The sequence below is a fragment of the Condylura cristata genome, unplaced genomic scaffold (genome assembly GCF_000260355.1).
Source record: "Condylura cristata isolate star-nosed mole 26May11 unplaced genomic scaffold, ConCri1.0 scaffold00024, whole genome shotgun sequence".
Taxonomy (NCBI): Eukaryota; Metazoa; Chordata; class Mammalia; order Eulipotyphla; family Talpidae; genus Condylura; species Condylura cristata.
In genome coordinates, this window is record NW_004567125.1 from 22693093 (window position 1) to 22754475 (window position 61383).

Consider the following 61383-nt stretch of genomic DNA (forward strand, 5'->3'; position numbering starts at 1 on the left):
AAAGATTTATTTATTTATTCATACAGAACTGGGGTACAGGCCAGAGACGCAGAGGGTGAGAAGATTCACCAGGGACAGAGCGGGGAGCAGAACAGGCAGACCGACAAAGTACACTGTTGAGGGGAGCAGCTGGCGGGTCAGGAGAGGTCTGCCACGCCATGTGGATCTCCTCCGGAGCAGGCGGGAATCAAACACATGCGGAAGTGGCTTAAGCTTCTTAGTGCAGTGCTTTAACCCGCTGCACCACTAGGGACGGCCCGATACCGTCTTCTTTTTTAATCCCCAATTCTCACCACATTTCTTCTGTTCTTTGCTTCTATAACTTCTATCATTGAAATGTTGGAATGACTAAATTCATTCTTCATATCTCTTTCTTCATGTCTCTTAATTTTCCTTTTGTCTGTTTTCTGACTCTAGAATTCCTCAATATTCTTGGTCGATTTATGCAACATCTTGTCCTCTCCCCCACTTTTTATTTTTAAACATTGTAGGATCTTCGATGGATTTTAAAGTGGATGTGTGTATTTAGATTTCCTTCTTGGTTCAACTTCCCTGATTATCTTTTGGGGTTTGTCTGGTTCTTTCAATTAGGTTGCACAATTTAAGGTAAAAATCTTTAAATTGTATGTTATATACCTCTTAAACTACTGTTTCTGCTGTTTTTTTTTGTAATTTCCATTTTATTTGGTTTTCAATGACTTTATACTCGGACTCCTTCCACCTATAAAAAATAATTCCAAGTTATTTCCCTATAAGCATTCTCTATAGTTTCCTGCCCTTTATATTCAGTGGCATTCGGAATATTCTTCCCTCATTCAAGAAGCCCACTTGCCCCCAACCCTCTTTCTCTCCTCCTGGACCCCCAAATTGCATTTAGTTCTACAACGATTTTCAGCAAGCATCAGAACAGCCTGTAATTTGCCCCATATATAGACCTAGACCTACTGGATCAGAATCTCTGGGGATCAGATATGGACATCTCCCCCTCCCACGACCCCCACCCATTAAGTAAGTTCCACAGGTGATTCTAAGCACACCCAGATTAAGACCTCGCAGCTCCTCCTCTTCCGGGCTGCCCCACTTTAGGCCAGCGGCCCTCTTCCCCTGCCGTAGGGGGCGGTTAGAGAGGTTTTCGCCTTAGGTCCACCTCTCATCTTCCAACAACGTCGGAGTAGGTAGGTAGGTAGGTAGGTGCCGGCGAGCCCCAAGAGCTGCGCCGCTTCGGAGCCTGACCCAGCGGCCCGTGATGTGAGTGCACTTGAGAGTGGCCAGCCTGGCCCAACCGTCTCACCCGCCACGCTTCGCTTCCGCAGTCCGCCCAGAGCACCCCATCGGCCCTGAGGCACCGTGCGCAGGCGCCTGCGTCGCCTAGCACCTGCTTCTCCTGCGCAACTCTCCAGGAGCGTCCTTGACCCTCCGGCACAGCAACGGCAGAGCCCTGGGGCTGCTTGGGTGAGGGTGGGAAAGCCCGGACGGCCTGAGAAAGGGTGGTGCCCCTGCTCTGCTCCCCTGTGCCTGGGATGCCTCTCTGGCCTCGGTTAGTGGGCAGCTCCAGGGCTGTGAGAGACGTTGGGGGGCAGAGCAATGGGAACGTCTTTCCCCTTAACACCCACACCCGGGCAACGTGGGAGGAGTCAGGCAAAGATGTGGTTGACTTATGGTAGGAGGACTCGAGAAGTTCTGCACTTTGATTTGGGAGGGAAAAAAACTGTGAGAGCACCCCTCCTTGGTTGGGAAAGGTGGTACTACTCCCTCTGTCTTACTCTCTATCTTGATTCTGAAAGAGGCAGATTCTGTCTGACAGGAAGTTTGCAGCATAGAATAAGGTCCCATAGAATAAGACCAACTCAAGTTAAAACTTCCACACACTATCAAAATAGCCAAGAATGTGGACTTCTCACACCTTAGCCAGGGGCGGTGATTTCCTGGGGCAAATGGAGGTTAATCCTCCAGGTTGAGATTAGACTTTGGGTTTGAATTGTGTGGGAGCTTGGAGGTATGCAGGTTTCAGAACACGTGCTGTTGCTTTTGTGTCATCACCTTTAAAGGCTATATAAAGCCCACTGTTGGGTCTGTCAGCTTTTCCTCATAATCATCTTTTTGTCTTAAGCTCAGCAGGGTACAATGTCTGAACAGGAGCGTATACAGGAGTGCCTGAGGAAAGAAATAAGGTCACTTCTCATTTCCACCAAAGATGGTTTGACCCCACAGCAGTTGGAAAAGGAGTATCTTTTGATGGTTGGCAACCATCTGCCTCTCCGAATCCTCGGGTATCGATCCACCATGGAGCTGGTGTTGGACATGCCTGATGTTGTCAGTGTCTGCCCCTGCTGGGATGGTACTGTGATCCTGAAAGGTGAGTTGGCAATCTAAAGGTTCTTTAACTTTTTAATAATGATCATTTAGTAAAGAATTGTTCTAATTCTGAAATTATCTTGAGTCCCAAGCACTGGATTTTAATGTTTCAAGGAAGAGGAAAAGAATGTTGGAGTTTTTGAGGTTGTAGGCAGAGTTAGAGCTTTAGCAGAATTAAGAAATCTTTCCCCAAAAAATGCATTCTCCTAAACTGAATTTAGATTATGATTTCATATCATCACAATATTGTATTTTTTAATTATGATTTAATTTTATGAAGCACAAAGAATCGTAGGGGACTTTATTGAGAGTTTCAGGAGTCAGCTGTTGGTGTTGATAACATATCTATCTTTTCATCCTCTGGTAGAGACGCTAGCTGGCTGTTGTCAGAATGCAAGAACTGGAGGAGCTAAGGGTTTGTGTGTTTATCATGCTACCTAGATGCAGCCCCCTGGAGAATTAAAAATTAGATAATCAGATACAAAGGATAAAGAAGGGAGTAATTGCACACCTAAATATAATTTCTTTTTTCACATCTCCTTAGCCATTCCAGATGAATCCACCAAAGGAATAGCAAGTTTAGTTGCAAAACAGAGAAGCAGTCATAAGGTTCGAAATTCCATGCAGAGGGGAAGGACCAGTGTTTGCCCTGGGCCAACTTCTCGACCACGATTACCTTACCGAGGAAGGGTACCCCCTATTCTTCCTGCTGTTGTGAAGAGTGAATTGAAAGACCTCTTGGCATTATCTCCTATTCTCCTCTCTGATTTTGAAAAGGCATTTGCCAAGCGATTTGGACGGTCATTCCAGTATGTGCAGTATGGATTCCTTTCTATGTTTGAAGTGCTGAATGCGGCTTCAGATGTCATTTCTGTAGAGCAGACTAGAGCAGGTTCTTTGTTGATGTTAAAGAAGAGTGTGACGGAGGAAAGGCAGAGAGGATGGCCAGCAGGTAAGCACTGTGTGTGGGTTAGCAAATTTTGGAGCAATTTTGACATGCACAGTTTTGTAATGATAAAGTTCCACAATGTTACTGAGGTTGAATCTTGCTGTACCACTTGTGATATTCAGACAGCATTGTAATGCTGACAATGTCCTTTCATAGCACTGCAAATGAACATGAGTTGCATATATTCATGTCAGATGACACAATGCAGAAAACAAAATGTTAAAAAATTCTTAGCGCTTGTCTTCTAATCTTTGCCATCACTCATCTTTGCTATCTTGGATGTCCTAGTAGACACTCCAATAATTTATGTAGTGTAATGATAATCCACCTAATTTGCAATAGCATTTTACCTTGAATTCTCAGTGCCAACCATAGACAGATGGGGTGAGTGAGTCTATCTAATAGATAAGGAAACCGCTCAGGAAAGTTAAAGGGTTTTTCCAGAGTCACACAGCTGGAAAAATGGTACAGTCTGGGTTAGATATCTAATTCTTATTATTGTGCATCTGTAACGCTCCTGTTTGATCACTGTCCCCCATAATGGCTCACAAAACCATTGTGATCTTTAGGAGTGTTTCCCTTTCCCTTCTATAGTGTAAGGATCTATACACTGAGGCTCTTTGGGAGAATTCTGTGCCTACTTCAGTGAGTTTCTTTTCCTCCAAAATCTGTATTTAGATTAAATAGGTGAACCTTGAGAATTTCACCAGTTTACCAACCAATATTTAAACTGTGGTGGATAATGTAACTTTTGAAGAATGTGCTGGGAGTTACGTAGTCTGACCAGGGGAAGGTATGTGGGCTAATGAGTGTTTGAGTCTAGTCAGTGTTCTTCAGGTACTCAAACTTAGGGAAATTGACACATGCTGTTAAACTAGTAGAAGGTTAAGTTGCATAAAGTACTCTGCCAAGTTATTGAATAGTAGGGATGTATAGTCCTTTCCCAATGTTTGGCCTCTCTCTGGTCATCATCAGGATGTCTTAGAAGTAATTGGGTTTTTTAGGTGAGCTTGATCTTAGGGTAAAGAAAGAACTAGGCCATGGAAAGGGCCAGTGGTACCTCTTTTACATTGTATAATAATACATCTCTCCAGAGGGGGTGATAATCTGCATTCTAGAACAATCTTTATTCTGTAGTTTTTTGTTTTACATACCCCTTCATACTACTGCCCCCCCAACACACACACACACACACACACACACACACACATACATACACCCTGTCCCCCCCCCCACCCCCACTATAACTACATTTGAGGAATGTAGTTCTAAGCAGACCCATTACTTGGAGCCTTTGATCCAAACAGGATACAGCTTTTTAGGTTTTTACCTGTGGAATGCTGCTTTTCTGTAATGACATTCAGATGACCTTAAATGGCCCCAGCCTTCCCAGCAACACACTTATGACCTACTAATTTCCTTCTGTATATTACTGATCACTTCCATCATGTTTAAATTTTACTGGCTTAATATGAAACTGTAAGCTTACTTTCCACAATTTTTTTTTGCCTTCTAAGTAAGGGGAGTGAGTCACTGTGGCTTCTATGTATAACCACCAGAAAATAAACTAAAAATTGCTAGTGACAATTTTTCTCTTTTTCACAAAAGGTAAAATTTTTGCCCAGCCATTTAGAATGAAGCCAGGGTCATACCCCATGGGTTCACCAGTGGCAAAGCCACGCTTTTCACAGCCTGCTTCAAACATGGAGCCCCCGAAGCCAATCCTGCACATGGAAAAGACTTCTAAGTCAAATTCAGTGGAGACTTCAAGGATGAATCACACTGAAAAGTTAAACCAGGTGAGGTATTTGAGTTTGGAGATACAAGTATACCAGTTTTCCCCCAGTGATTACTAGATCTGATGGAAAAGCTGACCTTTGAAAATTGAAGTCACTTGTTGGGATCTAATTAAGCATTTCGATGGACTGGTAAGAAGTAACGGTGAGAAAGAGTACACTTTTATCAACTCCATGGTTTCTACTGTTCTATAATGACTCCCAAGTCTGTATCTCTAGTTCCATCTTTGCATCAAAGTTAGAGAAGTTATTTGTAAATTATCACCTAAAAGACTGACCCTGAGCACCTCAGTCTTGGTGTTTTTCTGTGCTGAAGGACGTTGAATAAAACAAAGTTGGTTATTGTTTTGTTAGTAAGATAATAGCTTATGTTGAATTCAGAATAGGCACTTGGAAATTACATTTAAAACACAAAAGTGCTGTATTTCTATAAAGGAAATGGTAAAACTTACCCATTTAAAATGTAATCTTAATTTTGATAATGCATCTGGTCATGTACTCACCACCAAAATTAGGAAGCAGACCATTTCCATCACCTCTTATTTTAGGTTTTCCCATAGTGAATACTTACTGCTTTGTTATAAGGAAAAAAAATGTTATTAAAAAGAGAAAACACCGTTTCTTCTTTGTAAAAAGAAGGCTCTTTGGGGAAGTAGATGCAGACTTGTCTATTGCCATACTTTGCATCACAAAGGAAATGGTTAAAACAATTTAAAACCTTTTGACAAGACAAGACTATTCATTTTAACATGTCCTATTTTGAGAGAAGGTTTGGAACAGTAGTGAAAGTGTACGTGGCATGTATGGATTCGCTGTATTTTCTGGTGAGTGAAGCCTCATACTCTGTCTCATCCAACTCATCAGAATAATTCTCTAAATTAGTGTTTAGTCTTAGGCCACAGCTAACATTGTTTTTTCTTTTTCTTTTTTTTTCCTTCCCGTTAGTATGTGAGGATAGAGAGGATAGGGGTCTGACGTTTCTGGGTTTTCTACCCATAAAACTAAGAGTACCCCCTTCTACTCTCTTGCCTGAACACTTTAGAAAACTTTATAACAACGTTCAGTTTGAGATTTTAAAATATGTAGGAATTATAAAAGATCTTCTGGTCCTAAATGACTTAAAAATCAGGGCTTGCACCTAATTTTTAATCTGCAGTTAAGCAATTGATAGTTTTTACATGAATTACATGATGTGCTCGGGATTACTTGTAACGTAAGAAACATTTCTATCTCTCTGATCATATGGCTCAACTAATATTTTAAGAATATCCTCCACAAGCAACTGGACATATTAAATAGTTGTGTCAGGAGCGTTAGCCAGCATGAAATAAAGTTGTGCCCTGGCTATTTTCTTAAGAGTTCAGATGAATTTTTTAATATGTCAAGTCAAATTCCATATTGCCTAACTTTTGTCAGATGATGAGATGCTTGGGAAATAATTAAGCAGTTGAAAGCTTTGCTTGGGTGTGTTTCTGTGCCAGTTCTGTGATCTTTATAAAAGATGTGTTCCTTTTACCGTATGGCCAAAAGGTCTGTACTATATGCTTCTAAGATGTTACTTCTGCTTCTTTCTGCTTTCAGCCATATGCATCCTCCTTCTCAAATGTATACTCATTTCTCCAAATATCACCCAGGTGTCTGTTTTTAAAACTTTTTCTTATGACTAAAGTAATGCAAAGTGAAAGCAGAAAACCTGAAATACAAAAAAAGCACAGAATGAAATTACCTATGCTATTCTCACCCTGAAAAATTGAGTTTTCTTTTAAAAATAGAATTATTCTGGTCCAGACTTGTAACCTGCTTTTTCTGAGATATAACTATGCATTGTCAGCACCCCACATTATTGAATACTGTGGTGCAACGTAATTTTTATCAACAATATGTATATGCCGTAATTAATTGAACTTAAAACCTAGGTTGGTATTTAAATTATTTTTAATTTTTGCTTTTAAAAATAATCTGACAAGGAAAAGGTTGTTAAAATTTGTACCTATCACTATTATTCCATAGGGTAAATCTCTAAAAGAACAATTATTTCATCAAAAGGAATGTTTTACTTTCATGGCCTAGCATGAGAGTTGCTTCAGTTGCACTTACATGAGATTTGTGTTAATGTGGGTTTTTCTTCATCTCTTTGCTAATACTCACTATAAATGGACTTTTTTTTTTTTTTTTGAAAAGTTGCCATTTGACAGAACTTGTGGTTTTAATAAAGATAGAAATAAATGACATGGACATCGATTGAAAATACTTTCGCGAAGCACGAGATAAAGTAGTTCTCAGTCTTTTCACCAAGAAGCCCTTTATTAAAGACTGCCTAAAACTTAATCAGTTTTGGCTTTTAATCAAGAAACCTGAAGCTTCCTGTCAGAGTTTCTAAGTGTCACTAAGTGTCACGATAAGATAACCAGGTTAACAACTTGAAGTCATATAATTTGAATAAAAACATTTTTTAAAAGTTTGCTTAACCTGTACGTTCTGGCTGTGGGGATGTGCTGTCTACATACATGAATGTGTGAGTCATGTGAGGAGTGAGTGGCAAGAACCCCACAGAAAAGGGCGTGCTTCCGTGTCTGCAGTGGGGAGTAGTGTTAATTCCTACGAGGGGCACAGGACAGGAAGAACCATGCAGGGCTGGAGAAGGGTCAGGAAGTCCCATGTAAATGGACTTTTTTCTTCAGAAACCCTTCCCTGACTTCATTTTTCCCCACCTGCCCTAGTTGAAGCTAGTTGTCTCATTGCTTTCCAGATACCTTCAGGAATATTATGATTTCATGACACTTTATTACTATTACATTTTGTAGTAACATTACAACACTGTACATGATTTAAAGGTAGAGGTTCACATCTCTTCAGATAACACCTTGGGTTTTTTATATTTATTGTAATTATGTATTATGTGAGTGTTTCATGTCTGTCTCCCATCACACCATGGTGACAGTGACCATGTCTAGCCTATTTACAACTGTGTATTGTGCTTTTAATATTGTGAAGCATACAGTATGTGTTCAAGACATATTGAATGAATAAATAGGCATTATTTTAAAAAGAGTTACCTAATTTGATAGAGAAATTAAAAAATCTGAACAATTTGTTAATATTTGAATTAATAGTCTCATTGGATATTATTTGTTTTAGGAATTGCCTATTTATGTCTGAGGAGTATATTCATTTTTCTGAGGAATATATCATTTTGACTTATAGCTCTTAGGGAAGAGCTTCTTGAGCATCTCTGGTCCTATACACTCCTCTCTGAATATCACATTTTGGCGGTCTGTTCCATCTCTGTATCCCTATATTATAATCATGATTTATTACCCACTCTTTGTCATTAGGCATCTGAAACAAATACATCTCATGGTCATGTTTACTTGATTACTTTCCTCATTTCAATTACTGATTACCTCGTACTCTTCCCCACACATTATAATATCTACTCTCATTATAGATATCCTCCATATTATATGCACTGGAAAAAAATCTCTCCTACCCCTTTTAGTTTAGACCTAATTTAATCACCTAGTTTGAGGAGGAAAGTGTTTTCCCCTTACATTGTAGTCCACCATTTTGACATCGTAATCTTAGACTTGCAAATATTTTCCCCTAATGGGGAATAGTAAGTATTTGAGAGTTTGAGGGCTAACTGGTCTCTCTTGTAATTCCTCTACTCTGGCAATACAGAAGCAACCATGAACAATAAGTGAATAATGTGATAATGTTCCAATAAAACTATGGATGCTGAAATTTGAATTTCATATAATTTTCATGTGTTACAAAATATAATTATTTTGACTCCCCCTCCCCCATTTAACGTGTCAAAACCATTCTTAGCTATTAGGACATAGTAGACGGCCAAAGACAAATCACATTTGTAATGACCATCCTGCCACTGACATCCCAGTTTCCTAGCTCTTGGAATTGACTTAAAACCATTAAAAACTTACCTGTGTGTCCCAAGATTCTTTTCTTTCTATATAAAATTTGAATCCTTGCGGGTATTTCCTTTGAGTCTCTTACTGTTTGTATCAGTAGAATCAGCAGCTTCCTTCTCCCCATTGTCGTCTTTCCTAATTTTGTGTATTCCACCTTTGTAATTTCACCACTCTCCATTCTTACTCTTTGCATCTTAGCTGCAACTCTGGCCCAGAGACCTGACTGTCTTCCTGATTGTTCACTGTACCAATCTAATATTCTGCTGTCAAATTGAAGTTCTGATAGTGCCTCTCCTTTGCAAAAAAATTCTAGTTATCATTTTTGTAGAATAAAAAATTGCATTTAAGGTATACTCTAATAAGACTTCAGTCTGTCCTCAGTTTTCTTTGTCACTACCTTCCTAACGCCTGCAGGCAAACTGCTTATTCTTTTTTCCTTTGTTTATAAAATTCCTTTACTTTCCACATCCCTCTGCTGCCCTTCTCTGCAGTGTTCTCCCCATCCTTCACGGCCCTTCCAAAAACTTAATGAGATGAATCCTGCATTTTGTGTCTTTGAGAGTCAGCCTTAGGTTATAGCTGTGTATGCATTGATCTCATGTCTTCTCTTAATTATAAGTGGTTTAAGAGGAATGATGTTGTCAAACATGACCCCTTTTTGTTCCCAGAAACACCTAGCACAGCAATATGCTGGGATGCAAGAAATCCATTATCTTTAGGCGCTCTTATTCACTGGGAGCTCTAGGGAATTATCTCATGGCACATAGAGAAGAAATAAAAAGAACATTTGATCAAGGGCTGAGACCTTTACAAAAGCTCATGATAGAATCATAGGAATCTAATTCTCCCCTCCTCAGATCCCATTTTTCCATCATTCATTGAGACATTGAGATTGTCTTCATTTTTCAGAGACTTAAAAGGGCACACACTTTGTAAGTAATAACAGGCCAAGGAACACTAGAAGAAAGATTTAAAAATAAAAATTTAGAAGGAAAAAATATAATGATTGTGTGATATCGGATTTTTGGTTATTTGTGATTTTCTTTATACCTTTGTGTCTTTTTCATATATTTGGAATATATATTACGATTACTTAGCATCTTTAAACAAAGCTCCATGATCTTTCCATTCTGGGTATCTACTGCTATGGGATTCACTGGGCCCTTGCTCTCTGGGGTGCTCCTTGGCACTATCTATGCTTAGAGTGCTTGGCACTTTTACATTATTTCTGTGCATTATCTTTTCACCTTATGGAGGCTTCTCTGTGCTCTTGACTTCACTCTACTAAATCCTCACAACAGCCCCTTCCCTCTTTATTAAGTTAGGCCTCTACCTTTACTCTCTACCTGTTGAATTTAGGTATCATTATTTTCACCCATTATTTCCTGTTTTGTGTTTATACTCTGCATTTCCCTACCTTCTGTCCTCAGGATTGGGCCTTTTTTTTCTGAACTCAGAGAAAGTACTGAAGCTCTAGGATATTAATTTCCTTCACCTTCTGGTCTCACATTCACAGAAGCTTTTTGTATCCTGATTCTTAACTCCTTTATTTCTATTACAGCAGGACTATCCTTTACGACCAGGTACCCGCTCCCTCCCCAAAGCCCTCGTTCAGTCATTCCCTTTGACTAGGACACTTCCACCATTCAGACTTTCTGCTACATTGGGCATTTATTAAGTATCTGATAAAATCAAATACTTTATTAACAGAAGGAAATTAGTAACAAAAAATCCTCTCTGAGAATATATGATTGAATAATTGAAGGCTCTAGATTCTAATTGTTATAGAAAATATGAATTATCCTGGAAATTTCCAGACATTCAGTTTTATAAAGATTCCATCTACTCAAAATATATTCTATGTTGGGCCCTCCCGGGTGGCGCAGCACATTAAATCACAACAGTATGAAGCTATTGCGGCCACTACAGCAGGAGTTTGATCCTTGTCAGTGGAGGTGACCCACACGGCACAGCAGACTTCTCCCAACCCGCCCACTGCTCCCCTCAGCAGTGTATTTCATCAATCTGCCTGTTCTGCTCACCGCTCTGTCTCTGGTGAATGCTCTCACTGCCTCTGCACCTCTGGCCTGTAACCCCATTCAGTAAGCATAAATAAATAAAATCTTTAAAAAATATATACATATATTCTTTATGGTATGAGATGCCAGTCTCTCTTAAAAGCAGTGTTTTACTCATTTAATTAAAATAGATTGACAGATATTTCATTTATACATACTGTTTAGATTTTTTTTTGAGACTTATTTAAACTAGTTTCTTTTTTCATAGTTGGAGAACACATTCAAATCAGTTATTGCACAAATTGGACCTGGAGGGACTATCAATTCAGAACTCAAACATAAGATAAAATTTGTAAGTATATTATGTCTGGGAAATGGATAAGAATAATTGATTAAAAATTTAGGTATCATTTGTGGTTAAGTTTAATTTGCCTACCAATATTTACTAGCTTTATATTTATACCTGATCTTCTCAAATATACTGCAAATAGAGTAGCTATTTTAATTTCAGGAAAAAATAAATTGCACACACACACAACATTTTATGTTCTCAAAATTACTCAAAAACTAAGGTCTTACATAAGTGCTTTCTTCTCTGTTTTCTTGTTGACAGTTCAGTCTGTAAGCCAGTTACATATATATATTTGACACAAACGTGTGTGTGTGTATACATGTATGTATACACACATGCCAAGTATTCTGAACAGTATATGATATTCCATTGTATTAGACGTGCCCTATTTCACTCATGAGATCTGAGATTGATTAGCATTTGTGTTGTTTCTAGCTGTGGCTATTAAAAAATACTGTAGTAAGCCAGAAAGAGAAAGAAAAATACCGGATGGTTTCACTCATAGCAGGAGTATAATGGACCAGGCGAGAAAATAACAAAAATAATGAACAACCATAGACCAGAGACATTCTGTGGGGGTGGAGTGGGGAATGGGATCAAAAACGGGGGGAGGGGGGGAAGGGAGGGAAATGCACGGGACTATGGTGGTGGCACAGGGGTGATTTGGTGATGGGAAGCCCGTGGGGATTACAATTGAGATGAAAAAAAAATGTGAAAAATGATGTAAAAATAAACTTTTTAATAAAAAAAATAAATAAAAATAAAAAAAAATCAATTATAGAAAAAAAAATACTGTAGTTAATGTCCTTGCACATTTATCTGGAAGTGGAATTGCCAAAGGTATTGACTATTTTAAGTTTTGATGATAAATATGACGAAACTGCCCTCTAAAAGGTTTGAGCAAATTTTTACCTCCCACTGACAGTGAGATATCCCTATTAAATTTTCTTGTTTTAATTTATACTTTTTGCATTTATACTGAGAATCTTTTCATATACTTAATAGCCATTTCCTATGTGAATTTCTGTTCAGGTCTTCTCCCTAATTTATCATGTTGCCTTGTTAATTTGTGAAAGTATTTTAACTGTTATGCATTGGGCTAAAGGAAGGGTGCACTTAAATTTTTGGTGGAAGTTGTTAATTCTGGTTTCAATAATCACAGTATCATTCAGAGTTTTACTACCTTGTAGTAGTAAAATGGTTTATTAGGAGAAATGCAAAAACTTTTGGTGCACTCAGCTTCCGATTTTGTCTGGAGATTTGACCAAGTATCCAGCAATTACTTAAGAATGTTCAATATAATCTTTGGTAACAGAAAATCAGAGAAAAATTAAACAATCATTTATAAAGAATTGATTAAATTATCCAATCAAGCTAGGGAGTCACATAGTTAAGAAAGTTTATGTATACCTGTTAATTTACATATGTATCTCCTTGTTTTATCACTGGACTGTAAAAGCTTACTTTTTCTTTAAATTTCTGCTTTTTTCTTTTTTATTGAGGCATGTACCATTAGTTTGTAACACTATGTAGGTTTCAGGTGTACGGTTTCTCATGTCACCACACGCTCTCTATATCACCCCACGCTCATCAACAACCATCCAGCCCTCACAACCAGTTAACCCCTATACCTTGACCCTTCCTCCTCCTTTGACTTGTTTTATATGTTTCATTGCTTCATTTTTTTTTTTTTATGGATGAGTAGTATTCTATTGTATATGTTACCTTCTGAACTCATTTGTCACCAGGCACTTGGGTTGTTTCTATACATTGATTAATGTGACTAGTACTAGAGTGAGAATAGGGGTGCATACTTCCAAATCCATGTTTTCATGTATATTTTTAAAGATTTATTTATTTATGCATACAGAACTGGGGCACAAGCCAGAAGTGCAGGAGTGGTGAGAGGATTCACCAGAGACAGGGTGGGGAGCAGAACAGGCAGACTGACAAAGTACACTGCTGAGGGGGGCAGCGGGCGGGTCAGGAGAGGTCTGCTATGCCACGTGGGTCACTTCCAAGGGCGGGGGATCAAACTCGCACTGAAGCTGCCGTGGCCAACTTTCAGTGCTGTGTCCTTACCCATTGCACCACAAGGGAGATTCCTGTTTTCATATTCTTCAGGCAATTACTAGATTATATGGTAGTTTTATTTAAATTTTTTTAAGATCGTTTATTTATGCACACAAGAACTAGTGTACAGGCAGAGGCACTGGGGGTGAGAGGAATCACCAGAGACAATGGGGAGCAAAAGGTAGATCTACTGAAACACACTGCTGAGGGAGCAGTAGGCTGGTTAGGAAATGTCTACAGCGACATGTGGGTCAGTTCCCTGACCAAGGATCAAACTCATGCTGCAGTGACTGTGGATAGCTTCACAGTGCTGTGCTTTAACCTGTTTCACCACCATGCAGGGCCTATTTTTAGTTTTTTGAGGAGCCTCTGTACTGTTTTCCATTACGATTGCACCAATATACGTACCCATGACCACAGCATGAGGGATCCTTACTTCCCACATTCCCAGCAGCCCTTATTATTTCTTGACTTTTTGGCAGTTGCTAGTCTGACTAGTATGAGGTAAAATCTCATTGTGATTTTGACTTAAATCATGTTAATTTAAATGATACAGAACATCATCTTTTTATGTATTTCTTGGCTATCTATGTCTTCTTCAGTGAAATGCCTATTTAGATCCTCTGCCTACTTAAAAAAGCAGGGTTTGCATTGCAGCATATTGTCTGTTTACTTAATGTCATGGATAATGTGAATATGTGTGCATTAAATGATTTCTGAGAGGACTTTTTCTGAAACACAGCAACCTGTGTTTCTGGGTCACTGAAATTTGGAATAATTTTTACTTTGTTTTCTGAAGCTGAATTAGAATTTTTAATAAAGCATTTAATATCTATAAATCTAGGAAACACAAATCATTTTATACTTTATTGGTAAGGATAGGTTTACTGCTAGGAATTCTTCCTAAAAAAAATTCAGAGAAGTGGGCAAGTTGCGGCTATGAGGATAATTGTTGAAATATTTGTGATGAAAACAGGAAACAACCACAGAAGCTTAGGAATTTCCTGAGTTAACTATTATGACTATTTTTGAAAAATCTATAACAATTAATGCATGTTGAGCTGTGTTTAGTGATTTGGAAAGACATCTGTGGAATTATATAAAAACTAGTTATAGAAATAATGCCCTTAATTTTATATTAAATGTAGGTACATCTATGTGCACATCTCTGAAAATATTTTTGTATGGCTTGATGTATTTCCCCAAGTTTTTTGTAATATTCGATTTCTTTTCTACCATTTAAAATGCTTGAAATTATGTTGTAGAATATTTCATGTGAGGTAAAATTAAGTGTGCTCCTGAGCTACAGAGGCTTAGGAATTTCTTGAGAGTTGTGTCATTGTAGTATTGTGGAGCATGGTTTCTGGTTTCTGGGTTCTGGAGATGTTGAAAGTCATTGTGCTTTCTTGTTAACAACCTTTTCAAAACTGGAAACTGAACTTTTAAAAATGATGACTATTTCATTCACTCATTAATGTTAATGTTGCCTCTATTATTATTTAAATTTCAAACTGTTTTGTGTGGATATTTTTGCCATCCAGCATTGCAATGGTATCTATATATGGTATTTTATTTTCTATGTATTAGGTTGTATCAAAATTCCCAGAGGGTTTGCTTATTTCAAAACTGCTTGGAGAGTTTGAGGTGAGTGTTTTCTTCTTCATAAACCACATGCTTTATGACTGATGCTTCTTACAGTAGACAAATATTTTCTTGCTGCTCCTTGGATCCTCCAAGTCTGTGCTTTAGAATTCAAACATCTTATTTTTCTTTTGGGCATCTTTCTTTACTAAAAGAGTTAAGGTATCATCCTTAACAAATACTTGGTCATTTATAGGAAGGATATTCTTACCACTATTGTTAGAACAACACTAGAATAAAGAAAAATTAGAATAAAATATTTACTTTTAGTTTCTAGTAGTCCCACAGAGGCATTTACAGAAACTCTAACAGGTGCACATAACATATAAGACATGCATATTGAAGCAAAATAAAAATTGGAAACCAAGTGCCATCAGTAAAATTGGTAAACAGAGATTGACATTTATACAATGTAATAATAAATAGCAAATAAATGTGTTCGATCTGCTCTGCAAAGCAAATCACTTTTGAAGTTATAATGTTTAATGAGAAAGTTAAAGAATGATAATCCAGATAACTCCAGACAGCTAATATAGGTTTAAAAATAGTAAGACCTATACATGTGTTAACTGTGTGCCAGACTATTCTGAATGCCTTTCATGTCGTTATTCATCACAATAAACTGAGGTACGGAGAAATAAACTGGCCAAAGATCAGATAGCCAGTAGTGGGGTAGAGCCAGTATTTGAACCCCAGGCAGTCTTGAGTTCTGAATCCTAATTCTTAATTACTGTACTATGAAAATAATTGTGCATTTACAGATATAAATACAGATACTGGTGTGATAGTATAGTATAACAGTTAATATATGTCACTTACTTGTACTATTTTATAGGTGGTATGTAAAGTCAGAATAATACTGATTTGAATGACTTAAAGTACTTAGAATAGTGTATGTCATTAGTGATTATTCAACAAAGGTTAATTTTTAGTAGAAGAATATTTGGGAAAGAATCACACCATCCTTCAAGGATGGACGGAAATTAAATTCATATAGTTTTAAGGACATGAATTTTTTAGAGTCAAGAGCCATTGCTGCCAGATTCATGACTCAAAGTACACAGTTTTCTACCCCAAATATTTAAACAGATGTAGCAGCCTGTAATAAAATTCATGGTGTTAAAATTATAGGCAACAATCTATTGGAGAAATGAAAACCTTTCAATGCTAAAGGGAAGTAGTTAGCCTTTTAGTAATCAGATTTAGGCAGAAATTCAGCTCTGTGGTTAGACGCCAGTTTGTAGATATACTAACTAAGCCTCTATCCAGCTTGATGTAAAAGCTGTTTGTATGATGTTTCCTCTTGAACTTCCCTGTTCCAAAGTCCACTGTTGTTCAAGAAGCCTAGTTAAATTGTTATCTGAAGATGAGATGTACAGCAGCAGTATAGTTTTTAGATCTTGCTGGAACATCATAGCAGATGACAGAAAAACTAGGTAGTAAACCCAATAGTCCATGGGCAATATTTACACCCAAGTTGGGTAATATATCTTCTGTGAATTGTAGTGCTGGGAGTAACCACAAGTAGCCATAAGCTTATCATAATATCAGGGTCTTTGTCAGGAAGAAGCAGAAGCAGCAAAGGAATTGATGTCTGGAGAACCTGGGCACAAAGAACTACAAAACAGATACTACTCACTAGAAAGTTCAGCACGTGTTTGAAAACAGGGCAGCTGGAATTGGATGATACCTTGACACCTCTAATAGAAGAGAGTGTTTCATGGTAAAAACTTGCATGGGACTGGGTCACGATAGCCCCTGTGAATTCATTGACCAGCTAGAACTCTTTTCCAGAAAGGGCTAGACTTTAGAGAAATTGAGCAGAAAGCTTTGGTTGCATCTTAACAGATTTTGTTGTATTTTCATTATCATTCAGTTAGTGATGCTTTTTCTTGTGATTTGTTTTCTGACGAGTCACTTTGGAGTATTGTTTAAGTCCCATATTCTCCAGAAGGTTAATTCTTAGGTTGTTTTTTGTATTGATTTGTAATTCCATCTTCTTAAGAGAATGTGCTCTATACAATTTCATTATTTTGAAGCTTGTTGAGACTTAACTCTGTGGCCAACTATAAATTTTATTGATGAAGTGCCACATATGCCTTTTTAAAAAAGATTTTGCTTTATAATAGATATTGTTAAAAATGAGAGGTATAAAGTTCTCCTAATATTCATTTGATTTACCATATACTCTAGAAGGAACTTGAAATTAGCCTAGAAGTTTTTCAGTGGGGGATTAAAGATCTCTTGGGTTATATAATATTTGTATGGAAGCAAATCTTTACTGGAAAACCTGAGTTCACTGACCGTTACAAATTTAGTTTGACTTGATCTAAATTAAAGCATTGTTCAGGGTATCTGTTAACGTTAGATTCCTGTTTTCTAAACTGTTCTTTCATGTATTTGTGGTTTTGTGGTCGTAGGTGATTTTTAAAGAACAACTTTCACCAAAAAAATTGGGCTTCTTAAATGTGACAGAACTTGTTGGAGCTCTTAGTGACATTCTTCATGTTGAGTTCAGGGAGGGAGAACAAGACCTACGAGTGTTTGATGTTGACATGAAACCTCTACCGCCTGGTGAGTCAATCAAATGATGCTAACCTGGTTTTAATTGTACTTGCAAGGACAATGGAAAAGAAAGCCTTGACCACGTAGTATCTTTTATTTTAACTGCATTAACCAACATATCACATTAGCTTTGAAAATGTTTTGAATATATATCAACCTTTCTGGTGATATTTGTTGCCATAGGCTCATCTGTATTACTATATGACTTCCTAAAATTTACTTTCTTAATTATAATTGTCCAGATTTTTTAGTAATTCTGAAGAAATTGATTTTCTTGTGGGAAATTGTAAGCATTGATGGGAGGTACTAGGTTATTCAGTGATTCTTAACTCACACCGCTCATCAAAAGATTTTTAGAAATACCCAGAGATTTAGAATTACCTGGGTGTGTGCTTATATTTGTTTAACAAGCTTTTTATTTGGCGATAATCTTAGGTTTAGAAAAAGCTGCAAAGATAGTACAGAGTTCCTATGCACCTTCTATTGTTTCCTGTTTTATTAGCATCTTAAATTGTTATGAAACCTTTGTCAAAACTAAGATACTAACATTGGTATATTACTGTTAACTAAACACCAGATGTTACTCAGTTTTCCAGTTTTCTTACCACTATTCTTTCTCTGTTTCTTGTTCTACTCCAGGGTAACAGTGTATATTTAAGGTACTTGCTTTTGGGCTTTGCTTTTTGGTATCTTTTTTTCCTTTTGAAGTTTTTATTGATATTATTGTAGAGTCACATGCAGTTATATGAACTAATACAGAGAGACCCTATGTACTCTTTCTTCAGTTTCCCCAATAGTAATGTCTCGCCAAATGAGACTAATGCAGTAGTGCACTGATGTTATTATAAATTTCTTTAATGAAAATAGCTATTTTCCCAAAAAACAAATTTATCTTTATTGATTTTTTTAATTTTTAAAGTAACTTATGTTCATCATGAAAGTTGATAGTTTCCTAAAGAAAGTGAACATTTCCCATCATTTTATTCCCCCCCCCAAGTAATGCTGTTGAAAATGTTGTGTAGGCTTTCAGACCTTTTTCAATTTATGTATAAACATAACTTTTTTTTTTTAATACAAAAAAGTGATAGTGTTTTTTTTAAACAAGTCAAACAGTAGAGGTGCTAGTAGTTTTAGTGTGTCTACTTCTAGATTCCTATATAATAGTTATTGATAGTATAATGTTTTTAAAGCGGTATTATATAAATATTGTAATAAACTTTTTTATACTTCCCATATTGTGGATATTCTTTCATATTGCTATATGTATTTATGTCATTATTTTAAGGTACATGTAATCAATCCTTCTATGTGACTATCATTCATTTAACCTGTCTCCTATTGACAGTTCAGTTTTATCATTATTTTAAAAATACAGTGATAAATACTCTTGTACCTCCATCTTTGTACATTTGCTGGTACAAATGTACTAACTACTCTTTAGGATCTACTGTCATTACAGATCTACCTGGGGCCTGTTTTAATGTACCAACTGCTTACAAATACACACATGTAAATTTGACCAAAATGTAATTGACTTGGGAATGCCCTAAAAATTAAGGCATTATATTATGGAATAGTAATGTATTAGCCACATACATTAAGCAACAAGGAAGGCTCACTGCAAAAGCTGGACAAGAGGTAAGTAGTGAACAGGATGTTGGAAAACAAAGCCTTCCTGCAACGTTAACAAAGCCTTGCCCAAGCAAGGCTCTTTACCTACCAATATGAATTCTTTGAGGGCTTTTACCATAAGGAAGTTCCTTGTGTCTCTCTATGCTGAAAGGGCTGCAAAGACAGGTTCACATTTCGCATTTATCAGCGTCCACCCCCCCCTTGCCTGGCATATGGAGTATGCATCCTAACAGTTACACAAATTATTTTAATTAATATGGATGCACCACTCCATTGATTATTTCAGATGGAGCTGTTTCACCTGGCAAAAGTTCATGTCCAGTTCAGTCAGATAAGAAAACAGAAGTCAAAGCTTGTGTCTCCAGTCCCCCTAGAAATTCACTGTCTACTACCACTATCAAGGAGACCACATGGGATTTCCCTTCAAAAAACCATAAAGACCCAGAACAGAAGATTTGCAAGAAGCCTAATCTCGTGGTAAAGCCTTTACAGCTGGTGAGTGAGGGTCAAGCCCTTGTGTCCCGAACATTCAGAGCTGTGGAATAAAAGTGAGTGAATGTGAATTTAAACCAAAATGCTGTTTTAGTACTAGTACTAGATCTATCATTTCTTGGAAGTACATTAGCTTTGGTCTCATGTCACTTTTTGCAGCCTTTGTTCTGGCTTTCAGTCTTATATAACTGGCTTGCCATCAAGTCTCATATGAATGTGTTAGATGGCTTGGGGGATTTGACCATTCTCTCATGATGTCGTCACTGATTTTCCTCTACACCTGTTTGAAAATGCAACCTGAAAATCCTCCAGGGCTTTAGAAAATAGAATCAAGGGCCTTTGTTTGGCTGTGTGACTTAACAACTCCTACAGATTGCTTATACACTGGTCCTCAGTGACGGAGTGCTTTAATTTTTTTCTCTTTTTACATCACCACACGTAATTCTTCATTTTTGTCTTGTCATCTTCCATTACTTATTTTGTTACTAAATAATTAACTTTCCACACTCCATACCACCGTATCTGAATTCTTTTGTGGAAGGAAAATTTTTTTGTTTAGAGAACCTGTTTTTTGGAGGACAATAGGAATGGGTAATGGAAAGTAATAGATTTTTGAATGAGAGTATTTGGAAAGCCTATTTTTTGATTTTGTGAAATGTAATCCATTCTATAAGAATATCTTTGTTGGTAAGATACCTTTGTTGGGTAGGGTGAGAATATCAGTTAAACCTGAATTTTTTTTCTTTGAGATAACACTGGCTTTCAACACTGTACGTGATTTAATCAGGGTAGTGGGTTCACAGATGTGTTATCCCTCTTCCACCATCAAAGCCCCTACTGTCCTTCACTAGGCCATTGGTACCCTACCCTGTTTTCCCCCCACCCCAAGTTCCCCCTCCCTCTAGCAGCTTTTATTGTACCGACATTTCTAGGGTTCATTTTGGTTTAGTTTTGCCACTTCCTTTTTTTCTCCCTCCTATATTCCACATGAGCGAAATCATGTGATATTTGCCTTTCTGCTGACTTAGCATAATCCCCTTCTGTTCTATCCATGTTGTCACAAATGTCAGAAGTCCATTTTTTCTTTTATCTGTATTGTATTCCATTGTGTATATCTACTACATCTTAATCTATGCTTCTGTTGATGGGATTTTAGGTGGTTTTATAACTTGGCTATTGCAAATAGTGTTGCAGTGAACATAGGAGTACATATATTTTCCTTTGAATTAGTGGCTTATATTCTTTGGATTGATCCCTAGGAGTGGAATTCCTCCTAGGTATATCTGTGTTTAATATTTTCAAGGGCTTTCATACTGGGCCAATCTTACATCCCCACCAACAGGATCCAGAGTTCTTTTTCATCCACATCCTCACCAACATTTCTTGTTTCTGTTTTTGATACAGGCCGTTGTCACTGGGGTGAGGTGATAGCGACTTGTATTTCCCTGATGAGAATTAGTAATATTCAACATTTTTTTCATGTATGGGCATCTGTATGTCTTTAGGGAAGTGACCTTTTAGTTCTTTCATCCACTTTTTGATTGGGTTGTGTTCTTTTTGCTGAATTGTGTGAGTTCTCTGTAGATCTTGGATATTAGCCCCTTGTCAGATGTATGATGTGCAAAATTATCCTCCCATTCAGTAGATGGGAGAAATGTTCTGATGATAGTTTCTTTTTAGCTTGACATAATTCTGTTCATTTATTTTTGCTTTTGTTTTCCTTGCCATTGGAGTGAGGTCCCCAACGACAGCTCTGATACCAGTGTGCTGTTTGTTTCCTTTTGATTTTTTGTCTGGCTGATATTTCCATTGATATAAGTGGGGTGAATAATACCCCTACCAGATATTGTGGCCAATTCTGTTTTTAGGTTTGTTAATAAATCTTGCCTATTTTGGAGCTCTTGTGTTTGGTGTATATATATGCACAGCTTCCTGATATATTGATTCCTTAATCATCTATAATGTCTGCCCCTATCTCTTGATACCTTTTTTAAGCTGTCTTTTGGTTGTTGTTGTTGTTAGGGAAGTGATCCTATTTGCTTGTAGGATTTTTGTCCAGCCATTTACTTTGAATTTGTGTTTATCTTTGAAGTTCAAATAAGTCTTTCTGGAGAAATCACAAAGTTGTGATCTGTGCCTTCCAATTGAGTTCCATCCATTTATGCTTAGAGTGACTAGTCATATGTGGGGTATTGATATATGGGAATGCTGTTTCCCTCTCTCCATCGCTCTCTTCCCTTTTTGGGATACACCTTATTCTTATGTTAGCTTTCTTAATGATGTGAGATAATTCTCAAATTGCCTCTTCATTTTTTTTTTATTTATTTATTCGTACAGAACTGGGGTACAGGCCAGAGATGCGGAGGGTGAGAGGATTCACCAGAGACAGAGTGGGGAGCAGAACAGGCCTACTGATGAAATACACTGCTGAGGGGAGCAGCGGGCAGGTCAGGAGAGGTCTGCCTTGCCATGTGGATCACCTGCAGGGCAGGCGGGGATCGAACTCATGCAAAAGTGGCTTTAGTCTTAGTGCTGCACTTTAACCTGCTGTGCCACCAGGGAGGGTCCTCCTCTTCATTTTTTTTTTCATCTCATCATCTTCTCTTCTTCCACCTGAATCCTTAGTGCATCACGGTCTTGGAGGTCACTGATTTGATCCTTTATTCATTTTTTGATCTTTTTGATCTATTATAGACCATGGTTTCTCTGGAGTTACTGATCTTAGTTATTGCACTCCATAGCTCTTAAATTTCTGTCTTTATTTAAAGCTTCAGGTTCTACCTTCTGTTCATTGATTTTGTTGTTTTCCTAAATTTTGTTGTATCTCTTTGATAAGCTTTTCTATGTTCTTTTGTATTGCTTTGGCATGTTCTTTGGTGTTTTCTTTTTTACTTGACTTTCTGAGTTTTCTTCTGTCTCTGAGTTTCTTTATTATAGCAGTTCTGAACTCTTTCTGTGGTAGGGAAAAACAGTCTTCTATTTTTTGCATTTAGATTTTGGAGAGTCATTCTCTCTTTGTGATGTCCTACTCTCATGTGTTAGTTCTTTTGTCTGCTTGAGGTCTCCCTATTTTATTATTGTTTTAAATATCATTAGTCTTTGGTTTTATTTATTTTTGCCTTTTCTGTCTTCTGTGTAGACTTGAATCTTTTTTGTAGTGTTGGAGCATGGAGGGTGGGGAAGGACTTGGAGGGATTCAGATGTTGGTGTGGGTGAGGTGAGATGGGACTGGTTCATGTTTGTGGCAACCAGACCGTTCCTCCTCTCTGGGATTTGGACTGAAAGACTCAGCAGTCCTTCTCCTCTCAGTATTCCTCACAAAGTAAGTAGCCATCCTAGGGGAAGAAAAGGTGAGTGTCATCAGAATGCTTGCTCTGCTATTAGCTTTACTGGGGTACCCCTCTGTGTGGAGCACCCCACCTTCTCCACAAGATTCTCCTCCACTCAAGGAAATGTGCCTCCACATATCCTCTGCTTGCTTCTCCCCAGGCTTCTGCTTGAGATGGCCTCCCAGCCACTGGTGTCCCCTGCTACAGACCACAACCCACAGGTCCCCATCTCCCCACCTCCTGTTCAATGTAGCCTGAATCTCCTCAGTCTCAACCTTGTCAAAGCCTGTACCAGTATCTGCTGACAAAGGGATTGTCAGTTCCATGCCTACCAAACACTCTCTGTTTGAACAGATCCCTCTGTAAGACCTCTCCCCAGAACTCACTGGGTCTGGCAAGGTCTCTTGCAGGTGGGACAGCTTTCAGGACCTGCACTATGTCTGTGCTGGCCTACTGTGGTGGGTCTGTTTCCAGGTCCTGTCCCTGGGCTCTGCCTCGCCGACATCTACCAAGGGTTACCACATAAGAGCCTTGCTAGTTCCACTCTGCTGCCTGCAGGGCCATCTGGGCTTACCACGTTCACCCAGGCAGGCTCTCCTCCTCGCAGGGGCTGCCCTCGTCAAGGACATTACTCCTAGAGTGTGCTATCATCATCTGTCTTTCCTTCAAGTGTTACCAGCTTTGCTCTTCTGCAGTCTAGCTGTGAGTAGGTGGAAGGGGTGAGCCCAGCACCTTCACTCTGCCACCATATTACCCAACCCTAAGCCTCATGTGAAGGATCATGCATTCAGTTTTGTATAGGCCATTGTGTAACATACTTCTTTTAACTCTTTACCAAAAATCTTAAAGCAGTTTTCACCTTTTAATGCAGGAAAGGAACATCTGGGGAATTTTTTAAATATACATAATTGTAGGCCCCACTTCAGGTATTCTGAATCAGTGAGTCTGGGCTCAAGCCCAGGATTACATTTTCATGAAATACAAGAGTTTGAAATGTCACTCAGAAATTCACAATGATTTCTTTGATTTCCCCCCCTCCCCCAACTTGTAGCAAGTAGAAATGAACAAGTCGCAATTCAACTTGGCAATGGCAAATCATGATATCCCACCAGATGCTGTACGGGACAAGAAATTATGCAGATTGCCACCACTAGATACCAGTACCCTTGTGGGTGTATTTGTAGAGTATATCATCTCTCCTAGTCAATTTTATATCCGAATCTATAGCAGGGATTCATCAGAGTTACTCGAAGACATGATGATTGAAATGCGGTAGGTGTCCATTAATTTCAATGTTTGTTGTCTGTCTCATTCAAAATCAGTTTTTAAATATTTTTGGTCACAGAACTCTTAAAATCTGAGGACTTAAGAGCATTTGTGTATCAGTATTTTTCATACAGAAATGTTGAAAACATTGATTAAAAATAATAAGTCCATTTTGTCAAAAATGTTTTAATGAAATGTTGACCTCTTAAGAAAAAAATTATAAGAATGGTATTGTTTCATATTTTTGCAGATCTCTTTAAAACGTGGCTTAATAGAAGAAGTTTGGATTTTCATATCTGCTTCTGTCTTTGGTTTATTTAGAGATTTTATTTTGGTTATAGTAAGATCATCTTACCTCATACAGATATGTAGTTGGGGAGAGGGGTATATTAAAACCCTGTTCAGGAAACTGATGTTTTTTTTTTTGATAAGGGACAGTTTCTTAAAGATTGGATATGATGTGGAATTTGAACCTTTCATACACGATATGTTAAAATTGATTGGTTTGCCGTTCCACTTTGATTGGATCCAGGGCTTGTATGTAATTGCATGCCCTTATGCAAAATTAAAGTGAAGTGTTCCTCATTTAAAAATTAGGAATTTCAGACTAGCAATAGCAGAGTAGTGAAGTAATCAAAGGGCCCTCAAATGAAACAAATTTTAAATGGATGTTTTCCTCATCTGTGATTGATAACATTGTATATTGGTCACTTGGAATACACTGGTTTTCTGAATTATGTAGATCTTCCAAATGCTGACACGCTTCATCACACACTGTGTGTGTGTGTGATCACACTCAGGAAAGAATTAAGTAAACTGCCAAATTTATGGTGGCTACAATATACCCACAATCCTAATTTTCATTTGAGTGCTTTGAATTTTTAAAGATTATTTATACATACAGAACTGGGGTACAGGCCAGAGGTGCAGGGGTGGGGAGAAGCTTCATCAGAGACAGAGCAGGGAGCAGATCAGGCAGATGGATGAAGTACATTGCTGAGGGGAGCAGCGGGCGGGTTAGGAGAGGTCTGCCACGCCATGTGGGTCACCTCCGGGGCAGGGATTGAACTCATGCTGAAGTGGCTTTAGCTTCTTAGTACTGTGCTTTAACCCACTGTGCCACCAGGGAGGGCCCGCACTTTGAATTTTTATCATCAACAGTAAGTACTGTCAGTTGTTCTCCTTGAAATGACAGGCTCATTTAATTTTTGTGGTAAATGCGTGAAATATCCAAGTCAGGATACACATCGTTTGTTAGCCTTTCAGACAAAAATAGTTGTTCCTTGGGCAAAGTGTCTTCTGGTAGAAATCATTTTTTTTTTTTAAAGATGGTGAGTTCAGTTTTCAACTCAAACACCCAGCGCTTTTCTCTTGAAATGGCTTAGGAAGTATTTTATGTAAAGTTCATTTTTGTCACAAGTAATATTGATAAGATGATCATTCAGTTGTTGAGATTTAATAAATTTAATTTCTGTTGCTTTACCAATGTCTTTCTTAAGTGAGACTGTCTTCTTCCCTCACCCCTTTTTCTTCTTGTTTTTTAAAATGTGTATTTTGTAGCAGTGACAAAAAATGACTACTGGTAATGTTTGGTGCCACTGCCTTGACTTAGCTAAGGCACTGGTGTTTTTACCCACCCTGCTTTCTCACGATCAGTGCAAATGTTAGCACAGTGAGAAGGACAAATACTACTTTTATTACTCTTATGACAATTGTTTAAATATTAGACATGACAATGGAAGAAATGTTATACCACACAAAAAATTAATAGTTAACATTTGATTGTTTACTGTATTTAGCTAAATATGTATACAAAAAATAAAAACTGGTTGTATCATCATCTCCTTTCTTAACAAGAAAACAGGCACAGAAAGATAAAGCACGCAAATAGTAAATTGTGGAGTGAGGATTTGCAGGTAGGTACTGGTTCCAAAATTCTTAAAATATTTCCTATAGATAAGATCCCAGAGACCCCAACAGATAAGGCAATTATAGCACCACTAAAGGAATGATTATTGACAAGGAAGATATTGAAGAAAATAGTATCTTAAAACTAGGTAATGTAGACCTTGAAAAGCTCAGGCTCCTATTCACTGCAGAGGGAGTAAGTACATTGAAACCTGAGAAAGGCTGCTGGATTTAGGAATTAACAGATCACTGATGTCTTTAAAATGTGCAGTTTAGAAAGTGCTGGGAAATAAAGTTGGAGGTCATTCTATACAACAGAGGATGTGGGCTAAAATGGGTGATGAATTTCTGAAGAAATTGATGAGATTTGGATAAGAAAAATGAAATTGAATTGATTGGTATTGATAAGCGTTAAGTCAGAAAAGAAAAAAAGAGGATTTTTTTTTCCTTTACTTTTTTCCCAAGACTTTCCTGCTATGGATACAGCAATAAAAAATCATCATAAAATTTTCTTCCCTAATGGATCTCCATTGTGGAATTCTTTAGGCGTTGTTACTCCAATCAGCTGGTTTCTGATCGATATGTCATGTCAGATTATTTTATCCAACCGGGACATCTCTGTTGTGTAAGGATTTCCGAGGATAAATGGTGGTATCGAGTCATTATTCATCGAGTCCTTGGGAAACAAGAAGTTGAAGTGTTCTATCCAGACTTTGGAAATATTGGAACTGTTCAGAAGTCCTCCCTGAGGTTCCTCAAGTGAGTTCGCCAATTTAATGAGTGTGGCTTAAGTTTTGATCCCTCTTTCTTCTTAGTGCATACTTGGCAGATTGTCATTTAGTTTCATGACTGTGACAGTAAAGAGGCCATGGTAAGGGTTATATTTATGTAGCATGAAAGTCGAACTATATCTATATATATATTTTTTTTCTTAAAGGATTTATTTATATATGCATCCAAGAATTGGATACAGGCCAGAAGTGCAGTGGTTGGGGTGGTGAGAAGATTCACCAGAGACAAAACAAACAGATCAACTGAAATACCCTGCTAAAGGGAGCAGCGGGCGAGGCAGCAGAGGTCTGCTGCGCAATTTGGGTTATTTCCTTGGCTGGGGATCAAACTTGTGAACTCGTGCTGCAGTGGCTGTGGGTAGCTTCATAGTGCTTCTAGTAAACCCCTGCAACACTAGCAAGGTTCTCTACCTATATTCTAGTTGCGTGGTTCTCAGACTATATATTTTGTAGTTTTATTTCTCAGATTGCTTTAAGAGTGTAAAATATTAGTTAAAATATATGAATAAGATATGGTAGTGTAAATAGCTAAACTCAAAAAATGGGTAAGAGATGCCATAAAATATAATCTTAAAATATGATCAAATACCATGTTTATCTATTGCAGGTGCTGCTACACAAAGCTGCCAGCCCAGGCAATCCCTTGTTCCTTGGCTTGGGTGAGGCCAGTAGAGGTATGTCTTTTTCCCATTTAGTCAGCAAATACCTGATGCTAAGAACAGTGGTTCTGAGGATACAAAAATAAAACATGGAACGAGCCCCAGAGGAATCATTGTAGATAGTATGGAGGATGGACATGCAGTCAAGGATTGTTGCACGGTGTCATGTTTACATAGTAGAGACTTTTACAGACATGGTTAGAGATGCAAAAGGAACAGTGCCCATCTGCATTCAGAGCAGTCAGGAGAGGTCCCCTTATGAGGTAACACTGGAGTACTTAACAAAGATTAGAAATTTCTTCTTTTTGGATGAAAAAGAGAAGAAAGACATTCCATGTAAGGGAAGGGTAGCATTTTGAGTGATTTCTGTTTGGCTACAGAATACTGGGTTAGAGAAACAGAAATCTAAGGTAGAAATCCACATTGAGGAATCCGGGCAGTGAACTTAGATGCTGGGGAGTAGCTAGACGGTGTATAGAGGGAACTGCTACAGTGAAATACTTGGTGTTTATGTACACAGGGGTGCAGGCCAGAGGTGCGGGGCGTGAAAGGATTCACCAGAGGCAGAGTGGGGAGCAGGACAGGCAGATAGAAGAAACACACTGCTGAGGGGAGCAGCGGGTGGGTCAGGAAAGGTCTGCTGCGCCCATTTGGGTCAGTTTGCTGGCTGTGAATGGAGCTCAGGCCACAGTGACTGGCAACAGCTTGACACACTGAGACTTTAGCCCCATCACCACCAGAGAGTCCCAAAATGTTTTTTTTTTTAAGTTAAGGATTCTATGGTAATACTGTTGTGCGAGATAACTGGAGTAAAGAAGGATAGAGAAGGTGTTTTTATCCATATAGGTATTTGTGTTGTTACAATTATGTACCTATTCATATGTTTGGTCCTTCAGAACTCTAAATCATATACATACTTATTATACCATATTTATATGTTTAACCTAAATGAGTTGTCAGTTGCTTACAAATACATGGATTATTCTTTAAAAAATCTTTTTTATCTGAAAAATAAAGAGGAAGAAAGAATTACTTAGAATTCCATCACTTAAATGCATTAGATTTACAAAATCATTCTGTAGAGAAGGAGGAGGGGGAAGTCCCAGGACAGGAACGGGAAGAGCACAAGGGACCATGGTGATGGTGCATGGGGGATCGGTGGTAGGAATTTCATGGGGAAACCAGACATTGTATAAAGATGAAGCTTAATGTGATGATACATGCTTTAGATTTAGAAATTTGGTGTTCTTTCAGTTTATTTTATTGAATGTTGCAGATGAGAGTTTTTCAGAGTAACATAAAAAGTAATATGTTGTGTTCTATTTTTTAACTTATTATCACACCATAAGTACACTTATATATCATAGTTTTCAGTTATCTAGCACTTAAATATTCATTATAGCCTGTTTATTAGATAGTCTGCTTCTAATTTTTTAGTATACTAAGTGTGCTTTTATGCAACTCTGTACTCAGAATTGTTTCCTGAAGTACTTCTAGCCCTGCCTAAGTTTCTCTTTAATACTTTGGTCATCAGGAAGCTCAGGGATAAATTTGTGACCCACCTGTGGCATTATATCAGCCAGATTGCTCCATTTTTGGTTCTCTGTTGTTGTTTTCTTATTTCCTTCCTAAACTGCTTCTCACTGTAGGACTTTTGCCCATTTGGATTACTGGAACAGCTTATTTGACATATGGGGTACATTCCTTGACCAGCCAAGTCAACCATTACTGACTTTGTTTTATCTTTGTAATACTATCTGGTATTAGTTATTTAGAGTGGTATAAGCTTTTGAGATCAGGAACACTGTCTGCTTCTTAACTAAATATAGGGTACCTAGGCACTGAAAAGTGCCTAGATCAGTACTTGATACATGGTAGGTGCTCAATGTTTTTACTAAATGTTATATATCTTTCCGTATCTTTTTTGGTGTCAAAAATAGGTAATGTATTTGGTTATGGCAGAGTAGCATGTTGGACTAATAGGCCCATAGATAAAATCAAAAGCAGGAGTCTACCATTGGAAGTAAATCTGCAATAGCTAAGATTGTAATTTTTCATCATTTTTCCTGAAGTCACCACTCAGTATGTAATGTTCTGGCTTGAAGAGTTAAGTGTGGGCCCTCCCTAGTGGTGCAAGGGGTTAAAGTGCAGCACTATGAAGCTATTGCAGCCACTGCAATATGTGCCCCATCCCCAGTCAGGGAGCTGACCCACATGGCACAGCAGACCTCTCTCCTGACCAGCTCTCTGCTCCTCTCTGTCCCCTCTGCAGTGTCTTTCAGTACATCTGCCTATTTTGCTCCCCACTCTGTCTCTGGTGGGTCCTCTCCACCCCATCCTTCATTTCTGTCCTGTACCTCAATTCTGTATGCACAAATAAATAAATCTTTAGGGGAAAAAAAAAGAGTTAAGCATATATTGTTTGGGGCAGGCCAAACAGTCCCAAGCTAAAGAAGGGGGTGAGATGGAGAGAAGGGTGGGAGCCACAGAATGAGTCTGCCCCCAAATCAGTGTATATAATCATTTCAAATGAATACTACATGGCAAGTAATAAGATGGTAATTCAGATTTTTAGGAAGGAATGAGAGTTATGGGAGTTTGCCCATATATGATTAAAAAAAAAAACTAATATATCCTTTATTTGGTTCTCTGAATTTGTCTTTAAAAGCCTTTAAAGTAAAATTGTGAGTGTAGTTGGAGTTTATAGTATTCATAGAGGTAATATATTTTCTAGAAGTCTTAGGGCTATTTTAAGGTTTAATAATTTAAAAAGTATAAATGCTACAAACTTTAAAATATTTGAAAGCTTAGGATACACTTTTTATAATTTTTTGGTTTTGAGCAACAAGTTTTTGATCTTAAAAGTATTGAAACAAAAAATTGAATCAGTGTTTATTATCTTCTTTAATAGAAGAACTGTTTTCTGTTCCTTCCTGATATTTCTTTGATATACTTTTCAAGAATATGTTAATTTTGTTTAGAATTCAATTCTATTGGTATAAACCAATCATAATATTCCCTTGTCTTTTCAATGTCAGTATCTGCATAGATGTGTCCTATTATAGTCAAAAGAAGATTATTTATATCTTCTCTCTTTTTTATGAGCAAAAGATAGATACTTGCCATTTTAATTAGTTTTCCAAAGAACCAACTGAGGCTTTCTTGATTCTATTATAAGCTTGTTTTTTATATTGTTAGTTTCTTATTTAAATTTTATTATTTCCTCATCTCGCCTCTCTTTGGATTTATTATTCATTCTCCAGCCTCTTGATATAGAAGCTATCTCTTGATGCAAAAATTATTACTAATATTTAGTTTAAATATTTTGTAAATTGCATTTTGTTTTCCTGTTTGACTTATGGATATATAGACACTTAAATTTATAGACATTTTCTGATTTATCCTATTTCTGTTGATTTCTAGTCTAAATGCACTGTGGTTACAAGTCAACCTCTGGATAATACTAACCCATTAAAATATGAGGACCTTCTTTATGGTCCTCTGGCACATGTGCTTGAAAAGTGCATGTTCTCCAGTTGTGTGCAATATTCTGTAAATATTCATAAAGTCATTTTTACTGTGTGAAGTTTTTATTCAAGCTGACTTTTAAGTGCCACGTTTTCTTTCAATTATTGTAAGAAGTCTAGTTTTGCTTACATTTTTGTCTGTTTCTGTATTTTAGTTGGCTTTCATTTTGTATCCACTGAGGCTACTAGCTACATACAATATCAAAATTGATATGTCTTCTTGGAGACTCTGAAGTTAGCTTATGTATTTCTAATAACCTTTTTATTTTGAAACCTGTTTGGGCTGATATTAATATAACTCCATCACATTTCATTAGCTAATGTTTTCCTGGTATTTTTTAATCATTATTTTACTTTCAATCTTCATGTGTCCTTATGTTTAGGATTTGCCTTTTATGAGCTACACATTGCTTTATTTTTCAAAATTCAGGCTGATTTCTTTTAGCTGGAGAGTTTAGTCTACTTATAATAGACTTAAGTAGACTTACAGTAGACTTACAGTATGACTTGGCCTACTTTTTTCTCATCTTTCATGCCTTAAAGAGATCATGTGATTACTATAGGAAAAGCATCATGTATATGTATTTGTAACAATGCAAAGACATTAGAACATTTTAACCTTCTCTTCTATTTTGTTGTAATTAATGTTACTGTTCTTAACCCCTCAAAAAAACTGACCATATAAAATATCACCATCCATTTAGACTTAGTACATTTATTTCAGCTTCTTAACTCTTCATCTGTTCATGCCACTCAAACCCATTTTGACAGTGTTTTCCCTCTGAACTGTTTCTTTAGGATTTGTTTTGTGAGGACTTGCTAATGGCAACCTTTGCTTTTGTTCAATTTTTATATGTTTATGTTGCTTAATGTTCTTCCACTTTTGTGTGTGTTTATCGTATTCTTATATATTTAATGATTCATTGAAAATCTTTTATTTGTGGCATTCACTACAACTTTTCATTAAGTCTGGAAAATTCATATCATTTCTTCAGTTATTGTCTTTTCCCTATATTTATATTAAATACTTTCTGTATCTGTTTCTGGAAGTATGTTCTACTCCTTCAAATTATATTCCATGTCTTTTAACTTCTCCTCTGTATTTACATATTTCTGCCTTAGTATTTTGCATTTTGTGTAGTTTTTCCCCTCAATTATCTTCTGTTCTATCAACTTAATCATTAATTCTACCCAGTCTTCTGCATAATAACATGATAAGGTTTTTTGTTGTGGTTACTGTATTTTGACTTTCTATAGGTTCTCTTGGCTCTGTGCTTCCAATAGATTTCTGCAGAAACTTTCACACAGGTAGTTTTGTTTTTACTATAAGCATAATAAATCTAATTTTATAATTTGTCTAGAGATTTAAATGTCTAAAGTTTTTTAGGGTTTGTTTCAGGTATGTTATTTCTGCTAATTCTTGTGATTGATTGTTTCTCTGTATATGTCTTATCTTCTGTATGTATTGCTAATTGTTTTTGAAAAACGATTTCTAAGAATGACTGAATAACACAGGCTGATTGCCTACTTCCCAGAGGACTTACATTTGTTTTTGCTAGGTACCTAGGAATGTTGTCAATCCAGATCCTTGTTAATTTAAATTAACAACTTGAGCATTTGTATACTGCTCATGTGATATCAAAACTGAAGATAGTTTTCTTTTCTCCCTTGTCCTGAACGTGTAGCCCCCCAGAGAGCCAGCTGATGAAGGAAAGTTCTCTCTACTCCATTCTGCGAGGTGGACACTGGCTTTGATTTCTTGTCCTCTTCACCCTGGGAGACTATAACAAAAAGTAAAGTTTGGTTCTGCCTGAATTAGAAAAAGTAGTTCCTATTTTCCCTTTAATTAACTATTTGTCAGCTCTTTGATGCCTCATGGACATATTTTTAAAATATTTTACCTAGAAGTTTTAGTTGTTTCTATGAAAAGGCTGGTCTAATAATCTAGTTCACCACTTCTGAAAAGGAACATTTTCATCACACAAGTAATAGGTTTTTCCATAGTCACATATTTCATCATTTTTCTTTTATTCTGACTTTTCTCATCCCCAAATCATAACAATTCTGCAATGTGTTATTTTATTACCTGTCTGGCTTTATTTTTCCACTTAAATCTCTAGTTCAGCAGAATTCATTTTTACATATAGTTAATGTAATTTCTGTTTAAATTTATCTTATAAGTCTAATATTTTGATTATATTTCAGGAACACTGGACGTCGAAAGCTGTTTTACAGTTCCAGAAGTTGTGTGGTTTGAAGCCACTAGTCGGGGTAGTGGATGAATATGTAGATGAGATCCTTAACATTTTTCTGTGTGACACATCCTCAAATGAAGACATTTATTTCCATCATGTCTTGAGAGCAGAGGGCCATGCTATCGTATGCCGAGAAAATGTCCCTTCTAAGGTGGAGCAGTCTGGATGTGTTTTGTAATATATTTTATTTAATGTCAACACATCAAGATATAAGAGAATTTGTTATAGAAGGTTATTTGACTTACTCTTTAATATTTGAGACATCTGTGAGATTCCTTGCAGAACACTATTTTTGAATAGCCACAAAAAACATTTGGCCTATTGTCTTTTGAATATGAATGCTTTCATTTTAAGTAATTAAAAATTTTCTCTTACCCCAAAGTATTTAGTTCTCTGAGTTCTTAGAGAACACTCCCTTATTTTTCAGTTAACCGATAGTGATGCCTACCTATACCACTGGTTAGTATTGATGCCAGTAGCTTTTCTAAGTAGGGAAAGCTGTTGACATTGAAAAGTTTTTTAAATTTTAGATGAAAATGCATTTCCACAACATTTGAAAACCCTGAAATGGTAATGTTTTATCTCTTAATTATGTGATTAAACACCATCTCCCTCTTTTTCTAATCCTAGGGTTTCAGAGAACTCAATCCCTTAGCTTTGTACACTAAATCCAGCGTGGGGCAAGAGGACATTATCTTGACAGAACTGGGTTATCCATCTCAGCAGCATTATTTTAATGAAGATCGAGAAATAAGTCCACAATCAAAAGAGAGTGAATTATATAATCAGGTAGGAGGCTTTTGTAAATATTAGAACTTTAAAACTTATTGTTAACATTTGAGTTTTGAGTCCTGTGTGCCAAACACTACAAAAAGTCCTTTAAGTATGAGACATTATGTAGTCCTCATCAAATCCCTGTTACTTTAATTATCCTTGTTTTTCAGATGAGGAAACGGGTCTTTCCAGACCTAGGAAAGTTTAAGACTTTGCACAATGATCTGAACAGCTGTCTCACTTTTCATTATTAACTGGCTTAAATGTTTGCTTCAGCTATGCTTCTTTCAGTGTGATTTCTCTCATACATTAAGTTTCATTGCTGCCTTGATACAGTTGTGGCTTTACCAATTCAAGTATTGTTCTTCTCTTTACAATCCTCAGGTTATTCAAAGTGCTCACTCTTGATTCCTCTGTAGTTAACCACTCACAGTAATAACATTGTCATCTTCATCATCATTATATTATTCCAACTCATAAGTGTAATAATGATAACATCAACATTTTTTTAACGTGTTTTTTAAAGATTTATTTATTTATTCACACAGAACTGGGGTATAGGCCAGAGGTGCAGGGACGGTGAGAGGATTCACCAGAGACAGAGTGGGGAGCTGAACAGGCAGACTAACAGAGTACGCTGCTAAGGGGAGCAGTGGGTGCGCCAGGAGAGATCTGCCACGCCATGTGGGTCACCTCTAGGGGGATCAAACTCATGCTGAAGTGGTTTTAGCTTCTTAGTGCTGTGCTTTTAGCCCGCTGTGCCACCAGGGAGGGTCTCATTTTTTAACACAGAATTCAACCTTAAAATTCGTAAATAGCCTATCATCATTTCATAGAGATCTTCAAATAATCATAGTCTTAGAAATGAAGTAAAGCCATCTTTTCTATGAAGAATAGACTTAAAGCTTCCCTATCCCTTCCCTGTCTACATTGTAAGCTAGTGAGACTCCCATGTGCCACCCACACATACATCTACACATGTAGTAGTTCCCTATAATTCCTGCTCCCCTTTAAAGCATCCTAACACTTTATCTTCTCAGCCGCCTTCTCCTCCAGTAGTATTTTGGTTGTATCTCTGTGATGACTTTCTGAGGAAGGTCATTATCTGATTGTGTGTCTTCTTGGTATATTTTCAGTTCCTTAGAATTGGGACCTGTATGATTCATCTTTGAGTCCATAGAACTACCCTGTTTATAACTCATAATCAGTGCTTAATAAATCTTGTGCTGTTGGAGGGGAAGCTCTCAGGTCCTGGATGATGTTAGAGAATAATGTAGCATTTGTATAAATCATAGCAAGAAATCCCCCCTCACAGAAATTATAGACATGTAGATTTTGAAAACATCAGTATAGAAAGTAATTTATCTGTCATATTCTACTAGCAAGATATTAATGATGAAAAGAGTCTAATTTACCTTAAATTTGTGTCAAAGGTGCCATTAAAGGATTGTGAACTCAGTTCTTTGAAAACACAAGATAAAAGCTGTGAAGATTCAGAGTTGTCTAGTCCAGAGCCAAAGGATCTGAAGGAAGAAAATGAGGTAATGTAAAATGTTATAGTTAACTCATAAATGAAGGAGCTTAAAAAAGTAATTCTGAACACCCTAATATTCTCAGTGCCTTTGGAGTACCTCCTCCAGATAAATTACAGATTGCTTCCTAACAATTACTAAGACCAAAGTCATAGCAGTGTAGTCTCTATCACAAAGAAGAAAAGGCTTTATCAGATTTTGATGTATTAGTTACTACTCCACAGCTTTGGGCATTCTTCAGTAATTAGGCAGTAATGAGAAATTAATATTGACAAATAACACTAGGGAAAGTCTAACAACAGAGAAAAATATTTACAAACATTTTACAGGATAAAATTTATTTAAATGTTGGGCCCTCACTGGTGGTTCAAAAGGTTAAGGCAGAGCACTATGAAGTTGCCACAGCCACTGCAGCACGAGTTCTATCCTCGACCAGGGAGGTGACCCACATGGCACTGGTGACCTCTCCTGACCTGCCTGCTGTTTCCTCAGCAGTGTATTTCGTCAGTCTGCCTGTTCTGCTCCCCAATCTGGTGAATCCTCATCCCCCTCACCTCTGGACCATAGCCCAGTTCTTGTATGCATAAATGAATAACTTTTTTTAAAAATTCATTTAAATGTTTACATACACACAGCTGAAAGGCTGTGATCCCCTCCTCTACTTTTCTTTTTTCACAGAGCAACCATTTTCATCCAGCTTTCCTTCTTCATTAAATAGCATATTTACATTTTCATTTCTTGATTTTTCAGTTTTACAGTAAACAGTGATTTCCCACTAGCAAAAATAAGGGTTTAGTTCTCTTTCATCCCTTTACACCCACTACACACATTTCTGTCACTTCCTCCACCCTCTTACTAATATAGTTATATCAAACGGCCCCATTCACTACGTTCTTAAATCCCATAAATTCTACTCATAGCCAAGTAGTGGATTATGAAAACTTTTCCTTTCCTGCATGGCTTTTATTTTTTCTAGCATTAATATTTCTTTGCTTTTAAGCATCACTGAATTTCTTTGGGTGTACTATCTTATTGGTTTTAAGACATGTAGATTTGTATCATCACCTCTACAAGCAGATTGGTTCTGACACCTGAAAAATGTCCTTAGGCCAATCCCTTTGTAGTCATGTTCCGGTTATACCACTCACCCCTGGCAAACACTCGTCTGTTGCTGTTGCTTTTTTAATCTCTACAATTTTAATCTTTTCAGCACTGTCTTATTGGTGGGACCATACACTATGTAGCTTTGAGACTGCTTTGAGACTGGCTTCTTTCTTTCAGCATAGTACCTTAGTGATTCACTTGGGGTGTTCCCAGTTGTTGATGATTATGAGAAGAGCTGTTATCAATATTTGTCTATAGGTTCTTGTATGAACAGAAGCAGGAGTGATATTACAGGGCGATGTGATAAGTGTGTATGTCAAACCGTTTCCAGAGCGGTTGTACCGCTCCACCATCAGTGTATGACTTCCATTTGGTCCATATCCTTGTCAACACTTGGTACTGTTAGTAAATTTTATTTTTAATCATTCTAGTAGGTGTGTAGTTAGGTGGCAGCAAAATAATTTTGCATTTCCCTAATAATTATTGATGTTGAAAATGACTTCTTGTGCTTAATTGTCATTCACACTTGTCTCCTCAGGCCTTTTACCCTTATTGATTATTTTCTTCATTGGTTGCTTTCTTGAGTTTTGAAAATTTTTTATGTATTCTGTATACTAGTCCTTTGTCAAATATGTGATTTTTTTAAAATAAAATTTTATTGATTTATAGACTGTAATTTTGGAGAATAGTGTCACACCTCATTTCACCCATCCTCAAAGCTAGTGACCTTTACACTATCAGATTGACCCTTTTGACCTTTCTCCTCCTTCCCTTATAACCATCATATTTTTCAGAGTCTAAGAGTTATTTCTGTTGTGATTTGCTAATTTTTTGTTTTGGTTACTTATATTCCATTCATGAGAGAGGTCATCCAGCAATTATATTTCCCTTTTCTCTTACTTGTCAAATGCTTTTTCAGCATCTATTCATATGATTATGTGATTTTTATCTTTTGTATTGTTGGTGTGTACTACATTACATTAATAAGTTTCAGCAATATATATTGATATATGTGTTCAACCATCTTTATATCCCTATGATGTCCCACTTAGTGATGATGAATTATTTTTTTTCTTGGTAAACCTGGCTAAGAGTTTATCAATTTCATTTATCCTTTTAAAGAAAGGATTTATGGTTTCATAGATATTTTGTCTTTTTGGTTTTTATTTAGTTTATTTCCACTCTGATTACTTCCTTACTTTTAATTACATTTATTTTTCCTCTACTAGTTCATTCAAATGTCACATTAGACTGTTTGAGACTTTCCTTATTTATGTCTGCCTGTATTACTAGGAAATTTCCTTTTAATACCATTTCTGCTGTATCTCATTGAAAAGCTTGTGTTTTCATTTTCTTTAGTCTTCAAGTAATTTTTTATTTCTCTTTTAATTCCGTATGACTCAGGAGCTAATCAGCTCTTAATTAGTCTTCACATGTTCAGCACATATGTATTAATTGTAGTTGTATCTTCTTGATGGATTGACCTTTTGGTTATTATGTGGTATCATCTTCATCTATTTCCTTTTCTAATTGCAAGTCAGTAATTTGGGTCTCTCTGGTGGCTGAAAGGTTAAATCTTACTGCCATTACTACTACAGCCTCAGTTCAATCCCTGGTTAGGGAGCTGACCCACATGGTACAGTAGACCTCTCCTGACTTGCCCGCTGCTCCCCTCAGCAGTGTATTTCAGTGGATCTGCCTGTTCTGATCCACTTGTCTCTGGTGAATCTTCTCACCCTTTCTCCCCCACTTCTCTGGCCACACCCAGTTCTTATACACACACACACACACACACACACACACACGTCAGTAATTTATCAGAAATGAAGATACCAGTTCTTGTCTTTTTTTCAATGTTGTCTTTAAATCTGATGTGTAACTATTGAATGCATAATATAGATGGATCATACTTGTTGGTATATCTAGTCACTTTGTGTCTTTGAGCTAGACTACTCACATTTGGGGTAATTATTGATATATGGGGTTTCATCACTAATATCCTATCCTCTGTTTTCTGGTTGCTTTGTATTTCAGTTGTTTCTTCCCCATGTATTTCTATCTACCTTTTCACCTAAGTGTCTCTGCTCCAGACTTTTGTTTGGTGGCTACCAGAGGGCTGTATTGAACTTTCTGTGTCTGTGAAACATCCTATTTCTGTGAAAGTAGCCCTTTTTCCAGGCTGGTTTGAGTCATTAATATTTCACTTTAGAAATTCTGTCATTTTGTTCTTTCCCCAATTAATGTTTTGTTACTGTCTCATATGACTTCTTTTTGTTTCCAGTTCTATAAATCTATCTTATCACCTTGCTCAAAGATTATGTTTTTGTTTTTTTCTTTTTCAGTATAAGAACTCCAAACAGTATTTCTAGGGCAGGTATGGTGATTATGAACTCCATTAGTATTTGCCTGAGAAAACCTTTATTTGACCATCATATTTGAATGATAATTCTGGGGGGTTGAAATTCTCAAACTTCATTGAGTTTCTTCATGATAGCTCTCCTAAATTCTTGTCTGTCAGGTTTTTAATTTGTCTCATTAAGTTTGGTCTCTGGAGCCTTATCTTTCTTCAAACCTTGCAGACCAAGTTCCTCAGTTTTTGTAGTATTCATGCGACATGTTCTTGTTTTCTCCACTGCATGGTCAGGACCCCACTTTGTCTGCTTTTCTCTATCCAGCATGTACCTGGTGTTTTCTCCTCTTCTGTTCTCTGAGACCATGAGTTTATAACTTATGTCTCTTCATTTTATTTTGGTGGCATATCAGGAGGAGAAAGTAATCAACTGTGTGTTCAAACTGCCATTTTTATCTGGAATCAGAAAAAAATTGTAAGACTGAATATAAAAGTTGTTCATACAGAAAGGTTAAAGTTTTTATTTGTCTTCTGATACATTCTAGGATGAGATCCCCACTGGAATGCCTTGCCTGGAGTCAGTCACTATAGGTGATGATATTTGGGATGAGAACTGGTTACCTTTGCAGGCTAAAATGGGAAATGGAGGAGATGCTGCCACACATTTGTTTACTTCTAGCCTTGGTGGAAAAAAACAGTATCCAACATGTAAAGAAATGCCACAGAAGGTTAGTTCCTTGGAAAAACAGAAAGTAAATCACTGCTGAATTTAATTGTCTAAGCCTCAAGAAAGCTATGCATTCTGAAATTCAGAAGGATTTATCAGACAGTAATTCAGAAGAATACATGTTTGTATTTTAGAAGATGGTTGTGGTAGGGAACAGGATGAAGCAGAGAATGGGCTTGTGCCTGCCTGCTACCTTCCTTCCAATCATAATTTTGTTTTCTCATTCACATAATGCAAATTTATTTAGGAAAAACTTCTCTATAATTGCTATTTTAAGATTAATTTTAATGTAAAATGCCTACAGATTTAGCTCAGTTTCTATGAACATGTCCAAACCCTCAATATTGTGACTTAAAATGTTGACAACCAATCATGTTTTTTGTTTTTTGCTGGCACCTAGTCAATGTGTTGGAATTTATAAATAAACTGCTTGCCCTAATTATATTTTTATTTTAATTAACCTTGTCATAGAACTTCTGGATCTCTGCAGTGAGAATATTTGCTAATATTGGGAGTTTAACTATATATTTAAAACTTAATTTCCTTTCTGATAACATAAGAAGAAATATCTGCAGTTAAGTTGCTCCTTAGTGTTTGTGCCCTTTAAAGACTAGGTGATTTGGTATTAAGGAAAAATACTATAAACAGAGGTGTTTTATTTTCATTCTGTGTGTTCAACAGAATTAAAGATAGTGGGTATGGAACAGTTAAGCAAGAGAGAAGTCACACTGATGAAGTAATTTAATACATGCCTTCACTTGTTTAATATACTTTGCGTTCTTGCCTTTACTTTGCCCAAGTTCTCCTGTTTGGGTCATGTAGCTTCTAGTTCAGCTTACTGTTGCCATTTTTTTGTCTGTAGGATTGGTGTTTCTCTACACCCAAAGATGTTTGGGATGATTCATGGCAGCCTTCAGGCCTGGCAAATGGAATGAAAGTAGAAGTTCAAAAACCTGAAGGAGAGGGGGCTCAGGAAAATAATACTGGCACACCGGGGATCCCCAAGGTAAATGTCTAATGAATGTTTGGTGATGGGTACTTATATGAGGAAGTGCTTTCATTTTTAGAAAGTAAAACTCTGGTTAATGATCCCTCTTTGCAATTCTACCTACGTAGAAGAAAATCCTGAACCTGGAATTTAAAGATCAATTAAACTTGTATGTTGGAGCTAAAGAAACAGATGTTTTCATGAACTTCGTCATACATTTTAAACACCATGTCTACCCTGTCGGCTAGACTAATTTTATGTTGTCTTTGGCAGAAACCACTAAGCCTGGAACAGACCTGTTTATTTTGTGTTTCTCAAATATGTTATGAGCATCTTGAAAATAGCAGGGCAGTTTGTGTAAATAATAAAAAATATGGCTCTTTTGTGTGTGAAATGGAAGATAAAAGGCTTGAAGTCTATACTTGCTGTAAAGCAGATTTGCAGAAGATAAATCTTCTGAGTATATATTTTCTATAGAATTGGTTGCTTTGTATGACAGCAATGATAAAATATTTTGTATTACACAGAACAGTCTATTCCAGAAACATAGGTTGCTTAAGAGCACAGGTTAATTTAGTATAAAAAGTCATATATTTTGTTTTTCACATGATTTTTAAAAATTTAAATATAATTCACATGCCATATCATTCATTTAAAGTGCACAATTTAGACTATCTTTAGTATACATAGATTTGTGAAACTACTACTTCAGTCCATTTCAGAACATTTTCATAACCCTTCCCCCCGAAAGTGTAACCTGTGCCAGTTAATAGCACCCATTTCATACTCCTGCCCCATCTTCCCTCAGCCCTAGGTCAATGCTAATCTGCCTTTTGTCTCTCTATTATGGACAGTTCATACACATGTCACACAGTATGTGGTCATTAGTGAATGTTATTTCCTTTACTGTGCAGATTTTTAGTTCATGTAATCTCACTTGTTATTTGTGCTTTTGTTGCCTGTTTGGTGTCATGTTTGAGAAATCATTTCCACAACCAATCTCCTGAAATTTTTTCCCTCTTTTTTTTTTCTAAGAGTGTTAACAGTTTCAAGTCTTATATTTAAGTGTTTAGTCTGTTTTGGTCTTTTTGTCTGCAGGTTAAAGAAAGGGTCTAATTTCAATCTTTCACATGTGGATATCCAGTTTTCCCAGCATCATTTATTGAAGTCATTGTCACCATTGCATATTCTAAGTGTTCTTAACATAGATCAGTTGACATTTTGAAATCAGGAAGTGGGATGCTTTCATTATTTTTTTTTTCCTTTGAAAAATTGTTTGACTACTTGGAGTCCTTTGTTGTTACATATGAATTTTAGGGTTGTTTTCTTTAAAAAGGGGCCATTGAGATTTTGGTAGGGATTACATTGACTCTATAAATCAGTTTGGATAGTGCGGAAATTACAAAATACATTCTTCTAATTTATAAACATGGAATGTTTTTCCATTTATCTGAGACTTCAGTTTCTTTCATTAGCATCTATAATTTTCAGTATATAAATATTTTACTTCCTTATTAAGTTTTTCCTAGGTATTCTTTTTGGGGCAGTTATAAATAGGATTATTTCTTAACAAAATAAGGTTACATGCGTAACCATTTGTATATTACATAATTATATAACCATATTCACACCAGGCATGTTTGAAATTGAGCAAGATATTTTGTCAAAGAGAAACACATGACTGAGATTAAATGTCTGCTGCAGCACGAGCCTAAAGAACATTCAAAGCACTACACTTTTGGTTTGTATGATTCTTGATTCAGTTTGTTCAGCTAGGTAAATCCCCAGCGCTATGCCTCTGAGGTCCATTTGTTTCAGCCTTGTTCTGGTGTGATTACTGACAGTTAACCTCACCGAAGATAAATGTTGCTAAGTTGCTGTCACTATAGTTCAGCAATGCCTGAATAGCAATAGTAGGATATAGAATCTGATGGTTAAAAGTTGGCACTCCATTATTTAGCCCAAATTCAGTCTCTGGGACATTTATGTCTCTCTTAATACTTGGTTTTGTCACATCCTCTGAGGAGTCTTCCCGGATCCTTGATGTTCTCCTAGCATGTTGTCCACACTGCAGAGTGTAATTTACACTGCCCTTCCTGGCCAGCTGTGACACATAGTTTCCCACACTGAGGACCATGAGCTTCCTGTGGACAGGGATTATATCCTCCTGGGAAGTGATTTGATGGAGCATGGAGGACATAGGCTGAGAGCCTGCCACTCATGTGCTGATTGACTTTGGACAGCTGACTTAGCCCTCTACAAAAGCTAAGTGACAGGAGCCATAACAAAGAAGATGTGATAGCATCTAACCGAGGACAGTTGTTCTGTGTTTATAGATACAAATGAGTGAGCCCTGCAAGGTGCTGGTGAATGTCACTGCTCTCATCTCCTGCCAGTCTTCCTGAGCTGTTTGTTGGCAGTATTTGCTGGCAGCTCAGGACCATATTACATGTAATCAATAAATGTTTGTATAATGGATGTTCTCTCTTTGAGAGAGAGTAGGTTCTTAACAGTGAGAAGTTTTATTTACTAATTATGATATGAAAAATATTTGTTGTTTGTAAAATCAACAACTATAAACCAGAGACAGTCTATGGCGGTGGAGAGGGAAATAGGATCAAAATTGGAGCGGGAAGAACACACGGAACTGTGGTGATGACACGTGGGTGAGGTGGTGGTGGGAAGTCCATGAATTACAACCAAGATGAAAAAATGTACAAAATGAAGAATGATGTAAAATAAATAAATAAATAAAAATATTTTTAAAAAGAAAAATATTTGTCATTTGTTCATAAGGAAACAAAGCGGGCTTCATTCTTCTGTTATACTGATAGTTACTTTTCATGCTTTTGCCTCATTTTCCCACTCTGTAGCAACCAAACTTAAAGGGTTCTTCAGATTTTTCCACATTACCCACATTGGAAGAGTTCTATGTCTCTCTTACCCAGTCACAGCCATTGGCAGAAGAGAACCACTTTGAGCCTGGTGATGTTCAGACTTCACCAAAGCAAATTCAGCTCTCCGCTACCGCACTCACTTCAACACCTGCAACGGCCGATTCCCCTGAAAAAAGCTGTGGCTCAGGTGGGTTTACATAGTAGTTGACAAATATAGTGGTTTGCCATGTTGCTAAAAGTCTTCACTGGATTTTTTTTTTCCAGAACAAAGCATAAAAAATTGCTGACTTGAGCATTTGTCTCTTGTTCTCTCTTCTTAGTTAAAACTCGTAAGGAATTAATTTTGTGATTGATTACTGATTTCTGGAGTTTAGTAATCATAGACTTGATGAGTTTAGTCTTTACACTGGCACAGACTTGTAATTGGAAGCATGTTGGCAAAAGAGAATCTCCATGGGCACCATTTTGCTTATTGCTGGAACGAAATGTGGTGTGGTGGATTCAGGACTCTTCTGGAATTAGACTATATCCAGTTTATTTTTATATCCTAGAAACAGATCTTCCCTCCCCTGATCAAAAGTGCACTTTTCCTTCTTCCCTACCCTGTCATGATCATATTTTATTGATACTAGTACATGATTCCCCATCCTCATTTTTCTTTCCATTATTGACTGGTGTCTGAGACTGATCCTCTGATTTCTTAACTGTCACCACCTAACAGAAGATGATTATTACACATTAGTAAAAGCTCTGCAGTGGGGGTGAGAAGGCGGTGAGTGGGAGACAAGACTCGACAAGACTTGGGTCTGTTTTTTTTTTTTGTTTTTCAGTGGAGAGCTCCCCAGAGAGCCTGAAGAATGAAGATTTTTCTAACAGTCATGCTATTACAGTGTTCAAAGGCACGAGTAATGAAACCATGGACCAGCTCTCCTTGATTTTGTCACCTGAGCACCAGCTTTCACAGAAGCTCTACATTCCTCGAAGCACGGCCACTGCTGCTCTAGGGGCTGCGGCGAGGTTAGCCACCTCCAGGAGCCTCCTACACTGGTGCCCCAGTGTGAGAAGGATGGAAGCCTGAGGGGGGGGGGGATACATAAGCCCACTGCTTAGGGTTTTGGTGACTTCCCAGGCCAAAATAAGGGGAAGGTATTGAGACCAACTAGTATGTCCACACTGGTGTCTTTGTCTCTCTGTGTGACTGTACATGAGCTTTATTATGCTAACCGTTCTCTTTGTTGTGTTAGGTGTTTTTGTTAATTTTCATTTTCATTGACTACAATTCTTACTCTGTAGAGTTTTGCTAACTTTTGTGTAATGTGGTTTAAAAGAGTTCTTAGTTTTTAGTTTTTGTGTTGATGATTTTTTTTGCTTGGACATATCATGGCTGATAAATGTGAACCAAAAAACCATTTTGTGATCCATACTTAGTAAGACAAAACTTATCTTGCATCCCTATCTCCAGATTAAAGGCTGCCTGCATTTTACAGCTCTTTTTTTTTTTCCTATCTCATTTAAAATCTTCTATACACAGTTCCAGGAGCCTTAATGTAGCAGTATTTCAGCAGTTTAAGATCCTCTCTGAAATCAAACTTTGTGAAATATTGTGATAGTCTGTTGAACCTGCAGTATAAACTCATGAAGAGAAAAGATTGAAAGGTGAAATCAAGGAATGTGAGCAAGACCTATTTCTTTGTGGTAAAATACCAGACTTGACCTCCAAATTAAAAACTGCAGTGTGAGCATTTCTTTGAGGTAAAATCGGAGAAAGATGTGCATGACTGCCATGTTGCATGCAGCTAGGTTCTCCCTGTCCTAGCCCATCCTCAAATAGCCTCCCTTTGGGCATTCACAGATACAGCCGACTCCTACTTCTGTTCTTTCTACAATAAGGAATTTCAGCTCTTCTCAACTACTTAGCAAAATCGAGTGAGTGAGATGTGAGCATCTCTAAATAACATAAAGGTAGCTTTATCTGTTATATATATGTGTACCTTTACCTTGAAATCATGAAACAAAGATAAATCCAACATTTCTAAATACTGACAATTTTTGGTTAAAAACATACTTAATGCAATAAAAATGTAAAATTCAGATTCCTCTTTAATTCCCATACACCTATAAAAATGATGATACACTAACTGGCATACACACACACACACACACACACACACACACACGTATATATATATAAATCTGGAAACATCATTAAGAAATGACCCAACAGAAAGAACAATTTCTCATTTGGGTTTTTGTGAGTAATGTCAGATACCTTAAAGAAGACAGATGATGAAGAGTTATGTGGAGGGTCAATAAACAGTTAAATATCATATGACAGTTCTGTGTCACATGTGATACTCAACTGTAATATGAACTAAAAATCTTTTTTATATAGTAGATAATTGTACACAATTTGCTTCTAAAGAGGAAAATATATTTGGAATGCTGCTGCTTAGAGTCTTCCTTTAAAGAAGAAACCAAATTTGAGGAATAACGTACTGCATTTGTCCAGATGGTAGTCGCTGGCCTTAGGTGAATCTGGCAGAAGCAATATGTCATAAATGGAAGAGTTGATGGAAGGGCATACTTAGTGTAGGTTAAACTGTAACCCTCTTTATACGTTGGCACTAAAATGCCAGGACAAACTCTGCCACGATTGGGTAGCCTGACAGTGACAAATTTTACACTTTACAAAGTTGAATGCAGATTGTAAAATCACCATTTTAAGGCCTTTTCAGAATCCTTCCAATTTGCAAATGGCCAGATAATTATTTAGACAGAGCTATCTCAGACTGGTAAATGTTAACATACATTGAAAGACTTCTTTAGCTATAAATAGTTAGTGAAGTGTAAATGGGCCTTAGGCTTGTACAGTGTGACTCCTTGACTTTGACTAGAAAGGCCAATCTTCCGACCCTTTATCTCCCTCTAAATGGTACGCTTTATTAGACAGTTAATTGAAATGTAGTTCAAAACACCAAACAAGTTGAGTAGATAATTTGAAAATGATAGCTGAATAGGTTGCTATATTTTGGCAGGACCTATAGTGAGAAGAGTTTACAATTTATGTAGATAGGGTCAGAGTTAAATTAATTACACTTTGTGAAAAGATGGCTTGCCATCTACCAAGAACAGCCTCCCTCCTCACATTTTTGGTCTTAAGGATCTATTAGGAGGAATGGAGTTCCCCAAGAAATACTAAGAAGTGGGGCCTGAAGTGTGTGAGGGAATGGAGGAAAGAATATATGGGAAAGCCTAGTTATAAACGCCTTAGGGATGGATGGGGATGTGGCTTTACTGATAACTGTTGAAATTATGACTCCAAGGGCTTGTGGTCAGTGTCCCTCTCCCATAGTAGGATATCACAGGGCATCAAAAGGGACCCTTCTAGCTGCAGTTAGCCATGCCTTCACCCCCTCCCCCACATCCCCAACTCACACATTTAAGATGCTAGTTGCCTGTTTCAGTGCTTTAGGGATAACTAGTAGCTTCTGTCTGCATTCACACTAGTGACAGCCTAGTGACAGAAGTACAGAATTTTGACCTAGACGGATGTTAGACAAGGAAATTTGAAGTCTAGAAAACCAATTTGTCTGTGGTCACGCAGCTTATATTTCCGTATCTGCTGACTCCACTATTTCCATAAGGAAATGTCACAACTTTGTCCTGTGTAGTTTAAATGATTTGATCAGGCAGAAGACAGGTTTGAAAAACATTGTTAAGTTTTAATAGCTGACTGAATCCCTCAGGTGCTAGAAGGGGAAGGGATTGGTTTACAGAGATCTTGGATTTTTGAATGTGGGTAGTTTAAATAACAATGGGCCAGTCCCACAGGTGAAAATCTGAAAGGGGATATTCCTAAGGGATGAGAAACCAACATCCTACCAAGCAATCTTCCTGAAGTTCCCTGCTAACAGTTATACTACATGGCACAGCTTTTCTGACAAACATATCTTTACAGAATTCAATTCATCTTATTTATTATATATACAGTGTTGTGGGCAGCATTATTCATAGATTTGCAGGAGCCATCGCCAAAACATTGGAAAGATTTCATCTCCCTTGCCCTTTTCAGCCCTTGACTCTTTCCTAGATGCCACCAAGGCATGGCTCCTACATCTGTCTGTGAACTTTGACCTTTGCCCTGTTCCTAACAGATGTCAGTTGTCTCATTCAGTCACTCACCAGCCAACTTAATAAGGTTTGGTGTCTTTGGCCCAGAATACTTTTGATTCTGTTCTTTTTAACCATGTGACAGAAATTTTAACTTCTCAGTCAAGGACACCTCTAATACTTAAATCATAATTTGTGTGCCACTTTTCACATGAAATCAACCTGCCCCAAAACTGAGTATAGGAAATTTATTCACAACTGACTTGTCTTGGTTATTAAGATACATTTCAAAAAGTACTTTTACGCTTTTTGTTTGTATAAACTTTGTTTTATATTTGTTAAAATTTTTAAATGTTTTTTTAATTAATATGAAAAATGGTTATAGGAAACAATGTTTACTTGGTTATTACATCTTGGTGCCATTTAGATAAATAATTTGTGAGGAAACTGAATTTATGACTACCTCTGTTCTCTAAACTTGTTACCAAACTAACAGGAAGTTGTTGGGATGAAGGGATTATGATTAGCCTGATCTTTGGAGTTTGTAACTGCATTTTGTTTGGTTTATCTTAGTATTTGTGAAGTTGGAATTCCTTTTGTAAAAATGTCTAGGGGGATTTTTTGTTACTAGTTTTGTGATAATTCTGCAGAAATGAAAACTTCACTTAAATGTGTGACCCTAAAGCATTTAATTGAGTAAAATACAGAATTTCCTTGTGCAGTTGTAAAAATAGAGACTTGACACTCTTCTTGACTAAGCCATTTGTCTTCATTTTTTTACATGACTTCTTTATTTTTAAAGCACTTAGGCCTTTGTAAACCTTAGCTGTTTTGCATAGAAATACTTGCATTCCACGAAACTGGAAGTTTATTCACACTGGAGTGATTTAAGTTCTACAGCCACACTTCAAAGATTTGTTTATTGCAACATGTCAGACCCTTCTAAACCTCTTCCAGTTTCTTAAATTCCAACAGGGAGCCAGTGTTGTATCTCCTTTTGCTGATTGGTTGTAAACACGAACAGTAATCTGTTTATCTCGATTTGGCAAGCTTGGTGTATTATGAAATGTAGTCATAATATGTATGTATTCATTAATGATGTGTTAAACTGAATTTCCTGCTACCTTTGGGAGGAGTCTGTAGGACTGATACGGTCACCTTGTGTCACAAAGTGCATGGTTTATGGGGAATGCATAAATCTAGCCAGATTTGGGTTTTCAGGAACAGATGGTTAAGTAAGATCCCAAGGGTGAAAATAGGACATGAAAATTTTAACTTGGGGATTGTAAACCCAGAGTTTCCTTACCTGAATTCCCTACTCACCATCATTTTGATAAAGGGGATAGTTCCACAGAGCTGGATTTTTTCCAAGTTTTGTTCTTTGGAGATTGGATTTTGCTTCTCCTCACTGCTAGGTGGCGCTCTAGGACAGGTGTTCTGGTGCCAAGCCTGGTGCTAAAAAATCCTTTCCTTGAATATCCTTTGTTCAAGGTACTGCGGACTTCTAGAGTTGGAAATGGAACTTGATGCTCACGTGGTTCAACTTCTTGGGGGAAGAATATGACAGTGAGTTGCTGGGGAAGTAATCGGTAATTAGTCTTTCTCATTCTGCGCTCAGAGCCAACAGGAAGCTGCCAGAGCCCTCCCTCTTACAGAACTTAGCCTTGATGCTGTGTCTGACTTTACTCCTTCAGGGCAGTGGGGAAACACTAACAGGCTGTATATATTTGGAAACTACAAATAACTAATTTTGCCTCAAACTAAGAAAAAAAGATCACCTTGCCATCATTATTTTGGACTTTCAGGTATGTTTTCATCTCCTTTATAAATATCTGTTTAGTAAAAAGTACATGGTTCCTTCAATTTAATTATTTTGAGTCTTTGAAAGAATTTTAGAATTCTTAATTAGAACATTAATTCTGTGTATGTTTTTCAGGGGAAGGTCTGTAACTTCCTTGGATTCTCAAAAATAATAAATGCCTGCAGGAATTCTGCCTGCTGTGTCAAAAGGCTGCTCTCTAGGTTCTCTGTGAAGCTGGAGAACAGCTGTTTGCCCTTGTGACTTCACTCTAGTGGAGACAAACGCTGTCTGTGGTACAGAGCGAGTTAGCTCACAGCGAACTCGAGTCAGTTGTAATAACCATCACTCATATAGGGCTTTCCACATGGCAAAGCAGCAGACACAGCTGCCATCAAAAGTTAATAAGCTCAGATCACATTAGTGCCAGGATAGCATCAAAGGGAGGAAATTGTTTCCTTAAGGCAGCACCCTCTTCACTTCTCGCCAGCATTGGTTTTACCAAAGGGACAGACTTGCATTCACAGGAGAATGTCTTGGGTAATAACAGCTTTATTGAGCAGATAGGCCGTGCCACAGGAATTTCGTTCCAAGGCTTTATGGGCATTATCTCATTAAATCCTTTCAATAACACTGTGAGGTAGGTACTAGTTTTACTGCCATTTTACAGATGAGGAAATTGAGGCATAGAAAAGTATCTTGTCCCATCGTGGGTGACAAGTTAATATGATGTCTTCATAATGTTAAATTAGCTTACTAAGTCCATGAATCCCCTTGACATACGGTATCCCTTCTACTCCCTTTTTATAAGAGGAGAGACCTGAACTTAGAAAGTTAATTTACCCAAAACAGCCTTTAATAAATGGCAGGAACTAAATATCTGATTTCTCCAAAGAGTTGTCTACACTGTCTGCCCTTCTGCTGCTTCTATCATTCTCCCATCCATTCCAGTGCTGCCCACACCACTCTGCCAACAATGCTCCTGCCGAAGGCGCCAGTGCCCATCACATTGCTGAGTCCGGCATCGGCCCTCATCTTGCCCGACTTGCCAGGTGCATTTGACACCCTTTCTCACCTGTCAGGACATCACATTCTCTAGGATTCCCTCCTACTTGTTGATCAAACCTTTACTGTCTCCTCTTTGTCTTTGACCCCTGGAGGCCATCAGGCCTCATTCTAGGTGAGTTCCTCCAGCCTCCTATGATTCTCATCTATGTGCTGAAAATTCCCACACTAACATCTCTAGCCTGGATGTCTACTTGGCCTCTCCATGCAACACTTGCAACTTACCATCCAGAACAGAACTTGTGATCTTTATCCCACCTGCACCCCAAGCCGTGCCCCCTACAGAGTCTTCTGCAACCCAGTTGACTGCAACTCCCTCCATTTAACTATGCAAGCCAGAACCTTCGGTGGTGTTGTCCTAACTCACACCCTGCACGCAGTCCACCAGGAACTCCTGTTAACTCTACCCTCACAGTGTGTCTGGAATCTGACCCCTCTCGCACCCCACGCCTACCACCTGATGTCTATCACTGTATTTGAACTGAGTTACTTCAACATCTTTGCTTAGTTCCCTCTTTCTTAATTGCTCTTTAGTTTTGGTCTGTTCCTCCTAAAGCACCCAGAGAGATCCTTTCAAGCTATAAGTTGGATGGAATCCTTCCTCTGCTTCTGATCCTTCAGGGGCAATCAGTTTCTCTCAGCCCCTACCATGGCCCTCAGGTGGTGTGGCTAGGTAAAATGGATGCCACCCAGTTAACACAATTTCAGAGGAGCAACAAAAAAGTGTAAGTATGACTTATGGGATATTTAGGACATAGTTACATTTTTATATATTTGTTATCTGATTATGGAATATTTAGGGTAGATTTACACATTTAAATATTCATTATCTGAAATTCACACGTATCTGGGAAGACATACTTTAATTTGCTAAACCTGTGACCAGAAAGGGAGTTTCTCACCTGGGGCCCTGGCAACAGGAGCGCTGCATTGGCCCCTGCTTCACCGGCTGGGAGCCCAGAGGCCCTGGTCCATATTGAATGTCCATGGATGCCTGGACAAAAGGTTGCTCTGTTCCCCAAAAGAAACCTGAGTCCTTGAGTACCTTGAGACCAAGATTATAGGAACTTGAGATATTGATTAAAGAAAATATTGAAAAGTGACAGACGAACAAATAGAGCTCTAGGGAGACCTCCCTAAACAAGACTCCAAGGTGTCAGGCTTAGGGGTCTATGTAGGATTTGGGGCTGGGGGTTAAGAACAAAGGAATGAGAGGGCAAGAGAGAATGGACTTGGCTAACATCCATTTGTCCATCTGGTTGTGGCCCATTTATTGTTGCAAATTATGAGCACCAACCAGCTGCAGCTTGGAGGTCCTGCAGGGCTTGAGACCATCTCTTGGTGGTATTTGTTGAATGATTTTGAAAGACGGTGTTTTTTTCATTGCATTGTATCCCTCTGTTTCAAAGTTGTCTTAGGACAAATACTTGAAGAAACTGAACATTTAGCTCAGAAAGGAGATTATTGGCAGAGATAGGGAGTACACTCCCTGGCCACGATAATGCTGTTTCTGTCCCTGGCCATTCTGGGTCAGGCACAAATCCATCCATACTTCCCTCTTTAAGCATTAGCTCTGCTGCAACATTGCCCTCCACTTAACAACAAGCTTATTTATTTTCACTATGCCAGGGATATGAGAATAAAGGTGACCATTTCTACTTAGAAGGGCCTTATATAGTGAGGTGGACATTCTCTCCTATCTCATAAAATGAGAGGGAAATGGACTTCACATTTGCCCCTTTCCAAAGAAAGCCCACAATTACCCAGTGCCCTTAGTAGCTTATCATCTCCCCTGGGTTCCCCCACCCCCAGCCCCGCGTTGATAACCCCCAAGAGAAAAACAAAGTGAGTATTAAACTGGAGCAGTGAGAAGAACATCTGCTCTAACCTCCCCGTGAACCCACTGCAGAAGCTGGAGAGACGGACTGAAGCCGGCTCTGATGCCTGTGGCGTCAGTCTCCAGTGACGCCAGCCGGAAGGTAGAGCGGGAGCGGGGTTGCTAAGTGCTCATGCAGCACAGAGAAGCAGGCTTGGCTGCTGGAAATAGCTCCCCCCAGAAGATCCCAAGAAGAAAAATTATTGCAGCTGGGAGAATAATGTCCACTCAATAGCTTTGTGAACATTTTTGGTTCACCTCATTTCTGTACTGTGATGTTCCTGGACTTCTGATTAGAGAAAAGACCATCTTAAGCAATTGTTAACTGGAAACATCTAGGGTCATTTGCAGAAATGGTAGCAGTAACATGACTAACATGCATGAACTAGAAGGTGGAGAAAGACCTCTCTTTGGGGAAGGATGTTTTCTCCCTTTCCCTCTTCATTCCGGGAGGACTCAGCAAGGACCGGTTGTCGTTTTCTAATTCAGTGGGGGTTTACCCTGGACCTGTTTGACACTGGCTGCGTTAACGTGCTGTTTCCATGGTATTAAATTTACTGAAAGAGTTCATCGTTTGCTTAAAGAGGACAGCTCCCTGAATGTAACTGAGCAAGAAAAGGGGTAAAAAAAAAGAAGAAGAAGAAGAAGAAGAAAACAATAACAATAAAGGGAAGTAAGCCATGGCAGCAACTCCAAGCCAACAGCAAGATAACCAGGTTCTGGCTAGGACTCAGGACATTTAGAAGTCACGCCAGTGTTGAAGAGAGAATTCAAATACCTGGCAATTTTTATGATGCAGAACTGGTCCAGCAAAATTGGGAGTGAGTCACATTGTAACTCATTGTTCTCATGAAACTCAGATTTTCATTTTTGTTTTGTTTTGTTTTTTGTTTCAGACCCGATTTGCTGTGCCCATGACTGCCTCAGAGTTCCTCTCCCCTGAAATCCCCCATCCCATTTCACCCAGGCCCATGCTAAGAGGCCCTGACTCTTGATCCATATCTTAAGAATCCTCAACCTCCTTCCCTAGCAGAGTTACCAGGAAACTTTCAGCTGTCTAGCAAGGAAATGTTATGAAATAAACTCAGGAAGCTAGTGACTCTAATAGTTTAGATGACCCTTCTCGGAGTGCTTGCCTTGTGGGAAAGCAGTGAAGCAATGAAGAAAATGAGCCCCCAAATGTCCAGAACCAAGTGTGCCCTTCATTAACTATACATCTGAGATTTACATCGAGGAGAAAACTTTCATTGTTCCTCTTCATAACTAAAAACGTCCTTAACCCTCCCTCTTCAATGGTCACTGGTCACTCGCAGTTCCCTTGTCCTAAATTCCTTATGTGTGGCTACATTATGTGGCATTTTAATATGAAAAGATGTTAACTTTCATCACTATCAAAACCAATCACATGCAAAATGAAAGGGTGAAAGATTTCAGTCAATCTAGCTCTCCCCAACTCAAATTACCCTTTTTTTAAATTAATTTGAGAGCTCATTGTTTTGTCAGAGAAGAAATGAGAAAACATTTACAGAGCTATTTTTCATAAGTACACTTTATCCCTCAACAGACATTTCCCTCCGCCAGCATCCTACACTCCTTTCTGCCTCAGAAATCTCACTTTCCTTATTAATGTCCACTGGTTTTTATAAGCATTTTTACTTGGTTGAATCAGTCACTATGTACATTTCCAACATTTTTCTTTGCTGTCCTGACTTGCTTTACTACCTGTAATTAAGTCTTCAAAGTTCCTTCCATTTTGCTGGAAATGGCAGCATTTCATCTTTCCTTATGATCAAACAGTATTTCAGAGTGTGGCTATACCACAGCGTCTTCACCCAACTTTCTATTGATGGGCATTTAAGTTGATTCCATATAAAGAACCCACTTTATTATTAGCTTTTTTCTTACATCACTGTAGTCCCATAGTGCTACCCCCCATATCACTCATGAACCATCACCATTCCCTGTGTTCTTTCCTCCTCTGTTTTGCTCCCACCATCCCCATCCCCTCCTTTGCAGTATGCCTCAGTTCTATGGTGAGCTTGCTAGTTTTGACTTTTGCTTGGCCTTTGGTTTGGTTTGTCTATATTCCACGTAAAAGTGAGAGTTTGGTATTTATCCTTTCCCTTCTAATTTTGATTAGCATGCTCTCCAGCTCCATCCATGTTGCTACAAATGACACAGATTTGTCTTTTTTGATCACATATTCCATTGTATAATTATACCACAACTTTTTGATCTCTTTGTCTATTTTGGGGGTACTTGGATTATTTCCAGGCCTTGGCTTTTGTAAATAGTGCTGCAACATAAAAGTGCAGGTTTCTTTTTGAATCAATGTTTTTGTGTCTGAAGGGCCCATTTTAAACTGAGATGTGTGTTTTAAGAGGAGACACTAAAGTTAGTATGAATAAATGTGTTTGTTAGATTGGTTTGGTTTTGGGATGACAGAAGCTCAGCTTCTTCAACTTTTTTTGTTGAATAAACAAAGATTTTACATTTGGTGAAAGGGTGGGCAAGATGGAAGGAGCCTGCAGATACACACACATGATTGCTGAGATAAGTGCTGTGTGGGGCATGTGTAGGAACCCTTGGCAGCAGAGAAGGCTTGACCCAATCTAGGGATGAAGAACAGGACACACAGCAGGGGAGATAGGTCAGGGCGCCACTGCTAGATTTTGAAGAGCATGCTCCTCTAGTTTCAGTGCATGAAAGGTATTTCATAAGCATTTAAAAGATATTTCAAAAGTACAAAAGAAAGAAGGAAATAATGGGACATACATTTCAATTGGGTGGAGGTAGAAAAGTAAAGGAAAAATAAGTTTAAGGAAAACTACTCAAAACTTGTAAAGGAGGTTTGCTAACAGATGATTTTATGACATGTCAAGTATGAGTATTTTCTAATGAGCCAACCCACCTCTTTTAGCATAACTGATCATGGCCCAAACACTGTACAAGTATGTAAAGTGTGTAGTTGATTTTCTCTTTTGCCAATGAAAAGAAGATATAGCCTCTGTTTTTGCATCATAAGAAAAGTAGTTACATTCAGTACCATTATTGATTCTACACTTCAGTGTAGGCCACAATCTCCATTATTGTTGTGTAACTTATGTGCACTAACTGGGATAGCTTTCATGCTTCATCTAAGATGTTTACTGTGAAAGTAAGGAGGATATTCCTGAAACACTCAGGACACCAGATTGCAGTCATCTCCAAGGAAAAGCAAGTGAAGACAGACAGAAAATCTGCAGAAAAGTCATCATTTGACAGAAGCTAGTAGTTAGGGAGATGCTGATATGTGTTTTTCTTTGTGATTTAGATTTTCTGTTAGAAATTATACAAAGTTATAGATATTAGTTTGTGAATACTAGAAGAATGTAATATCATGTAGAAATTGATAAAGTGTGTATCTGCCAGGAAATCATCTTACATCCTGCTGGAAATAGTACAGTAATGTAATTAGGACACTGTTGGTCATTACAAGATCCAAAAGTTTGCACATGAGCTAACTGGGTAATTTTAAAATTAGTGCATGGACATTTTTAAAGGACTTCATTTCCTCACTTAAATATGCCAAAATTAAGAAACAAGTATATAGAAAAGACAAAGAACAGACATATACAAGCAGAGAGACATAGTTAGAGGCATAGATCGTAGGGAGCAAGGCTAGAGTGCATTTGAAGAGCTTCAAGTAGATCAACATGATAGACTCATTGGTAACATATAAGACTAAGAAATAGGCTGCCCAAACAGGCAGGAGCCAAATGGGAATATATTTTGAGCACAATCTAAAAGACTTGGAATTGCTGAGGGCAATAAGGATTTCAAATGCAACTTTATAAAGGCCACCTTTACAGTATATCAGTTCTTCCTATTGTAATTACCTCTAACAAATTGAAAGAGGGTATCAGGGTATCTGAAGGGCAGTGAGTTTCACCTGAGAAGTGATACTAGTTGTAGGTAAGTCTCTATAAACTATCACAATCAATTGTGAGGACACTTTTATACTGATCACTGAAGGATCAGGGAATTTGATGACATATTCAGCAATCAGTGAGGTTCCCAGGTTTTGAAACAGTCTGAAAAATTTTATTTTACATAAAAATACGTCTTATGCACATCTGAAGAGATGTGAACTCTAGTCCTCTGAATCATACAGAGTGCTATATACTAATATTACAAATAAGGAAGCATCCTAATGGAATGCAGCCAGATATACCATTTATGTTTCCCATTAAATCTGGAGATTCACATATATATATATACACACACACACACATCTATACATATACATCTAGACATGTATGTGTAAAGAAGATATAGCCTCTGTTTTCGCATCGTAAGAAAAGTAGTTACATTCAGTACTATTCTTGATTCTACACTTCAGTGTAGGTCACGATCTCCATTATTGTTGTGTAACTTATGTGCACTAACTGGGATAGCTTTCACTGATACTTTTGGATCTTGTAATGACCAACAGTGTCCTAATTACATTACTGTACTACTTCCAGCAGGATGTAAGATGATTTCCTGGCAGATACACACTTTATCAATTTCTACATGGTATTATATTTTTCTAGTATTCACAAACTAATATCTATGTGTATATATATGTATAGATGTGTGTGTGTATATACACACAGAGACATACATGTGTATATCTACATATACACATATCTATATATGTATGGATAAGATTTATTGCCTATCTTTCTGTATATATCTTTCTATCTCTGAATGAATGAATAATAGGAATTGCCTCATGTAATTATGGAAGCTGACAAGTCACAAGAGCTGCAGAGTGAGTCACCAAACTAGAGACCCCAGAAAGCAATGATATTGTTTATGTCTGAAGGCTGAAATCTCAAGACATAGGAGGAGAATGTTTCAGTTCAAGTCCAAAGACAAGAAAAGCCAAAGTACAGTTAGTAGGCAACCAGGTAGGAAGAAATCGTTTTTGTTCAGGGAACTGTTGGCCTTTTTGTTCTACTCAGGTCTACAACTGATTTGATTGGATGAGGTATGCCTATATTATTTAGTCTACCAATTTAAATGTAAATCTCATTCACACAGAACAACCAAATATCTGGGCACCCCATGGCCCACCCAAACTGACACATGAAATTAACCATCATACTATTGAATTTATGTAGATATTAATCGGAGCCATATCGTTGTTAGTTAAAATGTGAATTGAATTGTACAGTTATGCGTTGGGAATATTTTCTGACCAATAGGACTTTAGGGAACTCTGTCGTTGTGTGGACATCACAGAGTATAATTACAGAAACCTATATGGTATAGCCTACTACTCTCCAAGGCTGTATGGACTAACCAATGAGATCATCATCAAATATGCAGTCCACCATTTACCTAATGTTGCTAAGTGAGGCATAACTGTATCCCTATAGCAACCAAAGGTAATAACAAGAATATGTAAAGAATCCAAATAATCATCTCAATAGATGCAAAGTATTTACAAAATCCAACATACTTCATTACAAAAACACTAAAAAAGTAAAGTAGGAATGGGGAACTTTCTCACTGTCCCTAATCTCATTGTCCCTATTGACTAAGGCATTGTCCCTAATAAGTACAGGGCATTGATAATGAAAAATCCACTAGTTACACTGTACTCAATGGTAAGAGACTGAAGACCTCCCCCACAAGATCCAGAACAAAACAAGACAGTGCACATCTGCTACTTCTAGTCAACATTATACAGGAGGACATCACAGTCAAGACAATTAGACAACTAAAAGAAGGAAAAGGAGTAAGAAGGTCTGTATCTGAGGATTACATGACCTTGTATACATAATTCTAGTAAATACATCTATTAGAAACAAAGGCAGTAACAATTCATATACAAAGGTCAATAGTGTCTACGGCCATTCCACCCTGAATGTGCCCAATCTCATCTGACAAATGTCAATAGCTTTCCTATAAAATAACAATGAATAATCTGAAAATAAAGCAGTTCCATCCATATACAATGGTATAAAAAAAACCACTTAGGAATATATTTAGCAAAAGAAGTGTAAGATCTATATACTAAAACTACAAAAACTGCCATAAAATATTAAAGCACTAAACAAAAGACAACTGATGAATGGATAAACAACAGGTATTATAGTCAATGGATGACAATGGAATATTTTTCAGTCATAAGAGAATAAAGAGTCATGCTACAACATGAACAAATACGGAAAGTATTAGGATAAGGGGAAGAAGTCACATATTGCATGATTCCATTTGCATGAAATTTCTAAAATAAGTAAACACGTAGACACAGTAAGTGGACTGATGATTGCCAGTGGTCCATGGGGAGGGAGAACATGGTTAAATGGCTGAAATTTATTTTGAGGCTAAGGTGTTCTAGAATTAGATCAAGGCCATGGTTTCACAATTTCAAAAGGTGAATTTTTATGGTATATGAATTATGTATCCAAAAAATTTGCTAAACCCTTTTGAGAGAGATAAAAGCCTATATCTGATCAAGCAGAAATATGTTAACAGACTCCAGATAAAACTTAGAATAAATTACTATCTGATGATGAATCTTAATCAGAGATATGGGTCTGAATCAAGTGTGGAGCTATTAGAATAATTCAGATAACACCTAAGTTTTCTGCTTTCGTGGATTTTGGGTAGAACCATGAATATCTCCTGGACCTATCCTTACTCTGTTTCAAAGGATGGCTAAGGCTAACCTGAGGACTTTTATGTATTCCTGGTTTAGGCAGTTAGGAGCACCCAGTTGTTAGAGGACAATAGAATCAAAAGGTCCACTGACTCTTCTTGTGAGTCAGCTTGGTTCTATACTAAGATTTTTATTTTCCTAAGAACAACTGTCCATCCCTCATGTTCTGTGATGAATATTTACAAAGTATAGTGACCACAGTCACATATTTTCCCCCAAATTCAAGCCAATATTTCAACTGTGTAAGGCATTTCAGAGGTCTCCGTAAATGTAATGTGCCCTCCCTTAATGTCAATTTATGTCAGAGCCCCTAAATCTATATTAGTGAATAGTGTTCCCTAATAGCAGCTTTGGAATTTGAAAGTCACATTTGTAAAAATTCTTAGAGCAGTTTGAGAACAAAAAGAAATTAGATAAGGATTACTATTGGTTAATCTTAAGTAAATAAGAATTCTTGTGAAAACTGGAAATTTCCTCCACCATTGAATGACATTATGTATGTAAATCTGTTGCTCACATTTTCCATCCTGGCAAATGCGAGAACACGAACTCTCTAGGGCTGTCCCAAACACAGTGGGTCCCAGGAAAAGAGGAATCACTTATGACAAGACTCCTGAGGAGTGCCTCAATCTGTTCCCATGATTTATCATCCCCTTGCCTCAGCAATGACTCCCAAACCTACAGAAGCCATGTCTTTTGGCAGAGAGATGGGCATATACCCCCTTGTGTCTATCTTGGGCTCACAAATCACCTTTCTTCCCTGTAAAGTTATCAGAGGCTTAATTATAGATGAAAAGTTTGCATCTGTCGCCAGGAACCAGAGCCAGGTTTAATAAAACCTGAACTATCTCCCAGTTTCCAAGGGTAACCAACATCAAGATATCCATGTGTGCCTACTCCAGGCTACATGATGAAGCATGCCAGTCTTCCCAAGTATAATGTTTTCTCATATTCATGAATGGCTGTGTCTAATATAACAATTGCTGATACACTCAGGATTATATGAAATGGCCAGAAATCCAAAATTAGCAATTAAGATGACTGATAAAACTCCTTTCATATCTGTCTTCATTCTTCTTCCTATAAAATAATTATAGGATAGTTTGGTATACCCCTGTGAAAAGCAGAGGAGAGGGATAAGTGACTTCTTTTGTTTTCCACACTATAATATCCAATGTTTGGGACATTTTGTGTAATTATTTTTATAGCTAATAGCATACACACTTTAAAAGGATCTATAGCAAAAATGTTTTCCATCTATTTCTATTAACCTTCCAGATTCTTGTTCAACAGGCAATGGTACAAAGAACTGGTCTAGGTCCTGGGGATAAAGAGTCAGCCAAACAAGCATCTTCATAGAGCTTCTAGCATGAAGCGATACCCAACAGCTTTGGGTACTGATATAACCTATGAGAAAAATAAAATATCCTGACAAGGACTAGCCTTTGAAGTAGGAGGAGAACCAGGTAAGAGTGGTTACATAAAATCTTGAAAATAAAGTCTTTCAAAGAATGAAGTAGTGGTCATTCATGTCCAAGGCTGCTGAAATGTCAAGTGCGGTAAGGACAAAGAGTTGACTGTTGATTTTAGGCAAGCGATGGTCGCTGGTAATGTATGATGAATGTTTCAGTGCGCTAGTATGATCTAAAGCACAATGGAGTGGGTTCAAGAGGGAATGTTAGGATTATAATCAGCCTTCTGCAGGAAGGTTGTTTTAAACAGCTAAGAAGAAGAAAAGCCCAGGTGAAGGGAGATGTATACAGGTCGAGAGATTTTTTTTTTTAAAGATTTATTTATTTATTCGCACAGAACTGGGGTACAGGCCAGAGATGCGGAGGGTGAGAGGATTCACCAGACACAGCGGGGAGCAGAACAGGCAGATCTATGAAATACACTGCTGAGGGGAGCAGTGGGCGGGTCAGGAGAGG

At 37.6% G+C, this 61383-nt stretch overlaps 1 protein-coding gene across 3 annotated transcripts; it reads left to right on the forward strand.

The window, feature by feature from the left end:
- Nucleotides 1–2124: 2124 nt before the first annotated feature.
- Nucleotides 2125–44990, forward strand: TDRD5 (tudor domain containing 5). 3 transcript variants are annotated; one of them, XM_004688528.1, is made up of 17 exons: nucleotides 2125–2356; nucleotides 2900–3307; nucleotides 4913–5103; nucleotides 11319–11402; nucleotides 15063–15119; nucleotides 17537–17690; nucleotides 19636–19808; nucleotides 24186–24406; nucleotides 26855–27067; nucleotides 27707–27773; nucleotides 33491–33691; nucleotides 34171–34329; nucleotides 35697–35855; nucleotides 39846–40028; nucleotides 40890–41033; nucleotides 43889–44099; nucleotides 44743–44990. In XM_004688528.1, the coding sequence occupies exons 1-17, from the start codon at nucleotides 2125–2127 to the stop codon at nucleotides 44988–44990; spliced, it is 3105 nt and encodes a 1034-aa protein (XP_004688585.1). The 3 variants fall into 3 exon arrangements, with proteins under 3 accessions (XP_004688585.1, XP_004688586.1, XP_004688587.1); XM_004688529.1 differs by lacking the exon at nucleotides 35697–35855 and having other exon boundaries at nucleotides 4886–5103; XM_004688530.1 differs by lacking the exon at nucleotides 35697–35855.
- The last annotated feature ends 16393 nt before the right edge of the window (nucleotides 44991–61383 follow it).

Coding starts and splice junctions, on each gene's coding strand:
- TDRD5 (XM_004688528.1), top strand. CDS start 2,125: ATGTCTGAACAGGAGCGTATACAGGAGTGCCTGAGGAAAGAAATAAGG. Junction 24,407..26,854: donor GACATGATGATTGAAATGCG/GTAGGTGTCCAT, acceptor GGAATTCTTTAG/GCGTTGTTACTCCAATCAGC. Junction 27,068..27,706: donor TCCTCCCTGAGGTTCCTCAA/GTGAGTTCGCCA, acceptor TATCTATTGCAG/GTGCTGCTACACAAAGCTGC.